Source organism: Aegilops tauschii, chromosome 5 (assembly GCF_002575655.3).
Source record: "Aegilops tauschii subsp. strangulata cultivar AL8/78 chromosome 5, Aet v6.0, whole genome shotgun sequence".
Taxonomy (NCBI): domain Eukaryota; kingdom Viridiplantae; phylum Streptophyta; class Magnoliopsida; order Poales; family Poaceae; genus Aegilops; species Aegilops tauschii.
In genome coordinates, this window is record NC_053039.3 from 308,188,341 (window position 1) to 308,260,429 (window position 72,089).

Here is a 72,089-nt window from a genome sequence, read left to right on the forward strand (position 1 = left end):
CATCAAGTTTTTACTGACATTTTTTGGTTTTCCAAGCTTATGGCACTTTTAAACTATTTGTGTGTTTCCAGCATAAGTCTCGCAGTGCAACGCCGGACACCTTTAGAGATTCGGCAAAAACATTCTCGGATATTGCTATATATGCATCGGTTTCGAATTGTGTCTTCGGTCAATAGTTGGGTTGCCCGGCTCCTGTGCTTGCCTCATATGTTCCGATTTGTTCGGCTAGGTGTGCAAAGGGAGAACCACTGCGATTGTGCTTCCAGCTCGCATGGTTAAGCACCTTAGTGGAGAAAGCCGAAAACTGACTGTCACAATAAGCGCAAACTGGTCAGCGATCTGCTGACTGTGTTAAATGATGGGCCGTTCATAACATTGGCCGTAAGTGTTTACTGCTTGACCTCGGCTATCGCCGAACACTAACCAGGGGCTAGTAGCTAGCCTCCCAACTTTAAGCTCCTATGACTAAGTGAAAGTTATAAAGCCCGCATATCTGATTGCCTCGTTTCCGCTAACACAACCGCCTTCAGGCACCGAGACGTCGGCTAAGGGTTGTTTGTTATTGCGGAAACACCCTGCGTAGCATCTACAAGGGGGTGAAAGCCGACGATGGGCCACTTTCCATTAATAAACGGTCGCAACGGAGTCAAAATAAACATATCATCGGCATTTATATTTAATATACAAGGGCCGCCTTCCGTAATCATCGTTATAAAGCCATAAATATGCATCAATTTGACTTAAGATTTCGGCCAAGCTGGGTTGCCTGGCTCCTGTGATTACCCCTACGTTCCCGATTGTTCGGCTAGGCAGTAAAGGGAGCACCTCTGTGATTGTTACTACCGGGTATCCGGGTTAGTACCTCAGACTGGGTGAAGCCGAAAGCTAGCCATCTTAAAGGATATAATTGGTCGGCAATGACGGAAGTGGAAATTTGGGTTCGCTAAAGACCACATAGTTCGGGAACTTTCCCCAAACTAAATCCTCAATATTTTGCTCTTACATTAGAGCTGAGGTTTCATGATCATGCTTAGCATGACAACCCAAAGAAAGGAACCGATAGCAGGATTATTTTCTTTGGAAGACATTTCTTATGTTAAACAAGTAATATAACATATCTCTCTGCGTACCTTTGTTTATAAAACCGTATGGCCAGATTGCCTTGTTTGTCGTAAATCTTTGCCCTCATAAAGGCTTTATAAAGCAGGACAAACACTCCTCGGCTACTGGCCGAGGAGGTGGAAGCCGATAGTCGGTCAACAAAGTTTTGTACAATGCGGATCTGAGCATTAATGATGTAAAGTACTTGGATACATAGAATCATTACACATAATTTGTGATTTTACTCTGGATATCGATCCTTAATTCGGCCACCCGTGTCCGCATTAAGGCTCGGGGGCTACTAAGCTTCGGGCTTATCATTTTTACTAATATTAAAGGGGCACATCGATCCCCTGATCTGGTGTTGCCACCCGACCAGTGGCTCGGGGGCTACTGCATTGCCTATTCAATGCAGAAAATTCAAAGTGCTCAGTGTTCGGCCTGACCGAACTATAGGCAAACGCATCTTCGGACAGCATTAGGTACCATCTGGACCTATCCGGCATCAAGCTAATATATGACGGCAACTTCTCAAGACCCTCTCTCAAGGGCCTGTTCGCCGATCACTATTTCCTCTAATATATTACACCGCGTTTCTATTCCTAAGTATGCTGCTGAGCTGGGAATTGATCCTCAGGCCGATTTCACGAATCGACCAGAGTCTCAGGGGCTTCTGGGAAAAGCGGTTTGATTTTATCCTTCAGGTGCATCCCGGATATTAGGCCAACACGCACCTTGAGGGCTACTGGCTATACATCTCGGCAGAGAATACATTGCACAAATCGGAATTAAATTCATAAAAATCAGCACATGGTCGAGGTGGTGCACCACCTCGGATGCAGTCCGGCGTTGGTGCTCGGCTGCAAAAAATACATTGGAAGCAGCTCGGCATAAAGCTCGGTTGCAAGTGGCTGGCTCCATAGAGGGCATCTCTGGCATTAAGCTCGGTCGAACCCTTTTAACTTTTTCAAGACCGAGGTAATCTATGACACCTCAGATACAGTCCGGCGCTGGAGCCCGGATGCAGTCCGGCGTTGGAGCTCGGATGTGAAAAGACTCTTCGGATACATTCCGGCGTTGGAGCTTGGAAGCGGTCCGGCGTTGGTGCTCGGCTGCAAAAGATATCTCGAATGCAGTCCGGCGTTGGATCTCGGATGCAAGAGGACACCGCCGCACGGGAACAACTTCAAACCCAAGATGTGGCGTAAAAAATAATAAGGCATTGATAAAGGCCGAGAACTTAAAGGGGCTCCTCAGATACCCGACGTGTAAACTCTTCGGATTACTTAGGCGATCCTCAAGATCGAAGATGAGAAGATTTGTTGAACCAGTTTTCAAGACTGACGACCGAAGATGAAGAACAGTTCGGAAGGATCGAGGAGCGTCCCCAACTTGAAGACCGGTTCAGGGGGCTACTGACGGTGTCCTGGACTAGGGGGTACTCACCACATCGTCTCCCGACTAGGTGGATTGGGCCGAGGGCCCCCATGGCGGTTCACTCATGGGCCACTTCGGGCAGCCCATGCCGCATACAAGGAGTATTCCACAAGACTTGGTGATCAAGACAAGGACTCCTCCCCACCAACGTATTCGGCTAGGACTCTTGTTATCCTAGGCCTCTGGTGCATTATATAAGCCAAGGCCAGGCTAGTCGATAGATCATTACGACATTAATCATCATACCCCTAGGGTTTAGACCACAACATATGATCTCGGGGTAGATCAACTCTTGTAATCTCTATATTCATCAAGATCAATCAAGCAGGAAGTAGGGTATTACCTCCATTAAGAGGGCCCGAACCTGGGTAAACATCGTGTCCCCTGTCTCCTGTTACCTTCGATCCTCAGACGCACAGTTCGGGACCGCCTACCCGATATCTGCCGGTTTTGACACCGACAGCTTCCCTTATAGTCTTTCTGTCAAAAAAGGGAAATGTAAATATGTCCACCCGATCTCATTTTTAGATTCGATTAGGCACTCACAGCTGCTGGAGAAGACCTTAGGGAGCACCACCGCTGCCACTATGGGAATAGATAGAGCGACGAACGACAAAGATTTACCTTTCCACCCTATCTCATCACTGGATTCATTGATGCATGCACCACCAAAGCTGGAGAAGAAGCCAGATGAAGCATTATTGAACACCGCGGCCACCATCACCGGAAGGGTCGATGCGATAGACAATTGAAAACCTACCTAATATCCTAAGATGAGGTAAACCACATCTTCTACCAGTAGATTGGGACATCCCCGAATACCCCCCTTGGCAGGAGCTGACGGGTGGCCAAGAAGGAGGGGTGGCGGCGGGGAAACCCTAGATCGGCTAGGGGTCACAAGAAACAAAGACGGGTGATGGGAAGCTTTAAAGTGGACAACATTTTTTTTGAGATTCTCAAAGTGTACGACATTAAAGCACTACACTTACCACAATGGTTATGTTTCCAACCTTACTTATCGAGCCAAACATGGTACTCCCTCCGTTTCTTTTTAGTCTGCATATAAGATTTGGTCAAAGTCAAACTTTATAAAGTTTGACCAACTTTGTAGAAAAGAATATCAACATCTATAATACTAAAGCTATACGGTATGAAAATTAATTTCATGATGCATCTAACAATATTGATTTCATATGGTGAATCTTGATATTTCTTTCTATAAACTTAGTCAAAGTTAACACAATTTGATTTTGACCAAATCTTATATGTAGACTAGAAAGAAACAGAGTGAGTACCAAACGAACATTTTTCCCAGATATTTATCGAAAGCGGATTGTAAAAAAAAAACCTACAACTAGATCTTATCATTGTAGGGACCGGCTGTTGACCAATCAACTGAAAACGTAATTAGGGTCAGTCGAATCGTTTTCAGCCTTCCGATGCAGATCCAATGATTAGGACGTCTTCTTGTACCTCTCAACATTTTCCTGTTCACCTTCTTCCCCGATCGAGCCGCCAACTACCACCGGCCTAACAGTCGGCCCCCGCCCTCCGCGGCGGGCGGCGCTGCCGCGACCACCTCGCTGGCCCGCCCTCCCCGAAACCACCCCCACCACTGCCCCCGGCCATCCCTCTAGGCCCCCCTAGGATTTTCCTCCGGCGAAGGCCACACCACCGTCATCCACCACCGCCCCACCCTAAACCCTAAGATAGATACTGGGGTAGCCTGCCCAGCGAGCTTCTTCCTTCCCTCCAGCGAGTTTCTTCCTCCCCTGCACTTGTTTCTTCCTTCAACCAAAATCAATTGACCAAACAATTTAAAAGTAATGTAAGGCATTTTTTGACACTAGTGTAGTGTCAAAAAAAGATTTGACATTATGGGACGGAGGGAGTAGCTATCGTGTCATTGTCATCGTAAATAGCCCACTTAAAGTGACGCCTGGCACGTACTGCTTGAACCGTGACAACTTGAGTCTATGGCATGAACGTGCGGTTGCATGAAAAAAAGAGAGGCAAGGCTGCACAAAGGTACACGGATAATCGGCGGATGGCGACCATACGAGCAAAGCCACGTACACTCGTGAGGAAAAGCCATTTGCTCCCTGCGTTACGTACGGCTGGCAGTGGCAGTAGAGTAGAGTGGCGATGCCAAAAAGCAGTGAATTACTTGTGGATTTGCTTGTTCCGTTATTCAGTTTGTTAGGACAGTTTGGGCTCACTGATGGCTGGATTGTCGATATCCCTGGCTACCTGCTCCGTAGTTTCCTCGCAAGCCGCAGCCTGCATGCATGGCGACAGCAATAACAACCAAGCACATGGATTTTGCTAGTGAAAGCGCCAGGCAGGCTTTCCAGCCAAAAAGGGAGAGCAAATGAACAGAATAATAAAGAAGACAAAGGAAATGCGCGCACCATACGAGGCATTGTTGTTGTTGTTGTTGATGATCCAACGTCCGGTGAGCGTCGTTTTGCCACACTCCCTGCTGATCCATTGTCTTTGTGGATTTAACACTCTTGTCCCCGTAGAAAATAGTCCAGTAATAGTGTTGGCGTCGGTGTCTCCAATGGGTTCAGCCAAGGACAAGGAGGTGGTCTAGGGAGGAGCGATGGAAGAATGAAGCTGTCATGTGGACGCGATCTCCTCCTTTCCTTCACACGTCCCAGTAGTACTATACCAGTATCTATTTCTTCTAGATCATGGACATAATAGTAGTAAAGTATACTCCTAGTATGAACCAACAACTTGCGCCTTCATTGTCCATTCCTGTACGAGATGGAAGCTGCACCCTCTGACATTGCATCGTTTCTCATTAGTTTTTCTTTACAATAGTTTCTTAGTGCTTCTCTTCCAAAATTACTATGTTAGGGCTGCTGTAGGCTGGTGAGGCTTGCTCGGTTTAGTCTCACTTCGCTTGCGGGAGGAGGCCATGACCAGCTTATAAGGGAGAGATTCCTTCCTCACTTCAGTCCGGGCTTTTGGGATGGAGTGGGCTCTCTGCTGAATGTTGTGCCATGTGCGCATAAACGTCCAGAATGTAAGTAGAGTGTGGGCTAGATCAAGTTGGACGCTAACATCTGGTATCAGAGCCAGCATCGCCATGCCTTCCTGAGAGGCTTCTCAAGGGGATGGGATGTTAGGGCTGCTGTATGCCGGTGAGGCTGGCTCGGTTTAGTCCCACCTCACTTGCAGGAGGAGGCCATGACCAGCTTATAAGGGAGAAATTCCTTCCTCACTTCAGTCCGGGCTTTTGGGATGAAGTGGGCTCTCTGCTGAATGTAGGGCCATGTGCGCATAAACGTCCAGAATGTACTGTAGTTTCTTAGTATTTCACAGGCCAAGTTCTCCTTCGTTTACCCGGCAAAAAAGAACTGCATTTTTTACTCGTCCGTGATCCATATTCATTTTTATCCATATCTACGATAAGTAATTCCAGATAAAAAATAATAATTTCAGACAGAGGGAGTATTGTACAGCTATACTCCTTGAATCCAGGTTTCCTACATGTGAATCTCATTTTAAAGTCTCAACGGGCCGCTTCGTAATTTCGCGGCTGCGCAGTGGGTATATTGCAAACTGCCACGCTGCACCTCTCTAAATTTGGCCCGAGTTCGTTCGTAGCCTCCCCCTTCTCACGTGTCTCTTCTCCCTCCCTCTCTCCCTCTCCGCCGAATCCCGGCTCCTCCCGTCGCCCTCGCATTGCGTCCGGCTCCCGCGAGTTTCCTCCGCCTCCTTTCCCAATCCGAACAGCCGGAGACGGCGGCTTCGGCCGTCTTTGTCTTTCCCGCACGTCTGTCTTGTGCACCCGAGAGAGCCATCAGGAATCATCCAGACTAGGAGAGCCGCGGCGGCCTTCGTACGTTTCCGCAATCCCAAGCCGCAAACAAGGCGTTTCAATTCCATGATTTCTCAGGCCCAGCCTGCCCTCCAGCTCTGATTATCTTCTTCTCTCTTTCTTTTGTTGTTGGGAAAAAAGTAGGGAAGCGGTGCAGGAAGTTGCCTTTCTTGGTTTGGTTGGGTCCGAGGAATGGGGAGGAGGATGCGGCAGGCCATTGCCGCGCTAGGCGTCGCGTGCGCGGCCGCGTTCGCCGTCGCCGCCGCCGACCGTGGGCTCTCGCTGCCCAGCGACCGCGCCGTGGTGGCGGCGCCGGAGGAGATCAGCCTCCTCAACAAGATTGCCAATTTCATGTGGCAGACCGACGGGAACTCGTACCAGCATGTTTGGCCGGTAACACACAAAACAAACCCCAGCTTTCCGAGCATTTCTTTAACCAGCGCGTCTTTTGTACTACAGCTTCTACTGTAGTTTGCTTTCAGCTATTTTATTAGCCATGAGATGAACTGCTGCACCTTTTTACCTGCTCGGTTTGTGGGAATTCAGTTTGACCCATGCACGAGGGAACTGAATTTTCTTGATTTAATTTAATTATTATGTAGCTCAAACTCCAAGCTATGTACATCTGTGTGATACTTTTTCAGTATATCTCTTCTTTTTTATATGTGTGGTGCTAATCTGGTGGATTTTCTGGATGTGGCAGCCGATGGAATTCGGATGGAAAATGGTGCTGGGGTCGCTGATCGGATTCTTCGGCGCGTCATTTGGGAGTGTCGGGGGCGTTGGTGGCGGCGGGATCTTTGTGCCGATGTTAACATTGATAATTGGTTTTGATCCAAAGTCTTCAACTGCCATATCCAAGTGTGAGGATCCGACTCTTTCCTTTGGGATTTTCTTCTTCTGTGCCTGCCTGCTCTGAAAGCAACAGTTCTTGCTGTCCCCAAGCATTCATTTCTCAGGCTTGTTCAGTATGCGGTGCTGTAATGATTCCTTCATGTGTGCATTAGTTTGCCTCTTTTCTAGGTATCTTGCTTTTTAAGTATGAGGTGCTGTACTGATTGATTCATGTGTGCATTAGTTTACCTCTTTTCGAGGGATCTTGCTTGTCCTGTTGCTGTTGGAAAGTTAGGCTGGCAAATTAGTTGGGAATTAGAGTATTTAAGTGTCCTAAAGGGGCAATTAACGCTATTCTGTTTGGTTTGTGTTAGGTAGGTAACTTGTGATGGTTGCTAATTATATATTCATGTGTATCAGATTACGCCTTTTTGCCTTTGTCTTGCTCACTTACTTATTTATAAGCTAAGTCCATGTTTACTTGTTTCCATGAAAAGAGAAGGCTATACAATAATCAAAGTATTAACATGCAAATCTGAAATATTGAAGTTCAGTGAGCAATGATCCTGCATTAGGGTTTAAATGGGTGTTTTATGGAATTTATTCTATTCCATTAAACGATACGACCAACAATATCGTCTCCGTCTACCGAACTGAGCATAAAGTCAGGGTCAGCGTCCGGTTATTTGGTTTGGAACTCGTGACCTAACCCTGCACCATGCGCCAACACCGCGACTACAGCCTTATAACAATGCACCTTCATTTCCCAGATATTCTTTCCAACCTGTATACTAATTATCTGGTTTGTGTCTTTATCGTCAGTATACATCCCTGCTGTTTAGGAATTCATTTACGTTTACACATAATTACCTCCCTCTACTTAGAATTGTTGGTTGACATCATTATACTCCTAGTAGTTTAGAACAATTCATAGAAATCTCTGGTTGCTGACTTACTATACGAGTCTTGCAAAAATATGATAGAATAATATATAAGTATTTAGTTACAAATACAATGTTTGTTCAGCGTTTTTAATTGATATTTTGCATTCATTTGGACAGGTATGATCACTGGTGCAGCTATCTCAACTGTGTACTACAATCTCAAGCTGAAACATCCGACTTTGGACATGCCGGTGATCGACTATGACCTAGCACTGCTCATTCAGCCTATGCTAATGCTCGGGATTAGCATCGGTGTTATTTTCAATGTTATATTCCCTGACTGGCTGGTCACAGTTCTCTTGATAATCCTTTTCCTAGGTGCTGATTAACCCCTAAACTGCTGCATTTGTTTATTTGGTTATCTAGTTCTCATGAATGACCTTTCTTTGCTTACCCAAATTAAATTGTAGGCACATCAACTAAAGCTTTCCTGAAGGGTGTTGAGACATGGAAAAAGGAGACAATAATCAAAAGGGTAATCTTCCACAGTTATCTCATCATGTTTATAAAAAGTAATTTTATTTATCTCCCCTTCTTTTGTTTGCCCCTTTTGTATGCTAATGGATCTTTTTTCATTTCTTCCAGGAAGCTGAGAAACGATTGGAGCAAACCAGTAAGAATGCTAGAAAACGAAGTGCTGCTCATCTGTCACCAAATCAAAATATTAATGCTCGTATTTTTCAACCTTTCAGGCGAGGAACCAGAGTATGCACCACTCTCTACAGGACCAGGTGCCGCAGCTGATGTAAAACCCCATTCAGATGAAGCGGTAAACATCTCACGACAATATACATGATTCCTTGCATTTGTTGGAGATCTCATTCTCAAGAATTTGAACCTAGAATTTCCCAATATTTCAGCCATCACTTATGAAGAACATTTACTGGAAGGAGTTTGGTCTTCTCACATTCGTGTGGCTAGCATTCCTTGCTATTCAGATAACAAAGGTGAGGATTGTAATGCAAAACTACAAATTAAAATGGTCATAAAAATGTCAGACGCATCTAATTCCAGCTTCTTACCAAGTCACTACTAGCTGTCTTATAACTCAGCACATTTGTTTGGTTATTTTTGTTGCTTTATTTGGCCTTACTAGCAAGCATTTTCTCTTTCTTGATTTTGCTTTTGTCTTAAGCGGACGATAATGTTTCTTTCATGTAGTCTCACAAATTTGTGATAGTAAACAAACATCCTTTATGACCAATTCATTCAGAAAAAATAGGAATCAAATCAATATGTACAGCCGATCCATTAAGTCGGTTTTCATAAGACGTTTCAGGATCTTCTGCTCTTTTCAGTTAATTTGAAAAAGAAACACATACAAATGCTGTCACTTTATCTTTTAGAAACTATTGTACTTGAACTAAATTTATAGCTTTCTATCTTTGACAGTAATACTTCAATGCTATGCTATTTTTCTCATACTTGCAGAATTATGCTCCTACTTGCTCCACGTGGTACTGGGTCTTGAACTTTCTCCAGGTATTTATATTTCCGCACCTGTTTTACCCCAGTTATACCAAAAATCCATGCTGGTTTATGTAGATCCTCTAAAATACTTAGCCACTGGAATTTGTGTTCCAAATATCAATCTTATCACCAGATTTATAAATTATCTCATGTCTTTGTTGAACTCCAAATGTAACTACTCAAACTTAGAGATTCAAAGCCATACATTGTGGGCAATCCCCACACTAGTGCACCTCGACGACTCTATCTGGCCAGAGATCCTTCTGCCTATTCTTTGGAAAATCTGGGAAGCAAGAAATGCTGCTGCTTTTAGGAATGAAAACCATAGTCCACGTGTAACCATTACTAGCTTATGTAGGGACTTTGATCTTTGGACTCTTCGGTTTAGAGAACCGAGTGATAAGGTAGCCGCTCTGTCTTGGCGCTACGACCTCTCTTCACGGATCGCCGTGACTCTGTAAACCCTTGTAACACTGGTCCTTGGGACGCTTTGAGCAATATATATACAGGTGGGGATCCTCTCCCCCCCGGTGATTACTAAAAAAAGAAAATTACATTGTCACTAGATCTGTGAGCTCAGTATATATATATTTTTTTCCTACTAATTAACATTTGATTTAAGCTCCCAATTTTCTCTACCAATTTGTACAAAGTTATGATTTTGCACCACCTATATGGACCGATTTTCACTATTGGTCTACTTGGCTAATTTCTGTTATTACATTATGAAAGAAGGGTTGATGTATCGTATCAATGTTGATCATACAGTCATAAATCTTTCTACTCATTTGGTGCAGATCCCGGTCTCTGTAGGAGTGACTATGTACGAAGCACTGGGTCTGATGAACGGGAAGAGGGTGCTATCATCAAAGGGAAATGAGCAAACTACCCTGAAATTTCATCAGCTCTGCATATACTGCTTCTTCGGTGTCACTGCAGGGCTCGTTGGCGGTCTGCTAGGTTTGGGAGGTGGTTTCATCATGGGACCACTGTTTTTGGAGCTCGGCATCCCTCCCCAGGTACACTCCACCCCCCAGTTTTCACGTTTATGTATGTCAACAAGTTATGATTTGGCCATAACGAATGCCTCCTTAACTGAAACCATCATAGGTTTCAAGTGCTACCGCCACGTTTGCGATGATGTTCTCTGCTTCTATGTCCGTCGTGGAATACTACCTCTTGAACCGGTTTCCAGTTCCTTATGGTAACACTATCCCTCTGGTTCACATTGTTTTTCTTGGTTTAGGGCTGGGCATGTACTGAATCAATTTCTTGGCCTTTTCTTCAGCTGCTTACTTTGTTGCTGTGGCGTTCGTTGCTGCCATTATCGGGCAACATGTAGTCAGGAGGTTGATCAGTTGGTTAGGGCGGGCATCACTCATCATCTTCATACTGGCTTTCATGATCTTCATCAGCGCAATTTCTCTCGGTACATTTTCGAACATCTGACTGTGCCCTGATCAAATGTCCACTGTTTTTGAACTTTGAACAATGTTAAGCTGCTTCTTTTCAATCTTCAGGTGGGGTCGGTATCTCGAACATGATTCACAAGATGGAGCAACATGAGTACATGGGGTTTGAGAACCTCTGCAAGTATGATGCATAGTATGCAAGCAGGCTTAACGTTCATGTGCAGTCATTCGAGCAAGGAACCGGAATTAAATTGGAGATTCGATTCATAGGTGGTTCAGGTTTCAAATCTTTAGCCATGTAACCAGAATGTAATCTAGCGCGCAAAAAACTGGAGGTCACCGCTTGGGGTTAGAACTGGAGTAAATGTTGGGAGCGCACTTTTTTTCTGGAACTGATTTCTGAATTTTCAGTTTAAAGCCAATTCACCGTGCCTATCTCATTGTACCAATCTTGTACTAGATTTAGTGAACTTGTTCTTATGCCCTGCAGAAATATCACCCTAGATGTGCATTTTGTTGTCAGAAATTGTTCACTGAGAATGCCCCTGCAGATAGGCGTATACCCCATTATCAAACGATCGATGCACAGCGCCGGCAGAATTTCATGTTTCTGCATGTCCTGCTCTACGTTTCTTCAGAATTCAACATATATCATACCCACAATCTACATCACCAGACAAAGATTATGGCGCCACTCATCGCCAATAATCAGGGCTGCTGAAAACACTTGGCCTCTGTACTTATCTCTTAATTTGAACCAACATCAGATCATGAACATGTAACACTCCAGTACTATTTATTTTATTTTATTTTTTGCGGGGGAACACTCCAGCACTATTAGTAGAATGGTTGCGCTTGCATCCTTCCAGAACATTTCAGCATCACGAGATATCTTGTACTAGTAGAAAGTTGAGACACTTATTTTGGTACGGAGGGAGTAATAAAGTAACTACTGCCGCCGTAAGATCTTTTGATCATGATTTCCTACATATCACATCCCTCAATTTGCATTCTCAAAGGAGGCAATGCATGGGCATGGCAACAAGGCAAAGAGTGACAGTCTGATGCATTATAGGCAACTTAAAATATATCATTGTAACTAACAGATGTTACATTCTCTTTTTCCCTTTCTGAAAAGTATTGCCATACTTTAACTTATATCATTGTAACAAAACATCAACGCACCATTCTGAAGTTTCTAACCCATAACGAAGATTTCTAAGACTCGTGTTTACAGTAGCACCAATTTAGGGGATGCTATGAACAACTTTATCTAAATCGTCGGAAGACAGTTGAGATAGAAGAGAACATTGTATGCTAACGATAGGGGGGAAACTGTAAGCTGACAGTTACCAGAAGCATGCTTGAAATCATTAATCAACCATGCTCCTGTTACCAGGACACTCGAGCAAGGCGTTGTTTTTAGCATCTGAAGCGATTTACAGTTTTTTACATGAATAGATCATAGTGCAGCTGCCCTTCAACTGTCCTGGACCAGGTTGGTTGGCGCACTCAAAACATACTTGGGCAGTTCATATTTAGCACCTGAAATGTTAATAGCTATGGTAAACTAACTGAACAACAGTTGAAAGAGTGGGAAAAAAGGAATCAGATGGAAAATCAAACCTCTTTCATCATAGCATAGAGTCAGGTCAGCATTTGAAACAATTACGCCTGCACTTTCCACAATTGCCTGTGCAAGGGCTACATCAGCCTCTGACGCAGCACGAAGGGCATCCCAAATTTCTGTAGAAGGCTTAAATGGTTAGTCCAAGGATTGCGTACATGAGCAGCTAAGAGAACTATAGATACAAGCACAAAAAGAAAATTTAGCTCAACTAATAATTTAATAGTAGGAAGTAAAATTATGTAAAGACACACGACAGAAGCAAAGAGTGAGAAGTACCTTTCCGACCACCATAGTGAGGAGCTGTGTCCCAAAACTCATCACGCATCTGCCTGAGCTGGGCAATTGTGATCGGCTGGGGGTGCTTCCAGGGCTTAGGCTTCCTGACTTTCTTCGTAGCTTCTGCATAAATTTAAAATAAGCCACATTGTATGAAATGACCAGTGAAGCCTGAATACGTATACACAGTTAAAAGATATTAGAGTAAATTCAGTGCAAGACAAAAGACAAACAGTGCCAGTTTTTTCACTCTCAAAAACTCATCTCTATTTAACAGGAACATCATTGTACAACTTCCCATTCGATGAAAAGTTTACCTTTAAATTTTAAGGCGTCTTTCCTAGCCCTGTTCTCATTGCCTTATGTGTCTACCACAAATATACACATTACATATGGTGAGTAGAATTTTTTTACCACCAACAAACTAACTTATAGGGACTAAAGAACATAAATGAAAATTTTATCTGTGCCAACAACTCAAAATTGCAATTAATCAAATATTGAGTGGACATTTTTTTTGCATGGTAATACGTGTCTCATTTATAACATAAGGATCATAGTACAAGCCACGTACATACTGACCTGGCAAAACTGAACAAATAGCAGAACGCTAGCCTTTGCACAAAGGAACAACAGCCAAGAAGTAAAATTACAAACAAGACCGAAGAAACCTCTGAGCTTGATCCATGCTATTACATGAGATGACTAAAACACACATAGGTATATAATAATGTTATTTCATCTAATTATTCAAGATTAGACATTGTCAATGAGTAGTCAGGCATGTATTTAATAGATCTACATGAGGTCATCAACTATCTAAAATACTGGCAAGTGGCAAGAACTAACAATTCCACAAAATGTTTTGTACCATTTTCAAAAGACACAATATGATGCACAAGGACTTACATAATACTACCATCATGTTCCAAATGTCACTTGCTCCTTCTTTATCAAATACCAAGCCCCACAGAATTGTTCAAAACATAATACTACTTTTAACAGTTTAGCACAACCTAGTCCTTGTGGATACATTTTGTCAGGCTCCAAGCTGATTAGGCTAACTAATCAACCATCCATATTCTTCAATAAATGTTGACACCATTATTAGTTTACCAGACACTAAGCTATTACTTCTAGCTGAATACATAAAATGCAACTCTACTCAAATGTAATGAACAAGGAAACCAAATCCTGTATAGTTCCAGCTTTCAGTATTCAACTTGCACAAAATGTCATGTCTCTTGCATCAGGATTCAGGACAATAGAACAGGATCCAAAATATAACATTCGCTCATGAATTGTCATAATAAACAACCACTACATATCACAAAAGAAAACAGAAACCTTCAAGATACAGAGATGTTAATCTCACCCCCAAGAATGCAATGAATGTTAAAACTATGTCTTGTCGACTGCTATGCTAACTAATTAGTTCCATTCAGAACAAATCATACAGAAATCAAAATGATGCGTCATGTAGCAAAGCATAGTTGTGCATGCTGTCGGATCAAGAAGCATTTGTCACACACAAGAAACTGGAAAGAACAAAAAAAAAATCTCTTCAGAAAGGACAATTTCGCCATCCATGCTTAATTTGGACTATCCACAAGTTCAACAAGTCTATCACAGCTAACAACTTTGGAAGATCCAAATCCAGTTACATCCTCATGTTCAGACACTCACTGATCATGACCTCCTCTTCACCAAACTATGATTAACGAAGTCAGAAAGTGTCCTATATCATCTACCAGACGTTATGCACACAGGGACAACAATGTATAAAAAAGGAACCTAATTTACACTCCTGTCGCCACTCAATAGTTACACAATCCAGTTCAGCAAGAGCACTCTCTAGTTACACAAGGGGAAGCAACTCCATCTTCCCCAAGAATCCCATCGTCGCAAACTAATCATTCACCAAGGAAATCCGCACAACAAATGATCCCATTCAGTTCCACTCCTGCAATTTTTACCGGCCAACTCAAACCCAAATCACAACTCGACAAATAATCCCTTTCCACGAAGGCGCCACTCAAAAATCCCTGCCAAGCCCTTAAGCAACTACCTACACACAAATAACTCAACTTGGATAGCCTAGCACGATTTGGAACCAAGAAATCAATTCCTGCCAAGCACGGCTGGACAAGAATCCATTCCCATCACACAACTGACGCCATCTACACCATCACAACGCACGCCCTCTAAAGGGACCAACAAATCTTCAAACTCCAAGAACCCAATTCCACGAGTCGCACAGAAATCTTGTCGCAAGGACCCGATCCTAACGGGGCGGATCAAGCAGAAAGCGAAGAACAGGAGGGGAAATCTGAGGGGCTGGGAGCTCGGATCGTGAAATCTTACCGCCTCCGGCGGCCGCAGCGCCCTTGGGGGTGGATCCTGCGCAGCCCATGAGGATCCTGCTTCTCGGTGGTGAAGCCGTGGAGGACTGGAGGAGGGCTTTGGGGGAGGCACAGCTTGGCTTCCGAGCTTCTACGGAAGAAAGGAACAGAAAGCGCCGGTGGTTTACTGTATATATCCCCTTTCATAAGCTCTCCTGTCTTCGTTTATAGGAGTGTGATTTTATTTATTTAATTAAATCAAAACTTGCTTATATCAGAGGAGAGAACATCGGAATATCGGATACAACAACGTAATAATAGAGTAACTGAAGCCAATAACATAAGAATGACCCTAGAAAAACAAAGCTTGCAAGCAAGACAATATGGCTCAACATTTTGCTAAGGTCATCTCCAACGCGGAGCCTCAAAATGTCCGCACGTGTCCGAACCGACTTGTTCGGATGTTGCAAGACATCCAACACGGGCTTGTATTTGTTGGCAACGAGTCCGCATGTCCGTTTACTCACAAACCGAAAGCAAACCAGGGGGCTTTGCGTGGAGTTCGGACCTCCGACACGTAGGACTCCGACAGCCTCAGCCCACACAAAACCGAGGCGAAGCCCGTGCATTTGGAGCAGTCCGCAAATCGGTGCCAAAACCCCCTCCCCCTCTCCGCTCTGATCGCCGCATCATCCACCCTTCTCACACTTTTCGCTTCCGCCACCGCATGGACCCGTACGAAGATCTGCTGGAGCCGGCGGGGGTGAAGGATCTGGAGAAGGTGTCCGCCTGGAAGATTAACTCAGCGGCACGACAAGCCCGCCACCTCAAAGCAAAGGCAAAAGATGGGGTGGCCGACAAAAAGAAGGGCGGCAAGGGAGCGGGTGGGGCCAAGGACGGGGTGCAGGGGCCAGGCGGGGCGTCGCCACCATCGTCGTCCATACACACGCCACCCTGTCCATAGCAATATCAACCTCCCTACTTCTACGCCACCAAGCAGCTCGGTCGGTAATCCACAGCCTCCATTGTCAGACATGTGTCGTATTGCGTGAATGTCAACGTACCAAATTGCTATGCGTTTGAAATGAAATTGGCTGGACCTGGGCGGACGTTTATGGGATACATTGGATGGCCGACTCCCGCATCTGTGTCCGCAGACTGGTCCAGACTTGTCCGCGGGCAGATAGTGTGTCCGTTTTAGGTAATGGTTGTTGGGGAACGTAGCATGCAACTTCAAAAAATTTCCTACGATCACGCAAGATCTATCTAGGAGATGCATAGCAACGAGAGGGGGAGAGTGTGTCCACGTACCCTCGTAGACCGAAAGCGGAAGCATTAGCTTAACGCGGTTGATGTAATCGAACGTCTTCGCGATCCAACCGATCAAACACCGCACGTACGACACCTCCGAGTTCTGCACACGTTTAGCTCGATGATGTCCCTCGAACTCTTGATCCAGCAAAGTGTCGAGGGAGAGTTCCGTCAGCACGACGGCGTGGTGACGGTGATGGTGATGTGATCCGCGCAGGGCTTCGCCTAAGCACTACGACGCTATGACCGGAGGAGTAAACTGTGGAGGGGGGCACCGCACACGACTAAGAGAACAATTGATGTGCTATGGGGTGCCCCCTGCCCCCGTATATAAAGGAGGAGAGGGAGGAGGCCGGCCAAGGGGGCGCTCCATGGGGAGGGAAACCGACTAGGACTCCTAGTCCTAGTCGCCCCCCCTTCCTTTCTTTCGGAGGGGGAAAAGGGAAGGAGAGGGAGAGGGAGAGGGAGAAGGAAAGGGGGCCGCGCCCCCTCCCCTTTGTCCAATTCGGACTCCCATGGGGGGGCACCCCTTGCGGGCTCCCCTCTCTCTCCCCTATGGTCCATGTAGGCCCATTACCTTCCGGGGGGGTTCCGATAACCCCTCGGTACTTCGAAAAATATCCGAACCACTCCGAAACTATTGCGGTGTCCGAATACCATCATCCAATATATCAATATTTACCTCTCGACCATTTCAATACTCCTCGTCATGTCTGTGATCTCATCCAGGACTCCGAACAATCTTCGGTCACCAAAACACATAACTCATAATCAAATCGTCATCGAACGTTAAGCGTGCGGACCCTACGGGTTCGAGAACTATGTAGACATGACCGAGACACATCTCCGATAACCAATAGCGGAACCTGGATGCTCATATTGGTTCCTACATATTCTACGAAGATCTTTATCGGTCAAACCGCAATGACAACATACGTCATTCCTGTGTCATCAGTATGTTACTAGCCCGAGATTTGATCGTCGATATCTTCATACCTAGTTCAATCTCGTTACCGGCAAGTCTCTTTACTCGTTCTGTAATGCATCATCCCGCAACTAACTCATTAGTCACATTGCTTGCAAGGCTTACCGTGATGTGCATTACCGAGAGGGCCCAGAGATACCTCTCCGATACTTGGAGTGACAAATCCTAATCTCGATCTATGCCAACCCAACAAACACCTTCGGAGACACCTGTAGAGCATCTTTATAATCACCCAGTTACGTTGTGATGTTTGATAGCACACAAGGTGTTCCTCCGGTATTCGGGAGTTGCATAATCTCATAGTCAAAGGAATATGTATAAGTCATGAAGAAAGCAATAGCAATAAAACTTAACGATCATTATGATAAGCTAACGGATGGGTCTTGTCCATCACATCATTCTCCTAATGATGTGACATCGTTCATCAAATGACAACACATGTCTATGGTTAGGAAACTTAACCATCTTTGATTAACGAGCTAGTCAAGTAGAGGCATACTAGGGACACTCTGTTTTGTCTATGTATTCACACATGTATCAAGTTTCCGGTTAATACAATTCTAGCATGAATAATAAACATTTATCATGATATAAGGAAATATAAATAACAACTTTACTATTGCCTCTAGGGCATATTTCCTTCAATGGTGTTGGAGATGCCCTAAGACCACAACCAAACTTACAGCTGTTTAGCCGATATAGCTCTCGCTAGTGATGGACATCACAAAAAATTCAACACCAAACTACCTACATAGACATGTAGAGAATCAAACCTAATTCATTGGGTGCAAATAGTAGATGGCGCACGCTACACGTCGATCGGCTGACGAGCAGATTGGATTGGCCGTCTGATCCCACATGAGACACTTGTCTGATCTTGGTTACACTACCCGTCAGGTTGGGACCCAACCATTGCAACGTGCCCCATGTCGGGAACATGATGTTTGCAGCTGGTCCCAAATTACAATGATCGTCAACCATACACCTCTTCTCCAGCCGTTGCAACATGTGCCATGTTGCCACCGCAAGAAATCCTTTTCGCTATTGGGCTCAGGTGGTTTGTTGAATTTGTTTCCTTTGAAATATGAACCATCTTGGGCTCGGGTGGTTGCAACATGGCCTATGTTGCAACTGGTTAACTTTGTTCCTCACCTGGTCGGACCATAACATGAGTTGTGTTTGGCTTAGATGGTTGCAAATTGGCCCGTGTTGCAACTAGCTGCCTTGTCTACACATGCCATTACGCAACTTGGACGTTGCAAAGGCCAGCATGCATCATGGTCATTGTTGTAAACCACCATGCAACATGGACGTTGTTGCATCGCATGCAGCAACATCGCCCAGCGAAGCGCGATAGCTTGAAGCATCAACGAGGCTCGTTGCTTCCCATGAAGCGTGATGACCTGAAGCACATGTGTGGCAGCAATAAGCGCATGACGGCGTGGTCGCGAGGGAGAGAAAAGGAATGAAAGGTAGCACGCGGAAGAAAATGATTGAATGAGGGCTTCGTCCAAGGGATACGGTTATGGGGAGGTGGGCGGTGTGTAGCCACATGGGACACTGATACGTCTCCAACATATCTATATTTGTGATTGTTTCATACTATTATATTATCATTATTGTTTGCTTTATATGCCATTTTATATTATTTTTATGGACTACCTATTAACTTTGTGCATAGTGTCGGTTCCTGTTTTTTTGCATGTTTTCTGTTTCACAAAAAAACCATACCAAACGAAGTCCAAACATGATGAAACTTTACGGTGATTTTTTCTGAAGCATAAGAGACCCTAGAAGTTTCGGGGAGAGACCAGAAGACATAGGAGGAACCCACAAGCTCAAGGGGTGCGCCATCAGCACTTATGGCCCCCCTGAGCCTCAGTTAACCCTACTCTCTGGTCTATAAATTCTCTAATATTCCAAGACACCTGAAGCAAGACCCGAAACAATTCTTCCGCCGCCGCAAGCCTCCGTTCTTCCGCGATCCCATCTGGAGGCCTTTTTTGGTACTCTGCTGGAGCGGGAAACCATTGTGTAGGCTATATTCATCAACCTTGCTACCTCTGTGATGACATGTGAGTAGTTCCTACAAGACCTACGGGTCCATAGCAGTAGCTAGATGGCTTTCTCTCTCTCTCTCTCTCTCTCTCTTTTGATCTTCAATACAATGATCTCATATGAGATAAATGTAGCGACCCGACCTCAGGCGGTCAAGTCTCTGTGCTTAAGTGTCATCCCTGGATCGGTATACTGACACACACAGTACTCGAGGATTTATAACAGAGGTAAATCACATGTATAAAGCAACGTAAATACTATTACCTCAATCCAACTAGCGGAAGTAACAACAAGGTTGTTGATTCCCATCAACACCAATGGCAAAGTTGAGTGTAGAAATCGTAACCCTAACGTATCACTTACTCGTCGTAAGATCCTGCAACATGAGATGTTGCAGCCACAAAGGGTCAGTACATCGAATGTACTGGCAAATTCACACCATAGGATAATAATGAATAAAAGCTATCACTACATGCATATTTGGCTGGTGGAAAGCTCTAAGTTTATTTTTGCATAAAGCCAATTTTTCCCTACTGCAAGGAATATATTTTATTTAACTACAAAGTTGGTTGAAAAATATTGAGAAGGTTCCTCCAACTCAATCCCAAAATAATAATTATCAACCAACAAATTAATTAAGTAACGTGATGAGATCAACATGATAATTCAAGAACCAGATACTCAAGATGTCCATAACCAGGGACACGGCTAATCATGATTAGTTTGTACCCTCTGTAGAGGTTTGCGCACTTTTCCCCACAAGACTCGATCTCCTCCCTTGGATTTCTCGCACTACATGGTGTTTGAGAAACGGATGGCCGAGACACAGTCTTTTAGAAGCATTAACTCTAACCCTGGGTAGACAGTACCAACCTACATCCCCTACATCTGCTAGCCTACCGCTGGAAGAGGTCATGCAACATACTCAACTATGCTAGAGCCCATAATAGCTTGTGGCTGCACACGGAAGTTTCTAGCATGAATAATCTTATGATCCCTTTGAGCCTGGGTGGCGAACCATAGGATGATCACACGGGTCCTCCGGGATATCCTAGGACAACACTGGATTCTCCAGGTGCCCAGGCAAACCACTGGGTGCTCCAGGGTGCCCCAACCAATCCACCCAGATGTGTTTAAGTAGCCACCTTAAGTTAACCATTAATTAAAAATCTCACATCTGTCATGAATATGCTCAACCAATCCACGTCTACGAGCATAGCATAGCAGTATAAGCATAACGTAGTAACTCCCAGGGGTTGAATGCAAGACAATAGGTTCCTACCTCATCAACTACTTCCCAAAACCCACATGTTATCAATCCTACTCATGCAATGTTTGAGGGTTGAAACTAATGCATAAAAACTGGGTAGTAAAGGGATATGATTAGAGTGTGAACTTGCCTTGTACTGTTAATGAAGATGATTCATACTCATAACTCCTGATAGTTCTACTCGTCACACTCCGGTCAATCTATCGTAAGCAAGCAATAGTAACCACACATAAGCAATCATGCAAAAGAATCGAAGAAGAGATCTCGGAAAACTTCAAAAATAGGCAAATAACTCTTGCAACATAAAAAAAATTCTAACAGGACCAAAATTGGGTGAATTTGGCCTTATCAGAAAGTTTAGGCCAAGAGCTTCGATTTGCAAAAAGAATCAATTAAATCGGAGTTATAAAACTCGAGTTACGATCAAACGAAGTTCAAATACAAATCTGTTTGAATTCAAAATTTAAAACTTTCAAAAACATGTTCAAGTTGATTAACTAGATAGAGGGGGTCAAGACGAAGAAGTGGGCGTTGGTTACGTTGGATTTGGACAAACGAGCGAAAAGTTGTGCTAGTTTGAAACAGAGGGACTAAACTGTAAATAAAATATTCACGGATGGGTCCCTGGTCGAAATGCAAAAGAAAAAGAAAAAACTATCGAGCGAACGCTCGCTAACAGAACCTAAGGGATGAAACCGTTCGCTCTAGAGGTTTAAATTACAGACGTTTGCTAATTAGAGAATACCGGTTCGAAATAAAAAAACAAAGCCGATCTAATAATATAAAATCGAACTAAATAGAAAAAACCAGGCAGGTTTGCGGTATATACCAGTTCACCCAAAAAACGGCGGCGGCGAACGGACTCCGGCGAGGGCGACGGCGCGGCGGCGATTTGGATTGGGCGGCGGCTCCGGGGTCGGCGGCGATGGGCGGAGACAGCGGCGAGCGCTGCGCGGGGCGGCGAAAGCAGCGGCGGGAGGCGTCGCGGGCGGTGCGAGGCAGCAGCGCGGGCGGCGGCGTGAAGCGGCGAAGGCTGCGAGGGGCGGCGGTTGCGAGGCTCGAGGGGACCCGGGGCTCGGCTATTTATAGCCTAGGCGGGGGAGGGGGGCTCGAGACGAGTCTAGCGGCGACACGGCTTCGCCGGCGCCGTGCGGGACGAGGGCTCCCGGCAAGAGGCGGTTGCGGCTAGCTGGGCTTCGGCGCAGTTGGCCCGGTCTGGAGAATTTAAAAAATAATAGTCAGACAAATATACTAAAACAAAAAGAAATAAAAAATATTATATAGGCATATAATATATCCAAATTTTCAAAAAAAGATTTTCTACGACATGAACATTTTTCTAGCATCAAATAAAATCTACAAAAAATCAAATAAAGCAAAGAGTGCCACTGTTGCAATAAATCCCAATAAAAATCATTTTGAAAATACCGAAATGATTTCAAATTTAGTTCTCTCCAATTTTCTGATGTAGGGAATCATTTTACCCTATTTTCCATATATTTTATTTCTGGAGAAAAATAATTTGAATAAAAGCCAAATAACTCCAAATTAAAAATAATTTCAAAAGGACTTTAAAATTTGATCCTTTTAAACTTCCAACTCATATTTCATATGTTTTGAAGAAGTCATTTTATCTTCTCTCATGAAAATCATTGAGTTGCTTAAAGTTTCTGAATTGGAAAATATTTCCAAATAAAATTCAAATATTTTCGAAACCCTTTTCATTTATTTAAATGGAAAAAGTCATGCCGTATTCTCTCTAGGGTTTTATGATGACAAGAATTTGAATTCATGGATACCATAAATGCAAAATGAAAGTTTGGGAAAGTCATTTTATTCCCTCTCATTTAACTTTCAAATAGTTTCAAATTTCACTCAATTGCACTCAAGCAACCACACCACAATCAAACAATCAATCAAAACTATCTATTTAATATAACATTCCAAAATTTAGAATTTTGGGATGTTACAAACCTACCATCCTTAAAATGAATCTCGCCCTCGAGATTCGGAGAGGCTAGCAAGAAATAGGTTAGGTTCGGGGTCTTCTCAAAATCCATCGATCGTCACAGGGGGTCTGGGGTGCTACCACCCTTAGAAACATGGTTACGATCCCATCAATACTTATATACTCCATCCTTATTCTTGACAGGGCCGGTCTTCTCAGATCTTCAGTATAATTCCTTCTCTGGCTCTTCCGGTAGCGGCATAACCTTTTCCTCAATTCTTCCGTCCTTTCATCTTGGTACAGTTCTTCTATGACTGGGTCTTCTTATCTGACGGGTCTGGCGCCAATACTAAACAACTATCGATATCTCATGGTGTTCAACAATTTATGGTTTCTCCTACAGAAAATGGGTCTGGGTCGAACCTCACCGTATTTCCTACGATTGGCAACAGCTGCCTTGTACAAGGGAAAATACTTATACCATTCTAAGGTTCAAACAAGGTTTAATATCGCCGTCTCTCTGCTATAGGCAAGTCACTCAGATTTACCATCCCACATAGCAAGGCGAATAATAAGAGTAAGTCGGTATGGTGATCAATCCACCCCGCACCCAAATCATTACCTTGTATACCGTTTAGTGAATCTCACATTCTAACACTCGATCATCCTCACAAGCATTGCATAATTTCTCTTGTCAACGAACTGGGTTCGGAAAAATCCATTGATTCTGCAAGCCAAACAAACATCTATCGTTCCTTCACAACTCTCAGGTTTTGCGTAGACTCCTATAAGATCGTCTATCGATAAAGTCATGTCTTCTTCCAGGGTTATTCCTTTAGCAAGAGTGTGCTTGCTTCTTGGCAGGTCCTGGGGCCTGTAGGTTATGGCCCATCTCATCACTTGTAAACCTTGAACTCATCATCAGGGCAACTGGTCATTATTCCAACATCCAGCTTCTCAGCATTCTTAAATCCATCCAATTGTACTGTCTCCCTTCCTTCTATTGGTACCAAACTAAGACATGATTACCCAGACTCATTATGGAGTTACAATTGCTCTGTGTTACCAACATTATACCTCCTTTATATCCAATAGTACTTCATCTCTTCATGTTCTTGGGATATCCCGCCTATCAAGATAAAACTTGTACTTATTTTGTCCGTAGTCCACTTCGTGGAATATCATCATCTTTCCCAGAGGTCAAGGGTCCTCGCAGGGTACTACCACCCTTGAAATGCACAAATTCATCCATAGACCATATTTCTCATATCCTCGAAAATGGTCAAAATCTTTCTTCATGGAGTAACAACTCATAAAATCCAATTCAGTACCAACAAAGCTAACTTTATTGATTCTCCAATGACTACAATTCTCTTGCATTTCCATTACATGCCTTAGCTCATTGCCTCAATATAAAGGAAGTGTTCTCAGTACTACTACTATACTTCTCACAGACACAACTAATTATCACAAGTCTCCTCCTTGGGACAATCTCTGGCAAAGTGCCCTGCTTCATTACAACGAAAACATATTACTTCCGACAAGTCTCATGGTTTCCTTATGACTACATAGCCTCCTTGGGTCCTCGGCTTCCTTTTTGGGCAACTGCTGGAGTAGTGCCCTGACTCCTTGCACCTGAAACAGGTGATATGGCTCAGGTCCTTCCTGGAATCCAATCTATTTCTCTTCCTGGACTTTTCCGTGCCAATCAGGGCTTCTATTTCCCGTGGGTCATACTCTACTTCCTCTGTCGGGAATTCTACTAGATCCCCCGTCAGACAATTCTGGGAGATGTGTCCTTCCTCTCCACATGAATAGCATGACTTGGTGCAGGGTTTAAGTGGGTCTTCTTTGGGTGTGTCCTCCATTTCTTCCTTCATCACAGGTTCTTCTAAAATTTCCATGAGGGCTCCTTTCATTGCTTCTTTCTTTTGCTGGATGGTTCTTTGAACCATGGGGTAAAGGTGACACTGAGCAGGGTAGTGGGTAGTTCCTTCACGCAAGAAACAAGTGATCTGCCTAGTTGGTCATTCTTCAGCTGGGTGACTTCCTTCACAATTAGGGCATTCATCCTTGTGTTCTTTATGGTTGTGTCCTATTTCTCCACAAAGCTTGAATGCACAGGGTTTCTTCATACCACTTCCATCAGGCTTCAATTTCTGGGACACAAACCGAGACTTTGGCAAAGTCAACTTAAATTCTTCCCAAGTGGTTACTCCTTGCCATCCATTGATGGTTTGGTACATCCTCCACCAAGTAGCAGCACCTCTTTCAAAGCACCGAAGAGCATGCTGGGCCATATCCTTTCCGGCTATGGTGTTATTCTTCATATGATCTTCCATGTTCTGAATCCATCGGTCCGTCTCCAATTGACTTATTGGTCCCGGAAATGTGAGTTCATCTCCATTCATCCTCTATTGGGTCCATGGGTTTGGGGTGAGATAAGAGAGATAGAGAGGGATGCACACAATACAAACAAAAGTTTTGAAAAGACAGATTTTATTTGTGGCTGTCGGAAAAACATCAAACAAATGACATCTCACAATCGTCGCATCTAACGTAGGTATATAACAGGGGTTCGGTCTTCTAAAGGTCAATAAATCTTCAAAGTCGCCAAACTCTTCAAGTCTTGTTCATGTCTCCGATGGCTTCTTTCGATCGTGCTTGTCCTTCTCAAGTTCTTCCGCCGGATCATCTCTTTTAATGCGAAGTCTCTCGTAACGTCCTTTAATATTTCTGGAGTTACGTTCCAAACTTCTGGGTTTCAACATCCTGGGCATGAACCATGGTCCTACTGTCCTTCAGTTCCTGACGTATCTCCGGTATCTCGAGGTTTTGCTCCTCCAGCTTGGCTACTTCAGCTTCTGGGTCCTAAGTTCTTCATGAAATGCCTCCTTGTCAAATACGGCTTCTTGAAGATCCATCCTAAGCTTCTTGATATAACACTCCAGATCCTGGCGATACACCAGCTAAGGTTAAAACTTTGTCTTGCTGATAGGTGCTCCATCAGCCTTCTTGTCATCCAATCCTTCCAAAGAAATGCATGCTTAACTCAACATGATGGCAATAGCATAAGCGGGCGATAACATCATGGATATCCGTGTTTCTGCTCTTGTCATTACCATGAGCTATCATCCCATAGTTTATATCTCCTGCCTTAGGGTTTTCCTGACAAAAACATTGAGTTTTAGCGCTCCATGTTCCGGTCTTTCTCCGACACCTTGATCTCGGGTATTGACAGCTTCCATAGTCTGACAAGTTCCATAAGGGTAGCCTTCCTAGGTCATACCAATCTGGAAATTCTACAGAGCCTTCAAATTCTCCTAGTCTTCGGAGTCTTCAACCATTGTAGTTTCCATTCCACGGTAAAATCCTCTTCATTCCGAAGTGGTCTTAGTTGTCCGATATCTTGTACTTCTTGGAGTGGACTCATCAGTCGAATCTTCGAGTGGTCAAAAGGGAAAAGGGGTATGGTCTCACTAAAAGGGAATATTTGAATAAGCTAGAAGAGAAAAGAGGCAAACGATCTTTTTGAAAAATGAAGTTATAGAAAAATCTTTCCTATGGGCTTGCCAGTTTCTAGGGGTCACGTCCTACAGTCAACATGTGCTCTGATACCATCTTGTAGCGACCCGACCTCAGACGGTCAAGTCTCTGTGCTTAAGTGTCATCCCTGGATCGGTATGCTGACACACATAGTACTCGAGGATTTATAACAGAGGTAAATGCTACTTCTTGAGCACTGCATTGGTTTTCCCTTGAAGAGGAAAGGGTGATGCAGTAAAGTAGCGTAAGTATTTCCCTCAGTTTTTGAGAACCAAGGTATCAATCCAGTAGGAGACCACGCGCGAGTCCCACGCACCTACACAAACAAATAAGAACCTCACAACCAACGCGATAAAGGGGTTGTCAATCCCTTCACGGTCACTTACGAGAGTGAGATTTGATAGATATGATAAGATAATATTTTTGGTATTTTTATGATAAAGACTAAAAGTAAAGAAAGCAAAATAAACGGCGCCAGAAATAGCTTGTTGACGGGTGATTAATATGATCTAATATAGACCCGGGGGCCATAGGTTTCACAAGTGGCTTCTCTCAAGATAGCATAAGTATTACGGTGGGTAAACGAATTACTGTCGAGCAATTGATATAATTGAGCATAGTTATGAGAATATATAGGTATGATCATGTATATAGGCATTATGTCCGTGACAAGTAGACCAAAACGATTCTGCATCTACTACTATTACTCCACACATCGACCGCTATCCAACATGCATCTAGAGTATTAAGTTCATAAGAACAGAGTAATGCTTTAAGTAAGATGACATGATATAGAGGGATAAACTCATGCAATATGATATAAACCCCATCTTTTTATCCTCGATGGCAACAATACAATACGTGTCGTTTCCCTTTCTGTCACTGGGATCGAGCACCGCAAGATTGAACCCAAAGCTAAGCACTTCTCCCATTGCAAGAAAGATCAATCTAGTAGGCCAAACCAAACTGATAATTCGAAGAGACGTGCAAAGATAACCAATCATACATAAAAGAATTCAGAGGAGATTCAAATATTGTTCATAGATAATCTTGATCATAAACCCACAATTCATCGGATCTCGACAAACACACCGCAAAAGAAGATTACAGCGAATAGATCTCCAAGAAGATCGAGGAGAACTTTGTATTAAGATCCAAAGAGAGAGAAGAAGCCATCTAGCTAATAACTATGGACCGGAAGGTTTGAGGTAAACTACTCACACATCATCGGAGAGGCTATGGTGTTGATGTAGAAGCCCTCCGTGATCAATGCCCCCTCCGGCGGAGCGCCGGAAAAGGCCCCAAGATGGGATCTCACGGGTACAGAAGGTTTCAGCGGTGGAAATAGGGTTTTGGCTCCATATATGATGTTTCCAGGATATGGGTATATATAGGAGGAAGAAGTACGTCGGTGGAGCAACGAGGGGCCCATGAGGGTGGGGGGCGCGCCCAGGGGGGTAGGCGCGCCCCCCTGCCTCGTGCCTTCCTCGTTGATTGCTTTACGTAGACTCCAAGTCCTCTGGATCACGTTTGTTCCGAAAATCACGTTCCCGAAGGTTTCATTTCGTTTGGACTCCGTTTGATATTCTTTTCCTTCGAAACACTGAAATAGGCAAAAAACAACAATTTGGGCTGGGCCTCCGGTTAATAGGTTAGTCCCAAAAATAATATAAAAGTGTATAATAAAGCCCATTAAACATCCAAAATAGAATATAATATAGCATGGAACAATAAAAAATTATAGATACGTAGGAGACGTATCAAGCATCCCCAAGCTTAATTCCTACTCGTCCTCGAGTAGGTAAATGATAAAAACAGAATTTTTGATGCGGAATGCTACTTAGCATAATTTTCAATGTAATTCTCTTACTTGTGGTATGAATATTCATATCCGAAAGATTCAAGACAAAAGTTTAATATTGACACAAAAATAATAATACTTCAAGCATGCTAACTAAGCAATTATGTCTTCTCAAAATAACATGGCCAAAGAAAGTTATCCCTACAAAATCATATAGTCTGGCTATGCTCTATCTTCACCACACAAAATATTTAAATCATGCACAACCCTGATGACAAGCCAAGCAATTTTTTCATACTTTTGGTGTTCTCAAACTTTTTCAATCGTCACGAAATACATGAGCGTGAGCCATGGACATAGCACTATATGTGGAATAGAATGGTGGTTGTGGAGAAGACAAAAAAGGAGAAGATAGTCTCACATCAACTAGTTGTATCAACGGGCTATGGAGATGCACATCAATAGATATCAATGTGAGTGAGTAGGTATTGCCATGCAACGGATGCACTAGAGCTATAAGTATATGAAAGCTCAACAAAAAAACTAAGTGGCTGTGCATCCAACTCGCTTGCTCATGAAGACCTAGGGCATTTTGAGGGAGCCCATCATTGGAATATACAAGCCAAGTTCTATAATGAAAAATTCCCACTAGTATATGAAAGTGATATCATAGGAGACTCTCTATCATGAAGATCATGGTGCTACTTTGAAGCACAAGTGTGGAAAAACGATAGTAGCATTGTCCCTTCTCTCTTTTTCTCTAATTTTTTGGGCGTTCTCTCTTTTTTTATGGCCTTTCTTTCTTTTTTTTTCTTCCGGAGTCTCATCCCGACTTGTGGGGGAATCATAGTCTCCATCATCCTTTCCTCACTTGGGACAATGCTCTAATAATGATGATCATCACACTTAGAACAAAATATGACTCTATGTGAATGCCTCCGGCGGTGTACCGGGATATGCAATGAATCAAGAGTGACATGTATGAAAGAATCATGAATGGTGGCTTTGCCACAAATACGATGTCAACTACATGATCACGCAAAGCAATTATGACAATGATGAAGCGTGTCATAGTAAACGAAACGGTGGTAAGTTGCATGGCAATATATCTCGGAATGGCTATGGAAATGCCATGATAGGTAGGTGTGGTGGCTGTTTTGAGTAAGGTATATGGTGGGTGTATGATACCGGCGAAAAGTGCGCGGTATTAGAGAGGCTAGCAATGGTGGAAGGATGAGAGTGCGTATAATCCATGGACTCAACATTAGTCATAAAGAACTCATATACTTGTTGCAAAAATCTACAAGTTATCAAAGCAAAGTATTACGCACATGCTCCTAGGGGGATAGATTGGTAGGAAAAGACCATCGCTCGTCCCCAACCGCCACTCATAAGGAAGACAATCAATAAATAAATCATGCTCCGACTTCATCACATAACGGTTCACCATACGTGCATGCTACGGGAATCACAAACTTTAACACAAGTACTTCTCAAATTCATAACCACTCAACTAGCATGACTCTAATATCACCATCTTCATATCTCAAAACAATTATCAAGCATCGAACTTCTCATAGTATTCAACACACTCATAAGATTTTTTTTACTAATCTTGGATGCCTATCATATTAGGACCAATTTTTATGATTGAAGCAAATTACCATGCTGTTTTGTAGGACTCTTAAAATAATATAAGTGAAGCATGAGAGAACAATAGTTTGTATAAAACAAATCCACCACCGTGCTCTAAAAGATATAAGTGAAGCACTAGAGCAAAAACTATATAGCTCAAAAGATATAAGTGAAGCACATTGAGTATTCTAATAAATTCCGAATCATGTGTGTCTCTCTCAAAAGGTGTGTACAGCAAGGATGATTGTGATAAACTAAAAATCAAAGACTCAAATCATACAAGTTGCTCCAAGCAAAACACATATCATGTGGTGAATAAAAATATAGCTCCAAGTAAAGTTACCGATAGACGAAGACAAAAGAGGGGATGCCTTCCGGGGCATCCCCAAGCTTTGGCTTTTTGGTGTCCTTAGATTACCTTGGGGTGCCATGGGCATCCCAAAGCTTAGGATCTTGCCACTCCTTGTTCCATAATCCATCAAATCTTTACCCAAAACTTGAAAACTTCACAACACAAAACTCAACAGAAAATCTCGTGAGCTCCGTTAGCGAAAGAAAACAAAACACCACTTCAAGGTACTGTAATGAACTCATTATTTATTTGTATTGGTGTTAAAACTACTGTATTCCAACTTCTCTATGGTTTATAAACTATTATACTAGCCATAGATTCATCAAAATAAGCAAACAACACACGAAAAACAGAATATGTCAAAAACAGAACAGTCTGTAGTAATCTGTAACTAACGCAAACTTCTGGAACTGAAAAAATTCTACCAAAATAGGACGGCCTAGATAATTTGTTTATTGATCTACTGCAATTGGAATCAGTATTTTATCACATTCTGGTGATTTTAAACATTTTTCTTCGTGAACAGAAAGTTTCTGGAATTTTCAGCAAGATCAAATAACTATTAACCAAGAAGATCCTATAGGTTTTATTTGGCACAAACACTAATTAAAACACACAAAAAATCTAACCAGAGGCTAGATCAAAGATTTATTACTAAGCAGAAATAAAAATCAAGAAAATTAAAATAAAGTTGGGTTGCCTCCCAACAAGCGCTATCGTTTAACGCCCCTAGCTAGGCATTGATATTTCAATGATGCTCACATGAAAGACAAGAATTAAAGCACAAACAGAGCATCATAGAACACGTGACAAACATATCTAAGTCTAACATACTTCCTATGCATAGGAATCTTATAGGAAAACAAATTATCATAGCAAGCAAAAACTAGCGTATCCAAGGAAGAAGAAAGAGACGATAGCAATCTCAACATGACGAGAGGTAATTTAGTAAGATAAAAATTTCTACAACCATATTTTCCTCTCTCATAATAATTACATGTGGGATCATAAACAAATTCAACAAAATAGCTATCACATAAAATATTTTCAACACGATCCACATGCATGCAAAGTTGACACTCTTCCAAAATAGTGGGATTAATATTAACTAAAGTCATGACCTCTCCAAACCCACTGTTATAAAAAATACCATAAGATTGAACATTCTCCAAATATGTGGGATCTAAAGTTGACACTCTTCCAAACCCACTTTCAATATTATTGCAAACACTATTATCAATCTCATATTCATCATGGGGCTTAAATAAATTTTCAAGATCATAAGAAGAATCACCCCAATCACGATCATTGCAACAAGTAGTAGATATAGCAAAACTAGCATCCCCAAGCTTAGGGTTTTGCATATTATTAGCACAATTGACATCAAGAGAATATATAGTAAAATCATTGCAATCATGCTTTTTATTCAAACATCTACCATGAATCACTTCATAAAGTATTTCATCACAATTTTCAGATTCACGGATTTCAAGCAAAACCTCATAAAGATAATCTAGTGCACACAACTCACTAGAAATTGGTTTATCATAATTGGATCTCTTAAAAAGATTAGCAAGTGGATGAGGATCTATCAAATTTTAGCAAGCGAAGATGCAAGCAAAAAGAAGGCACATGGTAACACATGATCGAACGGAAGGAGGGCGAATAAAACGACAAGGGTGAAGTGGGGGATAGGAAAACGAGAGGCAAATGGCAAATAATGTAATGCGAGGAATAAGAGCTTTTGATGGGTACTTGGTATGTCTTGACTTGTGCGTAGACTCCCCGGCAACGGCGCCAGAAATCCTTCTTGCTACCTCTTGAGCACTGCGTTGGTTTTCCCTTGAAGAGGAAAGGGTGATGCAGTAAAGTAGCGTAAGTATTTCCCTCAGTTTTTGAGAACCAAGGTATCAATCCAGTAGGAGACCACGTGCGAGTCCCACGCACCTACACAAACAAATAAGAACCTCGCAACCAACGCGATAAAGGGGTTGTCAATCCCTTCACGGTCACTTACGAGAGTGAGATCTGATAGATATGATAAGATAATATTTTTGGTATTTTTATGATAAAGACTAAAAGTAAAGAAAGCAAAATAAACGGCGCCAAAAATAGCTTGTTGATGGGAGATTAATATGATGGAAGATAGACCCGGGGGCCATAGGTTTCACTAGTGGCTTCTCTCAAGATAACATAAGTATTACGGTGGGTAAACGAATTACTGTCGAGCAATTGATATAATCGAGCATAGTTATGAGAATATCTAGGTATGATCATGTATATAGGCATCACGTTCGTGACAAGTAGACCGAAACGATTCTGCATCTACTACTCTTACTCCACACATCGACCGCTATCCAGCATGCATCTAGAGTATTAAGTTCATAAGAACAGAGTAATGCTTTAAGTAAGATGACATGATGTAGAGGGATAAACACATGCAATATGATATAAACCCCATCTTTTTATCCTCGATGGCAACAATACAATACGTGTCGTTTCCCTTTCTGTCACTAGGATCGAGGACCGCAAGATTGAACCCAAAGCTAAGCACTTCTCCCATTGCAAGAAAGATCAATCTAGTAGGCCAAACCAAACTGATAATTCGAAGAACTTGCAAAGATAACCAATCATACATAAAAGAATTCAGAGGAGATTCAAATATTGTTCATAGATAATCTTGATCATAAACCCACAATTCATCGGATCTCAACAAACACACCGCAAAAGAAGATTACATCGAATAGATCTCCAAGAAGATCGAGGAGAACTTTGTATTGAGATCCAAAGAGAGAGAAGAAGCCATCTAGCTAATAACTATGGACCCGAAGGTCTGAGTTAAACTACTCACACATCATCGGAGAGGCTATGGTGTTGATGTAGAAGCCCTCCGTGATCAATGCCCCCTCCGGCGGAGCGCCGGAAAAGGCCCCAAGATGGGATCTCACGGGTACAGAAGGTTGCGTTGGTGGAAATAGGGTTTTGGCTCTGTATATGATGTTTCCAGGGTATATGGGTATATATAGGAGGAAGAAGTACGTCGGTGGAGCAATGAGGGGCCCACGAGGGTGGAGGGCGCGCCCCCTGTCTCGTGCCTTCCTCGTTGATTGCTTTACGTAGACTCCAAGTCCTCTGGATCACGTTTGTTCCGAAAATCACGTTCCCAAAGGTTTCATTCCGTTTGGACTCCGTTTGATATTCTTTTCCTTCGAAACACTGAAATAGGCAAAAAATAGCAATTTGGGCTGGGCCTCCGGTTAATAGGTTAGTCCCAAAAATAATATAATAGTGTATAATAAAGCCCATTAAACATCCAAAACAGAATATAATATAGCATGGAATAATAAAAAATTATAGATACATTGGAGACGTATCAGTAATTCACATGTATAAAGCAATATAAATACTATTACCTCAATCCAAATAGCAGAAGTAACAACAAGGTTGTGGATTCCCATCAACACCAACGGCAAAGTTGAGTGTAGAAATCGTAACCCTAACGTATCACTTAATCGTCGTAAGATCCTGCAACATTAGATGTTGCAGCCACAAAGGGTCAGTACATCGAATGTACTGGCAAATTCACACCATAGGATAATGATGAATAAAAGCTATCACTACATGCATATTTGGCTGGTGGAAAGCTCTAAGTTTATATTTGCATAAAGCCAATTTTTCCCTACTGCAAAGGAATACATTTTATTTAACTACAAAGTTGGTTGAAAAATATTGAGAAGGTTCCTCCAACTCAATCCCAAAATAATAATTATCAACCCAACAAATTAATTAAGTAACGTGATGAGATCAACATGATAATTCAAGAACCAGATACTCAAGATGTCCATAATCGGGGACACGACTAATCATGATTAGTTTGTACGCTCTGCAGAGGTTTGCGCACTTTTCCCCACAAGACTCGATCTGCTCCGTTGGCTTTCTCGCACTACATGGTGTTTGAGAAACAGATGACAGAGACACGGTCTTTCAGAAGCATTAACTCTAACCCTGGGTAGACAGTACCAACCTATATCCCCTACATCTGCTAGCCTACCACTGGAAGAGGTCATGCAACATACTCAACTATGCTAGAGCCCATAATAGCTTGTGGCTGCACACGGAAGTTTCTAGCATGAATAATCTTATGATCCCTTTGAGCCTGGGTGGCGAACCATAGGATGATCACACGGGTCCTCCGGGATATCCTAGGACAACACTAGATTCTCCAGGTGCCCGGGCAAACCAATGGGTGCTCCAGGGTGCCCCAACCAATCCACCCAGATGTGTATTTAAGTAGCCACCTTAAGTTAACCATTAATTAAAAATCTCACATCTGTCATGAATACGCTCAACCAATCCACGCCTACGAGCATAGCATAGCAGTATAAGCATAACGTAGTAACTCCCAGGGGTTGAATGCAAGACAATAGGTTCCTACCTCATCAACTACTTCCCAAAACCCACATGTTATCAATCCTACTCATGCAATGTTTGAGGGTTGAAACTAATGCATAAAAACTGGGTAGTAAAGGGATATGATCAAAGTGTGAACTTGCCTTGTATTATTGATGAAGATGATTCGCACTCATAACTCCTGATAGTTCTACTCGTCACACTCCGGTCAATCTAGCGTAAGCAAGCAATAGTAACCACACATAAGCAATCATGCAAAAGAATCGAAGAAGAGATCTCGGAAAACTTCGAAAACAAGCAAATAACTCTTGCAACATAAAGCAATATCTAATAGTTCCAAATTTGGGTGAATTTGGCCTTATCAGAAAGTTTAGTTCAAGAGCTTCGATTTGCAAAAAGAATCAATTAAATCGGAGTTATAAAACTCGAGTTACGATCAAACGAAGTTCAAATACAAATATGTTTGAATTAAAATTTTAAAACTTTCAAAAACATGTTCAAGTTGATTAACTGGATAGAGGGGTCAAGACGAAGAAGTGGGCGTTGTTTACGTTGGATTTGGACAAACGAGCGAAAAGTTGTGCTAGTTTGAAACAGAGGGACTAAACTATAAATAAAATATTCACGGATGGGTCCCTGGTCGAAATTAAAATGAAAAAGAAAAATCTATCGAGCGAACGCTCGCTAACAGAACCTAAGGGATGAAACCGTTCGCTCCAGAGGTTTAAACTACGGACGTTTGCTAATTAGAGAATACCGATTCGAAAAAAAACAAAGCCGATCTAATAATATAAAAACCGAACTAAATAGAAAAAACCGGGCGGGTTTGCGGTATATACTAGTTCACCTAAAAGACCGGCGGCGGCGGCGAACGGACTCCGGCGACGGCGACGGCGCAATGGCGATTTGGATCGGGCGGCGGCTCCGGGGTCGGCGGCGATGGGCGGAGACGGCGGCGAGCGCTCCATGGGGCGGCGGAAGCAGCGGCAGCGGCGGGAGGCATCGCGGGCGGCGCGGGGCAGCAGCGCGGGCGGCGGCGGCTCGCGGCTCGGCGGCGTGCAGCGGCGAAGGCGGCGAGGGGCGGCGGTTGCGAGGCTCGAGGGGACCCGGGGCTCGGCTATTTATAGCCTCGGGGGGGGGGGGGGGAGGCGGCTCGAGACGAGTCCGGCGGTGACACGGCTTCGCTGGCGCCGTGCGGGATGAGGGCTCCCGGCGAGAGGCGGTTGCGGCTGGTTGGGCTTCGGCCCAGTTGGCCCGGTCCGGAGATTTAAAAAAAATAGTCAGACAAAAAGACTAAAACAAAAAGAAATAAAAAATATTATATAGGCACATAATATATCCAAATTTTCAGAAAAAATATTTTCTACGACATGAACATTTTTCTAGCATCAAATAAAATCTACAAAAAATCAAATGAAGCAAAGAGTGCTAGTGTTGCAATAAATCCCAATAAAAATCATTTTAAAAATACCGAAATGATTTCAAATTTATTTCTCTCCAATTTTCCGATGTAGGGAATTATTTTACCCTATTTTCCATATATTTTATTTTTGGAGAAAAATAATTTGAATAAAAGCCAAATAACTCCAAATTAAAAATAATTCCAAAAGGACTTTAAAATTTGATCCTTTTAAACTTCCAACTCATATTTCATATGTTTTGAAGAAGTCATTTGATCTTCTCTCATGAAAATCATTGAGTTGCTTAAAGTTTCTGAATTGGAAAATATTTCCAAATAAAATTCAAATATTTTCGAAACCCTTTTCATTTATTTAAATGGAAGAAGTCATGGCGTCTTCTCTGTAGGGTTTTTGATGAAAAGAATTTGAATTAATGGAGACCATAAATGCAAAATGAAAGTTTGGGAAAGTCATTTTATTCCCTCTCATTTAACTTTCAAAAAGTTTCAAATTTCACTCAGTTGCACTCAAGCAACCACACCTCAATCAAACAATCAATCAAAACTATCTATTTAATATAACATTCCAAAATTTAGAATTTTGGGATGTTACAATAAATCATGGGTTTATGATCAGATTACTCATTGATCTATTCTGAGTTCTTGCCATTATTGTGTAATCTTATGGCTTTGCATTTCTCTCTGATCTATTGGTCTACTTTAGCCAAGTTTGACTGATTTATCGTTAGTGGGAGAGGTGCTTTGTAGTGGGATCAATCATGCGGTTAGTCTTACCTAATTATAGAAAGGGCGGGGCATGTAATTGTATCGTTGCCACTAAGGATAAAATGACGGGGTTTGGTCATATTGATTGATCTTATTTTGTCTACATTATGTCATCTTGCTTAATGCGTCACTCTGTTTGTCATGAACTTAATATTTTGAGATGCATGCTGGATAGCGGTCTTGGGGTGGAGTAATAATAATAGATGTAGTTGGATTATGGTCTACTTGTCACAGATGTAATGCCTATATATTGATTATGCCTTGGATGGTCATCATAACTATGCAAGATTTTTTCAATTACCCAATAATAATTTGTTTACCCTCCACTATTCTGCTTTTGAGAGAGATGCATCTAGTGAACCTATGGCCCTGGGTCCATCCTTATTATATTTTTTCACTAGCTTGCACACCTTTTTTTCCTGACCATTTACTACAAAGCCATCTGGCTGTTGCATGTAAATTTCCTCATCTAGCTCTCCGTTAAGGAAAGCCGTCTTAACGTTCATATGATGAACGAGAAGGCCATGCATGCGAGGTAGCCAATGAGAGTAATACTCGAATGGTTGTCAGTCTAGCCACATGTGAGTAAGTATCGAAGAAATCTTCTTCTTCTTTCTAGGTATAACCTTTGGCCACAAACCTAGCCTTGTACTTCTCAACAGTATCATCGGCCTAAGCTTCCTCTTGAACACCCACTTACATCCCAATGGTTGGCAACCATAAGGACGATCAGTGATCTCCCGTGTCCTGTTAGCCAAGATGGAATCTATCTCGCTACGGACCACATCCTTCCAGTAGTCAGCATCCAGAGATGCATAAGCTTCTGAAATAGAACTGAGAGTGTCGTCATCCACGAAGAAATCATCACCAAAAGACTTTGCAGTCCTCTGTCTCTTGCTCCTAACAGGAGCTTCCTTGTCATCCTCCGTGGAACTTTCATCACTTTCGTGTTCACAATATTCCATCGGAATGGCAGGTTCAGGAGTCTCATCAGAGTCCAGTGTAGAAGTACTTTGCATATCTCTCATGGGAAAAATATCCTCAAAGAATTAGCATCTTTAGACTCCATAATCGTACCAACCTTCACGTCGTGTACATTAGATTTTGCCACTAGAAATCTATAGCCAACGCCATGCTTGGTGATACGTCTCCAACGCATCTATATTTTTTGATTATTCCATGCTATTATATTATCAATCTTGGATGTTAATCATTTTATAGTCATTTTATATCATTTTTTGGTACTAACCTATTGACATAGTGCTAAGTGCCAGTTGCTGTATTCTGCATGTTTTTTACATCGCGGGAAATCAATATCAGACGGATTCCAAATGCAACGAAACTTCACAGAGATTTTTTGGACCAGAAGGAACATAATGGGCCCTGGCTACGCCTGGGGGGTGCCCCGAGGGGGGCACAACCCACTAGGGCGCGCCAGGAGGCCCAGGCGCGCTCTGGTGGGTTGTTCCCACCTCGGGTGCCCCCCGGACCGCCTCTTTGCTCTACAAATACTCCAATATTCCCAAAACCCTAGGGGAGTCGACGAAATATTCATCCAGCCGCCGCAGAGTCCAGAACCACCAGATCCAATCTAGACACCATCTCGGATGGGGTTACCACCTCCATTGGTGCCTCTACGATGATGCGTGAGTAGTTCTTTGTAGACCTTCGGGTCCGTAGTTAGTAGCTAGATGGCTTCCTCTCTCTCGCTGAATTCTCAATACAATGGTCTCTTGGAGATCCATATGATGTAACTCTTTTGCGGTGTGTTTGTTGGGATCTGATGAACTTTGAGTTTATGATCAGTTATATCTTTTTATATGAAATTTATTTGAGTTTCTTTGATCCCTTATATGCATGATTGCTTATAGCATCCTATTTCTTCTCCGATATTTGGGTTTTGTTTGGCCAACTTGATCTATTTATCTTGCAATGGGAAGAGGTGCTTTGTAGTGGGTTCGATCTTACGGTGCTTGATCCCAATGACAGAAGGGGAACCGATACGTATTTATCGTTGCTACTAAGGATAAAACGATGGGTTCTATCTCTACATAGATAGATCTTGTCTACATCATGTCATCGTTCTTATTGCATTACTCCGTTTTTCCATGAACTTAATACACTAGATGCATGCTGGATAGCGGTCGATGTGTGGAGTAATAGTAGTAGATGCAGGCAGGAGTCGGTCTACTAATCTTGGACGTGATGCCTATATAATGATCATTGCCTAGATATCGTCATGATTATTTGAAGTTCTATCAATTACCCAACAGTAATTTGTTTACCCACCGTTTGCTATTTTTCTCGAGAGAAGCCACTAGTGAAACCTACGGCCCCCAGGTCTCTTTCTCATATATTTGCCTTTGCGATCTACTTTTCCTTTGCATTTATTTTCAGATCTATTAAACCAAAAATACAAAAATACCTTGCTGCGTTTTATTTTATTTGTGATCTATTTATTCAATCTATTACAACTTTCTCCCGTCCACACGCCTTTTCTGGCGTCGTTACCCGAAAGGGATTGACAACCCCTTTAACACGTCGGGTTGCGAGGTGTTGTTATTTGTGTGCATGTGCTGTTTACGTTGTGTTGCTTGGTTCTCCTACTGGTTCGATAACCTTGGTTCCATATCTGAGGGAAATACCTACCGCCACTGTGTTGCATCATCCCTTCCTCCTTGGGGAAATACCGACGTAGCTTCAAGCGACATCACTTGGCATAGCCTAGAAAATCACAATCCACAGTCTTTGGTCCCAACTTACGCTTTTTGGTTATCGGCACGTTGATTTCGCCAAATAGCCCCAAGTGCAGAAGTAAAAGAGTGTAGTTATTTTATTTTCCCATTGCTCATAGGGAGTAGTTGTTGGGAAACGTTGCATGGAAAACAAAAAATTTCTATGCACACGCAGTGATCTATCCATGGAGATGCATAGCAACGAGGGGGAGAGTGTGTCTATGTACCCTTGTAGATCGTAAGCGGAAGCGTTTGACAACGCGGTTGATGTAGTCGAACTTCTTCTAGCTCCGACCGATCAAGTATCGAACGCACGTCACCTCCGAGTTCTGCACACGTTCAGCTTGGTGACGTCCCTCGCCTTCTTGATCCAGCAAGACGTTGAGGTAGTAGATGAGTTCCATCAGCACGACGGCGTGGTGACGGTGATGGTGAAGTGATCCTCGCAGGTCTTCGCCTAAGCACCACGAAGATATGACCGAGGGTGTAAACTGTGGAGGGGGCGCCGCACACGGCTAGGCAATTGTCTGTTGTGTGCTAGGCGCCCCCCTCCTCACATATATATAGGAGGGAGGAGGAGCCATAGGAGGTGCCCAAGTAGGAGGAATCCTACTTGGAGTCCCTCCCAAGCCACGCGCCCCCTGCCATATGTAACCGAGGGGGAGGAAAGAGGAGGGGAGAGGGAAGGAAGTAGGAATCCTAATCCACACTTTCCTTGACATCCCCTCTTTCCTTATCCTCCTCATAGGGCTGGCCTCTATAGGGGCGCACTAGGGCTGGTGTGTTCCCTCACTTGGCCCATAAGGCCCATATCTTTGCCGGGGTGCCCGAAACTCCTTTCCGGTGACCCGATAAGTACCCGGTAACCTCCGGAACACTTCCGTTGTCCGAATACCATCGTTCTATATATCAATCTTTACCTCTCGACCATTTCGAGACTCCTCGTCATGTCCGTGATCTCATCCGAGACTCCGATCAACTTTCGGTCACCAAATCACATAACTCATATATCGTCAATGAACTTTAAGCGTGCGGACCCTATGGGTTTGAGAACTATGTATACAGGACAAAGACACCTCTCCGGTCAATAACAAATAGCAGAACCTGGATGCCCATATTGTCTCCTACATATTCTACGAAGATCTTTATCGGTCGAACCGTTATGACAACATACGTAATTCCCTTTGTCCATCGGTATGTTACTTGCCCGAGATTCGATCGTTGGTATCTTCATACCTAGTTCAATCTCGTTACTAGCAAGTCTCTTTACTCGTTCTGTAATACATCACCTCGTGACTAACTCCTTAGTCGTTTGCTTGCAAGCTTATGAGCTTATGATGTGTATTACCGAGAGGGCCCAGAGATACCTCTCCGATACTCGGAGTGACAAATCCTAATCTCGATCTATGCCAACTCAACAAACACCTTCGGAGATACCTGTAGAGCATCTTTATAATCACCCAGTTATGTTGTGACGTTTGATAGCACACAAGGCATTCCTCCGGTATTCGGGAGTTGCATAATCCCATAGTCGAAGGAATATATATGTATTTGACATGAAGAAAGCGATAGCAATAAAACTGAACGATCATTATGCTAAGCTAACGGATGGGTCTTGTCGATCACATCATTCTCCTAATGATTTTACCCCGTTATCAAGTGACAACACTTGTCTATGGTTAGGAAACCTTAACCATCTTTGATCAACGAGCTAGTCTAGTAGAGGCTCACTAGGGACACGGTATTTGTTTATGTATTCACACATGTATTTAGGTTTCCGATCAATACAATTCTAGCATGAATAATAAACCTTCATCATGAATAAGGAAATATAAAATAACAAATTTATTATTGCCTCTAGGGCATATTTCCTTCAGTCTCCCACTTGCACTAGAGTCAATAATCTAGTTCACATCGCCATGTGATTAACACCAATAGTTCACATCACCATGTGACGAACACCCAAAGGGTTTACTAGAGTCAATAATCTAGTTCACATCGCCATGTGATTAACATCCAAAGAGTACTAAGGTTTGATCATGTTTTGCTTGTGAGAGAGTTTTAGTCAAAGGGTCTGTCACATTCAGAGCCATATGTATTTTGCAAATTTCTATGTCTACAATGCTCTGCATGGAGCTACTCTAGCTAATTGCTCCCACTTTCAATACATATCCAGATTGAGACTTAATGTCATCCGGATCGGTGTCAAAGCTTGCATCGGCGTAACCCTTTACGACAAACTATTTATCACCTCCATAACCGAGAAAATTTTCCTTAGTCCTCTTAGGTACCTAAGGATAATTTTGACCGCTGTCCAGTGATCTACTCCTAGATAACTATTGTACCCCCTTGTCAAACTCTTGGCAAGGTACACAATAGGTCTGGTACACAGCATGGCATACTTTATAGAACCTATGGCTGAGGCATAGGGAATGACTTTCATTATCTCTCTATCTTCTGCCGTGGTCAGGCTTTGAGTCTTACTCAACTTGACACCTCGCAACACAGGCAAGAACCCTTTCTTTGACTGATCTATTTTGAACTTCTTCAAAACTTTGCCAAGGTATGTGCTTTGTGAAAGTCCTATTAAGCGTCTCGATCTATCCCCACTACTGCAGGATGCTGCTAACGCGACACTACGATCAGAGACCCTTTCACGAAACTGTGTGTGATGCACTAATCGCAAATGGGGATGTAAAAAAAACTATCAAAAAGGTGCAAAACATTTGCGATGGAGGATGCATCAAACATGGTTTAGATTTTAATTGCGTGTGCGATGCAGGGCATACGGTTCAGTTCAATGAACTATTTGTGATGATGAGGAACAAAAGGAATGGGCAGCCAGATGAAGGTGTGTGCGATATACATCATACGGTTCACTTGGATGAACTGTTTGTGATTAGGCAACACAAAAGAAACGGTCAGCCAGATGAAGGTGTGTGCGATATACGGCATGCGGTTCACTCGGATGAACTGTTTGCTTTGAGCCAAGAGAACAGAAATGGTTCAATATAACAAGATGTGTGTGATACACGGCAAACATGTCTGTAATCGGAAATGTGTGCGAAGATCCATAATAACACAGACGGTTGCTGCTAATAAGCCGTGTGTGTTGTGGGCAAATGCTTGGTGGTATACAATTGTCAGCGATTGATTAAATCATCACCGATGGGTTCCCCAGGAGGGTCCGTGTGCGATGTCATTGCACACAGAACAACAACACATGTACTTATACCTTATAAGGACTTGATTCCATAAACAGATTGAACATCGAATTACATATGTGGCTAGTACACACATGACCTTTGCACACACGAAAGTATGTTCCAAACTGCTTAGGAAACTCAAATAATGTATAAAAAGGCAAAATGAACCGTGAATAATTTCATATTTTTAGGACGGCACTACTATATATAGTTGCATGTTGCCTCTGTAAAATAAATCAGGGCGGGAAGAGACAACGTATGTCATTTTGCACACATAGGTGACAAGGTCCCTCTCGGAACCATGAGCCTTTTTGAGAGAAGCTCTGGTTTGTAAGAAGTTTGTACCAAAACTTGTCACAAATTGGACTAACAGTAACAATGATGTTCTTTCCCTATGTTGTGAATGCTTATAATATTTATGTCTTAGTGAAAGAAATGGCAAGCCATTGGCCCAGTATGAAAGAAAATATGGGTCAAAACCGAGTTGAAAAGGGAAACAATATCTAACTCCAGCTTACAAATAGTACAAAAGCACGAGGATTAATTGCTCATCAGGTTTAGACAAAATCCAGATTGAACCGGACAATGACATCTAACTCAACCAAAGTTTTCGGCAGTCACAATCAAATGGATCGGTCTGATCCATAAAATCAAGATCCCCGGCCAGAAATTCTACTGGTACATGATGACAAGATATTGTAAATAGAAGCCGAGCATGATCAAAAGCCCTTAGGTCCACCTGAAACTTCTTTTTATGTTGTTCAACACTTGCAGTCGTAAGAAATTTCTTGTCGAAAAACTTAATCCTCACGGACAATAGTGCCCTCGCATTCAACATGAAGAATGTGACAAAGCTAGTGCTGGCATTGTTGGATGCATATCCTTCCAGTGTTACTATCTTCAAACGAATGTCATGAGATCTGAGAAAATCCCGGTTCTTCTTGAACCATCGATTGGTTATACCTTTTTCTCCATGTGTTAGTGCCTAAATAGAGATGAAGATTGAAAACAGTTAATGTCTAAAAAGATTATGTTGAAAGAGTGATAACTCAATGATTAATTATAGTACATTATATATGGGCTTTCAATGTGCGTGAAATCATCACCTTTATATACAAATTCTCCAGACATGGAAAGCATTGCAGCAACCCAATAATCGTGTTCAGATCAAAACACCACATACTGATATGTAAGGTCTTGACAGAATCCACCACCACTGATAGGACGGACAAGCTCTTGATTGAGCATAGAACATAATATTAGTAATAAAAGTGTACTCCAAGATGATACTTAACTTATGCGCACAAATGAAAAAGGCAGATTACAAAAGTTTACATGACTAATATATATACAATACCTCAATAGGTGTGGAGCCAAACACCATTTTGAACCATCTAAAAGGATCACGAACTGCACCCAAGGTCTCCATTTTAGGCGCAGACTATAGTTATTTGCGAAGGTACTATACCAGAATCAAGGAGCAACCTTTGAAGTGAAGGGGCATCTTCGATGATGAGATCATGTCCAAAAAAACAAATTCCCAAGCTTACAAGGTGGGGCGACTTTATTTTGAGACAACGGATATGAATTTCCATTGCAAAAACAAGCAGCAAGCGCTCCAGGGCAGGACAGCTGGAGTGGATGATGCTGTGCAGTGCGGCCTCCGACAGATCAACCACCACAAGTGCAAGTTTTTTTAGCAGTGGGAGTTGAAGCATTTGTACCAGATTGTCTACTAGGTGGCATCGGGCAAAGGTGGCGGTGTGGAGAGAGGAGGAAAACCACGTGATGGACATTGGTGGTGAGGGCACAGATACATCGCTTCGTGGTATGTTACATACATAGTCATGGTAGAACTCAAGCTGCTGGAGTTTATTGAATTGACGGGATGTCAGCTAGGCAGCCACCGTGCAGGGTATGTCTAGCAGGTAGCATGCCGGGATGGAGATGCGTTGAACGGAGCCCCCGTGGGAGGAGATGATGGCTCCGGGGAGTTCAGAATCATCATCGACAGTTAGCTGACGACAGTCGAGATTAAGAGGCGCGGTGCGCCACAGAGTGCGCCACCGAGATGTGAGGACTTGTGTGCGGTAGCCATCCTTGGTGGGGAGAAGGGAGATGATCTTCCCAAGGATTCCATCCGGGAGATCGCTGATGCGGTCGGCCGGAGATTCTACTGGTTCCTCAGGTCTAGGGGGCGCTTCTGGCCGCACAGCCGGGTCCAAGATCTACATCCGGCGGTGGCGCTGGTCGGAGCCTCATCTGTGTTCATACCAATCTGAAAGAAAAAATGGCATAACATGTAGGATATTCGAAATCAATTCCCAAGATCAGGAAGAAAAAAGGCACAAACATATATGTAGGTGACTAACCGGTTTTCCGAGGGAGTCGCAGTTGTTGTTGACCTCCGGCTCCAGCTGGGGGGGGGGGCACGACGGCGCTGACGAGTTCAAGGTCGTGCTGCTGCCCGCGCGAGACTTCGTCAGCGGCGACGGAAACCTCTGTGGCCAGATTGACGCGTTGTGCGGGTGCTTCACCAGCCCCGGCGTCGCCACTCCCTCCGATGCTGCGCTTCGGCGGCATCGTCATACACTCCGGAGTCCAAACGTCGGTGACCACTGTGGACCGGGGGTGCGGCCGCCTATTATGGTCAGTGGCTCGGGCGCGCAATTAATACGGACTAGTGGGAGCGAGGCAGGCTGCGGTCAAAAGTTGTCTCGCCTCCCGGTGAGCCTGCGCGGCGGACGTCTGCCATTCCTACCATCATTTCACACAGCTACTCGCACGCCTCCCCATCAATACACACACCTGCACGCATGCCTCTCGGTATGCCTACACAGCGGACTGCTCGCATGCGTCCCGTCAAGTCACGCCTGCTCGCACGACACACGGGGCGTGTGGCAGCACGTATATTTTTTGGTTTATTTTCTGTCGCTTTACTGCTTCACCGAACCGTTTGCGTTGAAGAGATGCACAAATCCTGCGTTGAACATCTTGCACCCTTCCCGGTGAACCTGCGCACCGGACGAGTTTTGGATTTACTATAATTTCAAAACCAGGATCTCAATGTTTTGCCGGCAATCAACGGTGCCCTGGTGTTTGAAATTCATTCCCATTTCTTGCATGGGACCTAAGCATGCACCCAAGGACAAAGATTTGATTTTTCAACCAATTTATATGCACTAGAGCATGCGCATGTAGTTCAAATTTGAATTATGCACATAAATGCATTGAAAACTCAATTAATGCATAAAAATGTCCAAATGAACCCCAAAAAATCACAAAAAATCACACAACACTCATGTTGTTCTATGGTGGCACGAGAAAAAAAATTGAAAGCAATAAGAGGCAATGGATATCGTTTCGTCCCCAAGGTGGGACGTTCCCTACCGAAAACCATCATGCTTGTTGTGAGAAGCTCCGGTTTGTGAGAAGCATATACCCAAACCTGCCCCAAATGGGACAAAATTTGTACCACGGCATGTTGATGCCACTCCATGATAGCATGCCAAGTTTCATGGATTTCAGACGAGTTTTGGATTTACTAGAATTTAAAAACCAGGCATCTCAATGTTTTGCTGGCAATCAATCGTGCCCTGGTGTTTGAAATTCATTCCCATTTCTTGCATGGGACCTAAGCATGCACCCAAGGACACAACTTTGATTTTTCAACCAATTTATATTGCACTAGAGCATGCGCATGTAGTTCAAATTTGAATTATGCACATAAATGCATTGAAAACTCAGTTAATGCATAAAAATGTCCAAACGAACCCTGAAAAATCACAAAAATTCACACAACACTCCTGTTGTTCTATGTTGGCATGAGAAAAAACTTGAAAGCAATAAGAGGCAATGGATATCCTTTCGTCCACACAGGTGGGACGTTCCCTACCGAAAACCATCATGCTTGTTGTGAGAAGCTCCGGTTTGTGAGAAGCATATACCCAAACCTGCCCCAAATGGTTCAAAATTTGTACCACGGCATGTTGATGCCGCTCCATGATAGCATGCCAAGTTTCATGAATTTCAGACGAGTTTTGGATTTACTAGAATTTAAAAACCAGGCATCTCAATGTTTTCCTGGCAATCAACGGTGCCCTGGTGTTTGAAATTCATTCCCATTTCTTGCATGGGACCTAAGCATGCACCCAAGGACACAACTTTGATTTTTCAACCAATTATGCACTGTCGCATGCGCATGTAGTTCGAATTTGAATTATGCACATAAATGCATTGAAAACTCAGTTAATGCATAAAAATGTCCAAACGAACCCCAAAAAATCACAAAAATTCACACAACACTCCTGTTGTTCTATGTTGGCACGAGAAAAAAACTTGAAAGCATTAAGAGGCAATGGATATCGTTTCGTCCCCAAAGCCGGGACGTTCCCTAACGAAAACCATCATGCTTGTTGTGAGAAGCTCCGGTTTGTGAGAAGCATATACCCAAACCTGCCCCAAATGGGACAAAATTTGTACCACGGCATGTTGATGCCTCTCCATGATAGCATGCCAAGTTTCATGAATTTCAGACGAGGTTTGTATTTACTAGAATTTAAAAACCAGGCATCTCAATGTATTGCCGGCAATCAACGGTGCCCTGGTGTTTGTAATTCATTCCCATTTCTTGCATGGGACCTAAGCATGCACCCAAGGACAAAGATTTGATTTTTCAACCAATTTATATGCACTGGAGCATGCACATGTAGTTCAAATTTGAATTATGCACATAAATGCATTGAAAACTCACTTAATGCATAAAAATGTCCAAACGAACCCTGAATAATTCCAATTCTTTTATGATCACTGCAGATAAAAGGTCTAGCAATTCAAACACCGTCCATGACCGCTGTGACCCCATTATGTAATTCAAATCAAGAAGAAAAATCAAGTACATCCCACACAGTTTATTATAACCAACCGTGTGAGATGCAACAGAAAATATCTTTGGACCGTGTCTGATGACACTTTGCTCGCCAGTTTTTTGGCTGAAGCGCTTCCAAATTTTCGGCTTCCGCGGGAATATCTACCTCCCCGCCCCCTCCCCCTTACCAAAAGCCACATTTCCCCCTTTCCGCCTTCCTTTCCAAGTTGAAACCTTCACTCCTTGCTTGCCGCGTCGCCGCCTCCTCGTCGGCGACCCTCCTTCACGCTGCTCGGCCTCGCCTATCCAGGCAGGTAATCCACACCCGACCCCCATCCTCGTCCTCCTTCCACATCCCACATGCCCCGACCGCCGGCGCGAGCGCGACACCTTCCACCCAAATCACCAACCCCTCCACCAATTAAACGCCGGCCTAAGCCATGGTGCACGCAGTATAGCCAGGACCTCAAGGAGCATTTGGCAGCGGAGAAGCAAATCGCGGCTGCACGCGCGGATGAGGTCGCGATGGCTGCCATTCGTGCCGACCCCCAGATCTTGGAGGAGCACCTCGCCGTCGAGGCCACCGTTGACGCCTCGCGCGCCGACGCCGCGACGCGGTTGGCTGCTTTAAACGACAGTTCGTGGAGTTTTCTCGAGGCCACCGTTAGTGCCTTTGACAAAGACTACGAGGTGTTTTCTTAGCGTGCACGTGCTTACCTCATCTCGAGAACCAGCAGGTTGGTGCCCGGAGCGGCTCAGGCAACTCACCACTACAACGAGGGCACCCACGATGCGGAGGCCTCGCCCTCTTCCATGTCCAAGGAGCCAATCGTCATCGATATCTCCGACAATGAGGAGTAGCTTGTCTTATTAGTTCACTATAAGGACCCATGTTCAGTTTGCTATCTACTGCCTTTCCTTTAACAAATTCTAGTGAATTGTGCTATCTACTTTCACCATGCAATCTTCTGCTATAGTGTATATGTTCTATACATCATGCAATGTGGTGTTCAATTAACTACTTGGTTCAATTCTGCAAATGTGATGTTTAATTCTTCAGGGTGCAATATTTCCAAGTTGTTAAGCATGCTTGGTTTGGTTAACTATCTGATCTTCTATTAGGAGTATGTTATATTGTTCAATTGGTGTTTAGTTAACTGCTCGGTTCATTTGTTGTGGCTTGGTTCACTTGTTGTGGTGTTTAGTTAACTGCTTGGTTCAATTCTGCAATGCGATGTTCAATTGTTGTGGCTGCATTCTGTTATTGTATACCATGTGAGGAATAAATCGAATTTGGCTATACTAAATACATGAGAAACAAATATAATTGCTATATTTCCAAGTTGTTAAGCATGCTTGGTTTGGTTAACTGTATGATCTTCTATTAGGAGTATGTTATATTGTGCAATGTGGTGCTCAGTTAACGTTTGGTTCATTTGTTGTGGTGTTTAGTTAACTGCTTGGTTCAATTCTGCAATGCGATGTTCAATTGCTATGGCTGCATTCTCTTATTGTATACCATGTGAGGAATAAATCAAATTTGGCTGCACTAAATACATGAGAAACAAATACAATTGCTATATTTCCAAGTTGTTAAGCATGCTTGGTTTGGTTAAATGTCTGATCTTCTATTAGGAGTATGTTATATTGTGCAATGTGGTGCTCAGTTAACGTTTAGTTCATTTGTTGTGGTTTAGTTAACTGCTTGGTTCATTTCTGCAATGTGATGTTCAATTGTTGTGGCTGCATTCTGTTATTGTATACCATGTGAGGAATAAATCAAATTTGGTTGCACTTAATACATGAGAAACATATACAAGTGCTATATTTCCTAGTTCCTAATCATGCTTGGTTTGGATAAATGGGTTTACCATGTGGCTTGAATTAATCTGATGAATCTGCAATGTGCTTATTTATCATCAACATATTTTACTGATAGCATGCGAACCCTTACTTAACCTGATGACTAACTACCTTATATGTGTTGCAGGGAAACAATGGGAAGCACTGAGGTTTACAAGATGGTACTAACTATTATACCTTTCCTATTTGTTTTCCTTTGCCCCATTTCCAATATAGAGAAGATATTTATGCACATCCTTGTTTTCAGGCTTCACTGATGATTACCTCTCAAACCACCTATGTGGTCAGGAGGCGAGGAAAGTTTTCATACAACACCCACGGTTCAATATTGAAGTGTTCCTGAAGAGGTTGAAGGATGGACGGTCAATCATCCACAGGCACTGGCCTAAAGTTGCAAAGACCTTCAACATGAATGAAGGCTCAATATCCGCCTTCCACTTCAGCAGTTTTCCAGATGAGATGCATCTCTCTATGTACCGTCTATGATGCTAATTTCGAAAGGTTCTAGATGTTGCATGTGAAACTTGCTGCTGGTGCAGTTGTGTAATGGGGTAGCTGAATGCTGAAGCTATATCATGTTGTACTCAGATGTATTTCAATTATGAAATCCTACTTCCTTAATATTGAAATGGAATATATCATGTGCTTAATATGAATGTCAGTTAGATTAGTAAATGGATTATTAATAATAGGCCAATTAGCCCGCTAATTGGCCAATTAGCTTGCTAATTAGGTTTTCCTATTGCAAACGGTTAATGAGGAAACACCATGGGCGATGACCTAAGGCAACGCACACAGTTTCTAGGAATAAAGCGTGTTGGATCAATGAACAATCACACACGACATTCTCTTCAAAACTGTTTGCGTTACGCCACCTTGTGCAAACGTTTTCCTTGTAGTGACTGTGTGGGATGTATATACGAACGGAAACGTTTAGTGGTGACTGACTGTGTGGGATGTACTTATGACCAGAAATGATTTTGCCTGTATAATTGTATTTTTTTGAGCACTACTATACGTATTTCTGTATTTGAGTGCTCGCCGGTCGCACACGACCTCATTTTGCCGAGCGTGTGTGCCAGGAGGGCATATCCCCAACGGTTTCTGGGTCGTGTGGGAAGGACCCTCCTATCGCCCACACTCACTTGGCGACGGTTCCAAATGCCGTCGCGGAAAGGGGTAAAAAACCGTTTGTTTAGGACCGACGCGCACCAGTGCCCAATATATAAGCAGCTTCACTGAGGTCTTTCACTGATTTTTTTATTCAAGTATCCTTTTATGCTATTCAGAAATTCTATATCATTTCCAATCCACAATATGTCATCCACATATAATATCAGAAATGCTACAGAGCTCCTACTCACTTTCTTGTAAATACAAGTTTCACCGTAAGCCTGTATAAAACCATATGCTTTGATCACCTCATCAAAGCGTATATTCCAACCCCGAGATGCTTGTACCAGTCCATAGATGGATCGCTGGAGCTCGCACACTTCGTTAGCACCTTTAGGATCGACAAAACCTTCTGGTTGCATCATATACAACTCTTCTTTAAGATATCCATTAAGGAATGCAGTTTTGACGTCCATTTGCCAGATTTCATAATCATAAAATGCGGCAATTGCTAACATGATTCGGACAGACTTAAGCACTGCTACTAAGCGAGGCTGTGAGACCGGCCTAGCATGTCGGTCATAGCTTCCAGGTGTAGCTGTTTAGCGATGAGGTTCTGATTGGTGTTCTCCGCAATTTTTCTTAGAGATAGGACTTCAAGTCGAAGTTGAGTTGCAGAATGCCTTTCTGCTAGAACTTGGGACTGAAGAAGTCGAACTGATTCAGACAACGAATTCTGTTAGCTTGTCTGACTGTTAGTCTCAAGTAACTTGAACACTGCATCAAGACAAGACTTTGGGGTTGTCTCGCTATCTTCAAGATGTTTTGCCTTCTTTGCTGCAATATATGTTGGGTCTGTCTCACAGCCTTCAGCAGACTTGTGCATGCCATCAGGCAAATCACCCTGAAACAAAGCAAAGAGATGACAGGTTTTGCACGTGTATAAACAAAGATGATAACTGTTCTGTCAATTCTATCCAATTTCAAATTAGAAAATAAAGAGTAAGTTCAAAATATCAATAGCATAATTTGGCATTGTTCATAATGCGGGGAGCTTCACCACAATACTGGATTACCATGTCAACATAACAAGCATAGATGAAGGGCAAAGAAAATCATTGTATCTATTTTGGATAATGTGCATGGCATGTTGTTCATATCATCAGCCACATCAGTAAGATAAAACAGGAGATGACAAGGTGCAAACGTGGGCTGCTTCAGCACACACAGGATTATAGATCCACAAAAACAAGCATACATATAGGGAGTATTAAGTAATGTGCATGGTATGAATAAGGAATTTGGTTTTACAAGTAAAACTTAGAACTTACGGTTCTTACGAACATGCATTTTGGTAGAAACAACAAACTAAACAGCAGTAAACGATAGGGAGTATGAGCAAATTAAACAGCAGTTGAGGATAAAGGCTTTAGAAGGACTGACTTACATTAACAGTTAACACCGGCTTTATAATGCCCTTCTCCATGTCAAGGGAAGGATAACTCAAGAACTTCAGCACATAATCTTCTTCATAAGCATTGCATGTACTCTACATTTTGTAGAGAGTAATTATAGATATGATAATACTGGAAAGGATAGAGGATAATGAAGATAAGATGCAGATTGATGCTACATAATCAACTACCAATCCCTGGAAGTACAAGCGTTACAGGAAAAAAATGTACTGACAAGAGCAATGGGCTACACTTCTGCACTGGCATTGTCTGTGTATTCTACTTGTTGATAAGATTAAATATAGATCTGATCTTTTTTAGTAAATGGTGGGCGAGGGAGATAAGATGCAGAATGCTACAAAATGAACCAATCCCTCTTCCCATAATACAAGAGTGTTTTGAACACTGGTGTACTGTACAAAACGTTCTTATATTATGGGACGGAGGGAGTACCTGTTAATGTAAGTACAGTGATAGACCACGTTCAGTCCTTACAAGAGGACTGCAGAGCTAAACCTCTTCAAAAGCATTGGGTTGATTCTAAATTTATGTAAGAGTCCATACGGATCTTATAATGTCCACCAAATGGACGATTACGAGGCTAACATGTGCAGTGATGTTACATAATCAAACAGCTATGAAAGTAAGTATGGTCATACAGGGCAAGAGGTACTCACAAGAGCAAAGCAGTGTGTAGTATAGTTGCGAGATTTTGTGGTCCCTTGAGAACGAATGTTCTTCTGCTAACATTTTTCGTACAAGTGAGACATTAAGGCAAATGCAGAAATGTAGTTCAAATTATGATGTGATATCATAGATAGTACCTTACGCTGCAGCTGAGACCAATGTGTAACAAGATTATTCCAGTCACCGTCGGATAAATGTAGCACGGGAGACTTTACAAAAATTTCATTCAGAGGCTTGCCATCGAAGTGCGCTTGCCTCAGGTAGGAACGATACTTCATCAATGAGTGCTTGAAAAGTGCAACCAACCCTTGCTCGTCATCACAATCCAGTTTGCTCCTCGCCTATTTAAAAGAATGAAATCTTGTGTCTTCTATCAGCAGAAACATATGCAGTAATGACCATGAATAACATTAGTACATTACTTACGCGTAAGTTGCGGAGGAAGACTGGAAATTGTTCTGTGTCTGCGGTATAATCTTTCCATGAAGGAAAGATGCGCACAAATTTCCTGACAACAACATAAGCTTCGTCTTCTAAACTCAGAAGAAATGGAACAGGGGTCCTATTTGCTGCAATTGGGGCTTTCTCTGGTTCGAAAAGGGATTTGGCAACTGGATTTGGTGTACTCTTTGTTGGAATGGGGGTTTTGCGTCGTACAGCTGGTGCTATGTCAACTAGCATAATCATACTATTTGCTGTAGTTGGGGTTTGCTGAGTTGGGGCATCAGAAATGACCAGTGTAGTAGGGCTAGAGTCTGCTAGAGTTGGGGTATTTTGTGGGTCAGGTGATATTGCAACTACACCTAATGGGCTATTTGATTTATCAGGTGCCACTACCTTTTCCAAATACTTTGCTTTGTGCTCCTCCACGATCAGCAATCGCCCTCTTCCTTTTGAACGTCCGATACACAAGAACATCATTTGAATGGATAAATATGGTATGATGACAGATGGAATATGTACTGAAAATGGATATGCGGGGCGTATTCACATACACGATGTGTAAACTAAGCTAATGGCAGTTCAACAAAGTAGAAGCAATGCAAAGCATCAGTTGCAAGATATGTGCGAGCAATGTAACCTTGGAAAGTTAGAGCAAGTACCTTGATGGGTGAATAAGATAGGGCATCTTCCTCTGACTCCTCCACTAGAGAGCTACATTGACTTAGGTCTCCCTCTAGCTCAGAATCACTGTTAGGATCATATTCTGAGCATGAATCTGTAGGTGGAGAGCGTTTGCATTGCATTGCATCCAGACTTGATTTCAGTCCCTTAATGCCAAGTTTGACAGCCATGGCATTGTTCTGCTTTATTCTTTGCGCGCAAGCTCATAATCATTATGATGTTGTTCAGAATCTGAGATTCATGAAAACATAAAAAGTAGTCAGATTATCTATGGAATGCATTGCGGATTCAACTCGGAGAGTGTCTCCCTATAAACCCCTGCATATGCAAAGTTCACCTCCCCAACCGTGCTGACCAGACCACACACAGAAATACAAACCCCTTTTGTCTCTATAACAGGCAGGCACACATTTCAAAACTGAAGTAGGAACATTAGAATCATATGAAATTCGTATTTGAACAAATAAACTAAGCAATTATGAGTGGCGTAATGTTTAGCTTCAAGGGTGGAGTGTTGGTAGTGCGACACAAAGCAAGTAGGCAGATTGTATTCCATGTAAAAGATCGAAACCTATGTAAAAGCTGGAAATGACACTTTCTTTCTATACAATGCAGTGTTCGTTACCCACACATGATAGAAGAGATCACATAGAGAAATACTATTCACTCATGTCTACGGTTCCAGTATTTAGAAACAGGGTGGTCTACCCTAAAAGAATATTGACAACAAATATGACAAGGCAAGCATAGATGTAGTGAATCAATCATTTACTTGTGAGCTTACTAGGACAAGTATGCAGAATTGTAACTGCAGTAAGAGACCGTCCAAAATCTGAATGAAGAAGTTTGTCTAGCACTTATTGTTTGCAACTAATCGACGTGAATAATTGGATATTATATCGAATGAGTAAGAAAGACAAGTAAAATTGTCAACAAACCTGGCTTGCAGTAGTAATCTGGGTCAATGTCACTACAACCAACAATCCAAAATGACTAGTTTCTGTTCCGAGGGCCGGAATTTTGAAAACCCTGCGAACTTTAGAGGTACTAAAGATTACCGAAATACATCTGAACCATTAAGTGTAGGTAGCACTGAGCACACAACAAATCCTAATGACAGTCCTGCCTAATGAGTAATGAATCAATTAGAAAATGGATGATGAGGAGTGGTTGCTGAGTGTTGATGACGTATATCAGGATAAATCGGGTTGGCTTGGTGGGTGCTACACGCCTGAGCCCTGAACGGACTGGGAAGGTTGGCACGGCGGCGCGCCCGGGCAGCGGTGACGCTGTTGGGCGAGCGGCTCCTGACCTTCTGTTAGTCCGGTGTCTCCTCCTAGAGTCATGCCGTCCGGGGACGGCAAGTTGCCGGCGAGGCAGGCGGCTGGGGGCGAGTAGAGATCGGAAGCGCACAACAGAATAGAGGGGAATCGGGGCCTGGGACGACCCAAAATCCCAGGGTGGGCCGGCCCACCATGGGCACCCTGTAGAGATACACACCCGAGCGGCGAACATGCATTTTCGAAACTAATTTAGGAACATTTAGCTGACCAATTAAACAACTCTATTTTAATAATATCAGATTCGTATTTGAACAACTAAGCTTGTTTAGCTTGATGGGTGGAGCAGTGTTATTATGACACGAAGCACGTATTCTGATCGTATAGTGATCATAAAAGGGGGAAACTCTAAGCATATTTTTTTTAGCAAAAGAGGGTTTCCCCACCGATTTCTATTAAAGAAACCACCACGGAACCAACATGATCAATTAAACCCTAAGCATGATCAATTAAACCGTATTATGGCTGTGCCATGGCAGATTTGAAGCTGCAAACCGGAGAAATGATATTTAGCATCCATTGTTTGCTTCGAACTAAGAACTAAATTCTAAGAGCTGAAAAGAAAGTAGAGTAACCAAGTTAAGAACTATTTTCTGGTTGAGATCAAAAAGTTGAGGAGATATGAAGTACCACCTCTCTTGCGGTGCCGTGTAGGCATCGGGGGTGCGATGGCTGTCGGTGGCGTTGAAGCAGATCTGCGACGGTAGACGGGTGCATCGGGGGATAAGTCCCGTTGCGGTGGAAGAGAAGGTCGTGTGAGCGGCCTCGGCAAAGAGGACGACGACGCCGATGAAGCGAGAGGACGTGATGCAAGGCTAATGGTCCGTCGCCATGGATGAGAAACATCCATCTCTAGCAGTGGACGACGCGGTCTTGGTAAGCGCTCCGGCATGGTGGAGGACGGTGGCGATGGATGTGGTGGAGGACGGCGGCGATGGATGGGGTGGCGGACGGAGGCTGGTGTGGGGATGGGGTGTTCTAGCGCGGACGGTGTATGAATGGGAAAATGGAGGGAGAGGTACGGGGAACCATGTTTTTGGGACGCGCTTGTCTGAAATATGGGAAAGTTACGAACTTAGCCCCCGTTTAAAATTTGGACGTCTCGTCGGTTGGGGATAGGACGGTAATCTCGCATCTCGCCAGTATTTGCCCAGAGCGATTTCGGGCGAGGAGAGGGTGGTTGACGCCCATGGTTGGTGCCCACGGTGTATGAATGGGGCTGACTGGTAGGGCGGTTGTGTCACGTCTGAGTGAAGTTACAAACCTGCCCCTATTGAAAATATTTGCCTACATCGATTTCGGCCGAGTCGAGTTTGTTTTGCCGCCCACCGTGTATGAATGGGGAATGGAGGGAGAAACAGAGGTCTTTCGGACGAGCTTGAATCAAATGAGTTTTGCCGCCCATGTTTGACGCCCACTGTGTCGGAATGGGCTCAGAGGCAGTCGTGTCACGTCTAATTGAAGTTACTAACCTACCCCTATTTAGAGAAGTGGAAATCGGGCCGATGGATTGTCCGTGTAATGGGTAGACAGTAATTTCCATCTCCCAAACACTTGGCTTCAGGCAGCCGACGTGGGAGTGGACATTTTGCTGCTTCTTTTGAATTTTGGGACAATAAGCATCCACGTTTACCCTGGCAACTAAATTCGAATCCATTTTGTATTCCTATATGAATCTTTATAAATCATTCTATGTGTTTTTATATATCTTCAAAAGGACGACAAAGATGTATTACACTGTCATATATGAATATGGTTTACAAATGCCGATACTCAAATTCAGAAACTAGAATGCAGTTTAAGGTGAATTCAAATATTTGGAACACTTCATGTCCAACTCAAATGTCACACGCAGCATAATGTGTACTCCCATTTAGATATGTACACAAGCGATGTATCAAGATTCAAATACCGAGTCAATCAACCAAGAATGTACAGAACTAACAGACATATAGAGTATATGGATCAATAATATCAACTAACATACATAAGCCAGGCCGCTGTACTTTTTTTTGGCTACAACAGCAACCTTTTTTTAGCCAGCATCTTGGCCCTTTCCAATGCGTGCCACTTATGGTCCATCTATACTACTACTATTGCTGAATGCACATTCAGCCCGATTGGCATATTTGTAGGTCTGGCACAGCAATCCAAATGAAATGTCTCCGAGTCTTATCAATTGATACAGACTTGTGCTCAAATAAAATTACAAACCAAAAAAAACAATTATTACATGATCTCTAAAACAAATGGTTTGATTGATTACATGAACAGACAACACAAAAGTTATTCAACTATGGAAAGAACATTTCACCTATGATTTACCAAGTAGGAATTTAATTTCCTTTTTTCCTTCAGGACCTTAACAATCTGGTCAGTCTCAGCTTGCTTCGTTTTGAAATCCACCAAATATTTAATGGTTGTCTTGAGTACTGCTTGTGATTGTGCTGTTTGCTTCCTCAACATGTCAATTTCATCTCTAAGTGCAGAAGCAGAATCTCTTTCTACCACTAGTTTAGCCTCTAGAGCATCAGCAGTTGGCAATTCATAATGCACGATTGGGCCGGTGCCACTGCTGTGGGATGATGCAACATCCATGGGGACCTCGCTCTTTGATCTTGGGCTAACCTGTTTTGCCATTAAAGTTCCGATTGGATTCAGAAAAGTTGAAGTTAGCAAAACATCTCAACTGGGAGTTATAACAGCAAACCAGTTAAACAAACAAGGAATTAAAGAGTTTCAATTGGATGCTGAAAAGTAGTTATTAACATCATTGTAACCCGTTGTTGCAGCAGCAAAGCAGTTAAACAAACAAGTAGATATTTAAGTTAAGGCAAACAGGTAATTCTTAACAGTAAGTATCAAACACATAGATAGGCGCAGTCTACAATATGATTAACAGGCCGTGCCATTATGTAATCAGTAGCAAACTAAATTAAGCCAAGCAACGTAATTGAACAATTTTGCAATAAGTGGCTAACTAAAATTCCGAGAAGCAGGTAACTGAACTTACGCTAGTTCTTTGTACAGGCACACTGCAACTTCTTTTTCGCTTACAAGGTTGTACGAAGGAGTCCATGGCATCAATTGCTTGGATACGTAGTCCCAATACTTCTTTCTTCCCACACTGCATGGGTAAGTCGAATGGTTAATCTGGTAAGATGGTGCATCCTTGATATGTTATATGAGGACGTGTAGTCAGACTAGTTGTAGCCAAACACATCACACTGGCTTTTACTGTATATTTCATGTGATTACTTTTGGCATATCGATATCTAAGCAATCTACAATAGGATGAAAAGACTGGCATCCTTCACATTATTGGCGAACTCAGTTCATAGAAACAAGCAATTCAACCATTCTGTGGGTAAATCAAAAGCGCCACTGGAATATTTTTCACTATCCAATCATACACGCAAAAAGGGGCGACGCCACCATAGGGGCTGGTATGGGCGGCCGCCTCAGGTGGCTGGAAAGTGTGCACCTAGTTTGAGTCGTCCAGGTTGGCCCACGCTAGTTTTGTTCGTCCCAACGTACGAGCAGGCAATGTAAAAAATGAAGAAAAATGTTTCAATTTGGATGGGCCAATAACATAAGTGCAAGGCAGGCCCTATAGCAGGCTCGCGGCCCAAACGAGCGCCTCCCATATCGATCGACAGCAGGAAAAATCCCAATTCATTCGCTCCAGCCTCCAGTCTGGTTCGCTCCTAACCTAGCCGCCGCTGGACAGACCGACACAGCACTTCCTCGCGCCCTCGTTGGAGGGCGGTCGCCGGGCTTCAAGCGAACGGAAGGACAAGAAGATGAAGATCCAACCCTGGGTGTAGCCTGCGTGGGAGGCAGCGGTGGCAGCACGGGCATGGCATCGAGCTTGCGCAAACGGACAGTCACAGCTTGCAAGAGTAGCATGCGCAACAAGCAGGTACATCACATCCCTGATTATATCTAATTCAACTCTTCAATTTCTGGCCAATAGTTAAACCTGACGGTGTTGTAAAACTGCTTGTATGTAGGGAATCTATGAGAAAATGAAACCAATTTCTACTTATTTTATAACTCCCCCAATCAATACTGAACTGACTGAATCTGATGTATCTAATCAAGTTTCCGGTGCAAACATACAAGCTCATGTTGTTCTTGAGCCTGAAGTGTCTAATGAACAGACTGCCAATGAAGGATTTGATGCAAACATTTTACATGCTCCTGGTGATGAACATATAGTGTCTAATGAGGGATCTAATGCAAGCATTTTGCAAGCTCATTGAAGGATTTAGTGTCTAATGATGATCTACTATGTTGAGAGAGACAGAGATTTGTAGGCATTGATGACAAGCAAATTATAGTGCATTTTCATAGCTTGAGGAAACGTCGAGGCCATCTACCAGAAAGTCCCCGTATCATGACAACATAGCATAAATACTTTTCTAATCTGTTGTTTGAAACTATTGCCATACTTGTGCAGGATAGATATATTGATATGCAGTTTGCGCACTGGTTATACATGCAATTACACTTCGATATTTTCAGCCAGAGAACGAATAATTCAAGCAGGTACAGACCATGTTTGTAGTCCTTGTACACCATGTTGCATTTTGTGTTTTTTGGTGCTTGCATCATTTAGTGTTTATAATCAGAACTACTTTGTATCATTAGCTGGTTTTCAAAGTGCATGTAGCTTCACATTTCTCAAGTTATGTTGATTTCCGGAGTGCAAGTGCCTTCGTATTTTTTAAGTTAAATGTTCGCCCCTGGTAACTTGAATTCGTGGATCAGCCACTACACACAAATCATACATGAATGCCAGTACGAATTAAATGAAATGCAGGGACTTACGCTAGCTCGTTGTACAGGCTCACTACAGCTCTGCTTGTGCTTGGGATGTTCCATGTACAAGTCCATGTTACCACTTGCTTGGATGTGCAGGCCTTGTGCTCCTTGCATCCCCCTCTGCATTTTTGACACGACGAATGGTTAATCAAATAAGAGGAATCGACCTTGACGTTGTACCGGAGGACAGATACTTACAAGGTTATACGGGTGTGCAGGATGTGTACCAGATCCTGTAGCACCGTCATGCTTGGCTAAAAAATGGATTTGCTTGTTTCAGATGATATCTCCAGAAGAAATAAGAGTTAAAGTCAGAGTTGCATAGGCGTGTAAGCTAAGAGAGCAGTGAAAGGATATCCAAACATCGTCGGAACAGTGCACAAGGGAGTGATGTGTGGATACCTAGTTCGGGCCGACGTTTGGGCATGCTCACCTAGCTAGAGTGCGGGTCACTTCAGAGCCGTTGAGGGTGATGCGCTGGCGTTGGCTGGCCGCGCACGGATGCAGATCTTGAGTGGCAGCGGAGCGCTATGATGCGATGGACGAGACCGTTGGTGAAGCCCCAACGGCCTCGGGGGGCAGAGGTGCGACGATGTGCTCGGTGAAGTAGCCCCGGCAAGCTGGGAGACGGCGTCGGTGAAGCGCACCTGATGCGGTGGAACTCGGTGTCTATGAGGCATGTCGGTTGTGGCGGCCGACGTTGTCGGTGGACTTATATTGTCGTCGTCCTTTTTTTGGGGGGAGGGGGGGTGGGTGGCTGGGTGCTACGCGTCCGTCCGACACACGCGACCACCCCGACAGGACTATGCTTCGGTGCCTTAAGGCACCTGCCTTTGTGTCCATGACATGTGGGCCCAACAAGTGGCTGGCCCACATGTCAGTGACCCAAAGGCAGTTGCCTTTAAGGCACCGAAGCAGCGTCCACCCCGACACGACCCTGGTCTGCCTGGGGTGCCTACATTTGAGAATGCAAACGAATCTTCTTTCATTTGCAAACGAATCTGTATGTATTACCATGCCCGTGTTTTCCTTGCAATAATTAGTCATTCAAAACGAGATACTCCATCCGTTCACTTTTGTAAGTCGTTTCAGACAACTTAAAATGAACTGTTTTGCACATTGTCTGAAATGTCTTCAAGGTCTTATAAAAGTGAACAGAGGGAGTACTATAAATTAATTAATGAGGAGTTATTTGAAAAAAATCAAAACGGTACCCATGCTAACGTGGATTAGAGTGTGTGTCTCATAATTAGTTATTTGAATTAGAGTGTGTGTCACGTAGTTAGTTATTTGAATTAGAGTGTGTGTCACGTAGCGATCTCCAATTCTAACGTGGATTTCGCATTTCACTGTATCCACGCTACTTTTTTAATACAAATTCATATGTATATGATGAACACCATGGTAGTGAGAAAACTTTTGGATGGATTCAAGCATATGACCTACAAAATAGCACAACAAACTGAGTCAATGTCAACTTTTCAAAACTTAGTATGGCACGAATTCGAAATAATTACCCGTATGCCTGGTCCTCGGTTCAAATCTTACAATGTACACCGAATTGAAACATCGATATTAAGTCCCGTACTATGTACATTCAAATGTTGTTTTTAGCCCCCCCCCCCCCCCGCACAAACGCTACATACTTCCTGTATCGGTCAATCTTCCTCTCCTAACCACCTTAGGAAGCTATCGGTTTCCAACACACGTTCATTCTTTCTTTCCATGTTTCGATCTCTAAGTCTGTCAACTACACAACCCCTTTTTCCACTCTGTTACCAAATGTATTTACCTCACACACCCGCCATTGCACCCCATGCCGAGCTCTCTCTCTCCCCCCTCTCCCTCTCACCCTCTCGCGCTAAATACATGCATTGCCTATCTAGCCCCCCAACCTCTCGTGCGCACGCACGCACGTTGTATATCTAGGTCACTCCCTCGAGACTGTCTCACTCTTTCTTCCGCACGGCGGGCCACACTCGCTCAATCTCGCTCTCTTTATCCGAGTCTCGTTTAACCTCATTTTCTTTCACACACAAATGATATATCTCCCTGTTCAGCTCTCGATCAACACACTCTATACTCTCTCACGCAGATTGTCTATCTAGGTCAGTCCATCCAAGCCGCCGCCACTCTTTCGACCTCATGGTGGGCCACGCTCACTCAATCTCTCTCTCTCTCTCTCTCTCCGTATGTCTCGATTGACCTCGCTCTTTCTCGGACAAAAACGATATATCACCATGTTTGAGCCCAATTCGACCTATTCACATTGTATACTCTCTCACGCACATCATCTATCTAGGTCTCTCCAACCCGTCTCACTCTTTCGATCGCACGGTGACCCTATGTGATCGGTTGACCTTGCTTTCTCCCACGCACAAAATATATCTACACGTCCGTGACTGGATCATCTCTCAAGCTCTATCTTACAGCCCTCACCCTTGCCAAAAAGCTCAATCGGACAATATCTCCCCAGAGCATATATATTTGTTCAATGAATGTCGGACCACACTCACTTTGTCTCTCTATCTATATGTCTCTCGATTGACCTCGCTTTCTCACACCGTATCTTCCACGCGTTGAAGCTACTACCTCTCCATCCCTCGCAAAGCCGGAGCTATTTACATTGCGAGGGGCACTCCAACCTTGGATTAATTTGTGTAGGCATTTATTCTGGTCGGTTTAGATTATATTTTCATAGCATTCGGCCCACAACTACTCCAAACACCGTCGCAACCCACGCAACTCCCCTAGTTGATTTCCCTCTGGCTCGGTCATCGCTTTCTCGCACGTCCTTTCTCGCCTTCAACGTCGCACCATGGTATTATTGAAAAAACTATGTTGTTCTCTTTAATTATTATAAATAAGCTACAAAACTACACACCGATAGTCCACTTGGAATGGAACAAATTTTGACCCACAAATTAAAGTGCTACAAACTACACACCGAGGGGCCCACATGTCATGAAACAAATTTGGATCCATATACACATTAAAAAATAAAGGACGAGGATCGAACATGGACTGGGCCTTCAAGCCGCACGTCAATAGGCAACATACGTAGAATAGCAATGTTTGTTGTACTCCCTTTGTTCAAATAATGTTTTTATATTACCACAGCCTAATTAATGGATAACATGTAATATTATTTTTAGTACTATTCTCCTTCACTTACTGGTGGGTTCCATGTGTGCTCTCTCTCTCCTCCCCTTCTGCGTTTAGACGCACGGGCAAACAGGAAGAACTCGCGGGCGATGTTGCCGTTGACCATATCTGTACGCGTTCACAAGTCACGACACTAGTTTCACGTACTAGCAGCACTAGTGAGTGTGTACGTGCAATGCACGTTAATTTGGAAGTATATTAAGTGCATGCGGATATTAACTACTAGGATATTATTTGCGTGTTGTCATGTGATTAGCACTATTTTTGGCATGAAATTAACTGCTAAACGTGTTGAGCGCTCGACATTGAAGCAGTCTAGGTCGTTGGATGACAAGGAATACATGTGGCTTGATGACGTTTTATATTTAATTTGATACGGCTCTAGCAGAACATTCAATAGATCAAACCATACATTTCGTTCAGTCTGACTCTGACTTTAAATTATACGACGATCGATATAAAATAAACGGAAATGATAAACGTTCAGATTTTAAGCATGGCAATCTGAAAGTTTTTCATGGCAAATTTAGATTACGCGGCGGCGGCGGGGGCGTCTCGCGGTGGGAAGCGGCTCCTCTGCCGTGCTCTGCGTGTCGTCGGGCCACTGACCGACGGCGACGGCGGCGTCTTGCGCCGTTGTTGGCTTACTCCTGGACGTTGGCCTAGCTTCAAGGAAGGCCAAAATGTTCTGGACTTCGGAGCGAGTCAACTGGCGGGAGGAGGCGACTGGCGTTGGTGCAAGGAAGCGGTCGAGGGCGGCCATCCATGCCGCTGAGGGGGGCATTGGCACCCGTGCGGGGACATGCGCTGTCAACGGCGCGACGGAGACATTCGTGTGCACAGGCACCGGCACGGGCGCGCACGTCAGTGCACGCGCAGGCGCATGCACTGGCAGGTGCACGGGCACCGGCACGGGCGTGCGCATCAGTGCACGCGCAGGCGCATGCGCTGGCAGGTGCACGGGCGCGTGAAAGTCGGCGGGGACCTTGTGGAACCCCGTGGGATCAAGCTCGGCGACAATGTGTGGCTCCCAGCCCATCAATGCCACGGGGATGGGCGCTGGCGCAGTCGGGGCGACGGGAGCCGGAACGGGAGCGGGGACAGGCGCGGTGTCTTCCCGCAAGGCCAGTTCAAGCTCGTCCCAAAGCGCCTTATGTTCTTGAGACTCCAGCTGGGTGTCTTCCTCAGGAAACTGGAACACTAAGGGCAGACCATCGTGATGGCATGGCGTACGTTTAGGTCAGGCAAGTTGGAGGTAGACGATAGGAGAATCGGAGAGGAAGAGAGAGGATTGTAGCGATACCGGGTAGTGCGGGATTGATTTTAAACTGCGGCGCCGACGACATTAAAAGTGGGAGCAGTTGGGACGACGGTGGGCGGCGGAGCCTGGTCAAAGGGCTCGCCTCCCGGTGAGCCTGCACAGCGGTCTGCTCGCACGCCTCCCGTCGACTCACACGCTTGCTCGGACGGCACCTGCCGATGAGAAGCGGGGACTCGTGGCGGCACGTAAACGCCCATGGTTTCAATAGTGAAAGCGTTCGCCTTAACGTGACAGGTCTTTGTTCCAAAATACCTTGGCTCTTCATTTGTGCAACTTGTCATAAGCAGCTTGTCTCAAATTGAAGAAAAAACTTACGAAGTAATATTTGTGCCATATCACGTGACCATGCTTAGTGTCAATAATTTATGCTCACTTTTGGATTTTCTGAAATTTAAGATCCATGATTCGAAACAATATCATAACCTGCATCATGCAATAAATTTTCAAGCCGTACATCTGTCCTGTTGTATTTCTTAAGAAAGGATTTGGTCAAACATTTTGCTTAGTTAGACTTCAGACAAGTTATATATGCAGAGTAAAAGGATAATCCCTCCGTACCAGTGCATTGCCTGATATATTAACTCAAGTACTAGGCACGAACAAACGGGCTCAATTCTGTGCTCATCCTGGTGTAGTAGTAGTAGTACTAGGCAATGCAGTTGACGGGTGACCTTGACGAGCGGCGACCGAGGGAATTGAACCGTTCTCGGCACGGTAGGTAACGTTGTCTTGTTACTAAAGCATCCCTCCGTTGTTCATCGGTAGTCATTATGGACCGGGGACATGAGGGGAATTTCCTAGGGCTGGAATTCTGGCCGCCAGATATTTCGACTTGAAACGCTGAGGCTCGACTGGTTGGGGTTGCCTAATGTGCGTACCACGCACGCCACCGAAGGACACGAGCCCGGTTTTTTTAGGATCAACACGAGCCAAGGTCTGGCTGGTACGCCGTTGGGTCCTACCATTCGAGAATACGAAAGGAACCTTTTAAATTGCCAAACGAATCTATGTGTATTACAATACCCGTATTTTCCTTGCAAATACTAATCTCAACGTGGTAATTGATTTATGACGAGTTGTTGAATTAGAGTGAGTTTGTGATATAGTGATCTCAACGTGGATTTCACATTTCATGGTATCCCTAGTAAGTTTTCCAATGCAAATTCAAATTTAAAAGATGAACAATATGGAGGTGAGAAAACTTTGTATGTATCAAGCATATGACCACACACACACAGAGATACACACACGCACGAACACAACAACAATCCAATAAGTATAGTGCATCTATTTTTCCAAACCATGCATGTATGACACGAATTCAAAAATACTCCTTCTATTCCTAAATATTAGTCTTTTAGAGAGTTCAACAAGTGACTACATACAGAGCAAAATGAGTGAATCTAGACTCTAAAATATGTCTATATACATCCGTATGTGCCAGTCCATTTGAAGCCTCTAAAAAGACTAATATTTAGGAACGAAGGGAGTAAAATGTAAGACATCCATGGTCCTCAGTTCAATATTTAAAATGAACATGCAACTGAAACATGAATATTAAGTCTAGTACTACAGTACATGCAAATGTTGTGTTTAGGCGGAGCTATGATTGTCGGGGGTCAACCCCTCGACCTTAGATAAAATTGTGGAGCTCTGTTTAGGGTTGTTTAGATTATATTTGTCCCCACCCTCCCAACCACCGATTGGTTGTGCACCCCCACCCCTCCTCCCCGGGAGAATATCATGTGCCCCCATACCTTAGATGCTATATGCCGATACGAGTTGCTTGGAGCTTGTAGATCTGAGATATAGCAGCTCACATGATGTGTCTTAATATTTTTGCAGGAAACCTTGATGAGTTTGAGAATTGCATACAATTTGTACAAAAACTACTTAGATGCCCTTTGATCCCATATCCAACGACCTCGAAGCTCGTACCACCGTAGCATCTAAGATGAAGGAGGACATCATATTCTCCTGTATGTAAGAATATCATGTGCTACCACACCTTAGATGCTTTGGTGATACAAGCTCTTCGGAGGCGTTGGATTTGTGACCCAACACCTCCTCGGTGGTTCGAATAGTTTTTTGCAGAAAAGCCCCAAAAGAGTTCGACCACTGCTTACAAGCACAAAGACTGCTCAGATGCCATTGGATCTCAGATCAAACGACCTCCAAGCTCGTATCACCGTAGCATCCAAGCTGCGATAGCACCTTATGTTTTCTCGCACGGGAGAGTATGAGGTGCTCCTGCACCGTAGATTCTATGGTGATACGAGTTCACTGAGATCTAACGGCCCACAGTAGGAGGTTTGAATGTTTTTGCAATATACGACTGATAGAGTTTGGGAAATGCGCAGAAAGTACAAGTACTACGCATGTGCCATCTGATCACTGATCATACGACCTAGATGCTCATATCACCGTAGCGGGTAATTGAGCTACGGGGAGCACCTAATATGAGCACCGGGGAGCCGTTGGATCGAAGATGCAGCGGCACACATGAGGCCTGAATGTTTTATTTGCAAAAAAACCTTTGTAGAGTTTGGAAATTGCGCATAATTACAAAGACTACTCCCAAGCCATTGGATCTCACTTCCAACGGTGTAAAAACTCGTATCACCATAGTATCTAAGCTGCGGGGTGGATGTGATATTCTATGCCGCTGTCATTTTTGTTCGTGAACTTGCAAAATACGTGTAACTCGTGCCGTTACTTGTCTAACCGCGCAAAGTGTTTGTTCAAAAAACCATCCTACACTGAAATATCGGAACAACACACGGGGGTCCCACTTGTCATTAATCAAATTTGGACCTAAAACTAACAAATCTGAAAGACGAGATTCGAACTGGCAACCTGGACTACAAAGCATAAGTCGATAGCCTGAAAAAACGAACGGTTGTTGGCTTTGTCCCATAACTTGATTTTATACAGTACTTGCGTTGAGTAGAGTAGAGAGAGTGCCTCGTCAACATGTGCATGACCGTTGTCTCACTTACTGGTGGGTCCCAGGTCTGCGATCTCAATCTCTCTTCTCTCCATCGTCTAACCTTTGCATGGGCACACACGAAGAGCGGCGCTAGCTTGCCGTGGTGTTATTACAACTAAAAAAAAGCTTGGAAAATAGAAGAATCGCCTAGAACAAGAGACATTGTGGCTGGTCGAGACGGAGCTAACCACATCTATCCTCCGTGCCACGTTTGCATGATGAAGCTGTGTGGCTAGTGGGGTGTTTTCGACCGACTGGCTGGGTCCCGAGGTCGAACGATAGGTACTACGTCTGATACAGTATATTTTTACACGCACATTTTTCCTCCGTGCCGAGACGTGGCACACCCTACCGCGCGGTTTCGGGGTCCTCCCGGGTGGTGCACGCATATATTCTTCCTGACGTGGGACGCCCTACCGCGCATTTTCTGGGTCCTCCTCGGTCGTAGCGCCGAAGCAAGTAAATGAGTCGTCAAATCACGACAGACCACCTTTCCCGCCGAGTACATCAGTGAAGCACGGTGGCTAGCTAGTTGGGCTAGTTCGACCGATTAGCTAGGCCGCCGCCACATTTGTTTTTTCACCCCTTTTTTATCTACTTGCCAGCATGTAAATTTAAATATCCACCGCGGCGTTGCTCTGGTGTTTGGGTGCGGCAGGATTTTTAATTTTTTGATTGACGGGAGCAGGCGCGGCAGGATTTTTAATTTTTTGATTGATGGGAGCAGGCGCGGCAGCAATTAGTCATGATGACTCCGCCTGTAAAAACCCACTGCTCCCTGATGTGAGAAGTCGTCGACTGGTGTTTTACTGTGGTGAAAACCAAAAGATTCCCCGCTCCCTCCGCCTTCCCGTAGATTGCATTGCCTTTCAGCTGTTTCATCCCCTTTGCTTCCTCTCCCCATTGCTTCTACCTGGTGCCATGGCGGCGCAGCAGATCACGGAGTCCGAGGTGAGGCGCCTGACACAGGAGCTCCATGTCAAGGATGCGGAGCTCAGGGCCAAGGACGTGGAGCTCCGTGAGCTCAAGGAGGAGAGGAGTGCCATGCTCCTCCGTTATGTGCGGGAGTTCACGGAGCTTCAAAAGCGGCAGGCGTCCACCACAAAGATGCTCGAGGCGTCGGCGGCGTTGCTGCAGAAAGCGGGAGATACGATAGGCCGTCAGGGGAGCCGGCTGGAGCGCGAGCGGGCCGATCGTGACAAGGTCCAGGATCGCCTCAACCACTTGGTGAACCAAGTTGCCACGCACGTGTTGCGGCTGCGCGATGCCTACCGTCGTGCCAGCGCGACGATGCCGGCCATCGGGCTAAACCCGTTCGACCACCCGGACGACTTCAACGAGCTACGGCTTCCTGACCTGGTCTCCTTCTTCACCTATATCTCCGAGGAGCTGAGCCGTGTCCGCGCGATGGTGGGGGCTGAGCTGGACAGGGAGGGGTTGCGGGCTGCCGTCGCTGTTGCCGGGCGAATCCTTTCAGGGCTCCGTCACCGGAATCCATTCGTGCCATTGGACGCCATCTTTGACGAGCTAGCTCCCGTCGATTGGGAGCGGGCTCTGCGGGCGGTTGCACCCTGCATCACCAATGCCATGCGCCTCGAGAAGCAGAGGGACTTCGGTCGTGTTTAGGTGCCCTCTGCATGGGCATGTCCATGTCTCGGCGCAACATGACCGTTGGATCAAACTCAGACGGTGCAGATCAGTCACTGTAGCACAATGCGTGTGGGTGTGTTTGGTTGCATTCTCATCTCAATATAGTTGTTTCCTCTTCGTGTATTTTTGTTAACCTACTAGTGTGGACTCATGCACCCTTCATGCACTCCGCCAAACACCCAAAAGTTGGTCGAGAAGGGAACTTTTGCTCCCATCCCGTGCACCCTTCATACACCCTGCCTAATACTATTCGTGCTTCATATGGTTCATGTTTCATGGAGTACTGTAGCACCGTACTCTCCGTGCGCTGTGGACCTAGTTCTGTTAACATTGATCTCACCGTTCATTCTCGACCGGACAGTCGAAAAAGCGGTACTATGTTACATATAGGTGTAGTTGACATGCACACAACATCATTTGTTATCCTCATATCTTACTACACTAGCAACAAGATTGTGTAGTACTGACGTATGAACCACTGCACATGCCTAGTAGTAGGAGCACTGTGTATGTTCAAGTGGCTGCCGTGTTTCGCACTCCTCCGTCGTAAGAGTGGAAACGCTTGTTGTAATCATTTTTTTCTTCAGAAAAACAGTGGACACGCTCTACCGTGCAGATCCTCCTCCAGCCATGCACTAAATTACTCACTTTCACCGACGTGTGGGACAGCCAGCACCTGGGTCCACCAGCCATGCACTAAATTACTCCGTAGTAGAGTGGCGGTAGACTACCTCGATCGAACCGCCGCAGTAATGCCCAATGAGCCGTCAAATCACAAAACCCCCTCCTTTCCAGTAGTAAGTTGGACGGACGAAGCAACCATCATTTCACTCTTCTCTCTCAGCTTCCTCTCTTGAAGAAAACCCCCACTCGCTTCGCTTCTCCCTCATCTCATTCCTCCTTTCACTCTTCTCTCTCAGCTTCCTCTCTTGGATGGACGCTGGAGCACCGGCCGACGTGATGTCTATGGCTCTGGCCAAAACCGTCGAGGCTCATGGTATGAAGAAGCGCAAGCACCCCGCCGAGACTACCACAGACAAGCTCAAAGCCATCGCCCTGTCCAAGCCCCCCTCTCCGGGATCCCTCATGAAGCAAGTCCAGGTAATGTCTCTTGTTGACGATCTTTTTCTCGATCTTGATCGTGTTTTTTCATCTAACACGCTGTACTAGTACTGGTAGTACAACTTTCTGGGTGATCTTGCATGTGATTTTAGTGTGCCAAATGACGGTTCTAAATTCCTCTTTTGACCAAAACATGCGAGAGGTTGACACTGACTTCTTATAGATTACTTTCAACTACTCCCTCTATCCCAAATTTCTTGTCTTAGATTTGTCTAGATACGGATATATCTAATACTAAAATGTGACTTGATACATCCGTATCTAGACAAATCTAAGACAAGAATTTTGGGACGGAGGGAGTACTTTATGAACATCAATGCTACCTTTTAAGAGGGTATATTTGCCTCAGTAACTTGTGTTATGGATATTGCATGTAATCCCTCTTCTCTCATGCCTTTGAAGACATGTTCTAGTGTCTTTGTTCACTCATTTCTGTGCGTATATGTAGTCATATATGGAGTATAATATCGAAAATTATCTTATATTTCTGAACGGAGGTAGTAATAAAATATGGTTTCTGTTTGAATTAGAACCAGGTCCGCGGTGGAGATGAAGTTCTCAAAGTCATGCCATGTGAACTGGAAGACCTGATGATGAGTTCTACTGCTGAACTATCCAGCTGCTGTGTCCTTGTCGCCACGTGTCCTGAACTAGTGTTTTCCTATAGCATTGTTGTCAGGCGTGTTCTCGAGGCTGTACTTGACCACAACAATTTCCTGGCTGTGCCTTCGATTACGAAGGGTGTGGTTCTTGTAAAGCTTCCCAACAAATCTGATGCGGCCTGTCTTCATCATCATGTTTATGAGTGGAAAGACCACTCTGTTAGGTTCTCCAAGGTTGACAAGATGGTGATGGTGCATGTAGACATCTCACACGAAGTCCATGGCCTAGTCAGTTATGCGGGGTTCATCCCGTAGGACGGTGGCAAGAAATAGTCTGCAGAGTTTAGTTGGTGGAACTTTGCTTGTCTGTAGTAAGTACTATTGTTCAGTACTTGATTTGTGTTTGTGAACCCTGTATTGTTTATTAGTACTGCCGCTTTTGATGTGTGAACGGTCTATGTTAATGTCTGTCCACTCAATTCAGTCTGTATATTTTGAAGTATCCAGATCATATTTTTTTTAGGACGGTTTATCAATTATGGTTACACTCCAATATCTGTATGCATTGCAGGGTTAATCGCACCCACCAGGATTTCCAGTCCCATGGATGTTCAGTCCATACGATTTGTCATGACCTTTGGACTGTCCTGCTTGTGGGAGTAGGCGGGGCCCCTGCATGCCACGCGTAGTTGGACGATCAATCTTCTGTTTAGTACTTCAACATAGTGATTTCCTGGTAAGGATTCACTCGTGTCACATCAAGTAAATCTTATTGATTTACTGTCTAAATCTTATTGATTTAATGTCATGTTTTCTTTCTTTTCCTGCAATTTTACGATGCAGGTTTTGCCATGTGACATTCATCACAGAATAAACCGTTTGGTTTGCTCTACGATGGCTATTTTTGCAGGTTTCACTTCTTATGTCGTGTCAGTAACGAAGGCACTGTCCATCACTTATATTACTGGAAAAAATTGGATCAGTCTGTTGTCTGAGTACAAGCTGAATCCCTATGATGAACTGCAGTTTGGTTTAACAAAAACGCCACAGTTAGTCCTTCTCGCGTTTAAAAGAAATGAAGAAAAAAACTGGATCACGGTCACGGATCCTAGTCAAGTTAGAAAGCTTATCATAGCAGACCAGACACGATTGCCGCTGTCTCGCACAGATCGAGCACAAACAGTTGCTCTAGCACTGACAGCGGCAGCAGCTCAGTCTGATCCAGCTGAGGATTGGGCACCGAC

At 43.7% G+C, this 72,089-nt stretch overlaps 2 protein-coding genes across 3 annotated transcripts; one reads left to right on the forward strand and one right to left on the reverse strand.

Annotated features, from left to right (window-relative positions):
* The first annotated feature begins 6,086 nt into the window (after nt 1-6,086).
* Nucleotides 6,087-11,556, forward strand: LOC109737769 (sulfite exporter TauE/SafE family protein 3). 2 transcript variants are annotated; one of them, XM_020296897.3, is made up of 13 exons: nt 6,087-6,391; nt 6,512-6,763; nt 7,074-7,233; nt 8,266-8,466; nt 8,559-8,623; nt 8,734-8,761; nt 8,841-8,917; nt 9,009-9,095; nt 9,580-9,630; nt 10,416-10,637; nt 10,729-10,822; nt 10,907-11,047; nt 11,139-11,556. In XM_020296897.3, the coding sequence occupies exons 2-13, from the start codon at nt 6,563-6,565 to the stop codon at nt 11,222-11,224; spliced, it is 1,413 nt and encodes a 470-aa protein (XP_020152486.1). In that variant the 5' UTR covers nt 6,087-6,391; nt 6,512-6,562; the 3' UTR covers nt 11,225-11,556. The 2 variants fall into 2 exon arrangements, with proteins under 2 accessions (XP_020152486.1, XP_020152487.1); XM_020296898.3 differs by having other exon boundaries at nt 6,515-6,763.
* A 543-nt stretch (nt 11,557-12,099) lies between these two features.
* Nucleotides 12,100-15,489, reverse strand: LOC109737770 (uncharacterized). The gene is made up of 4 exons (XM_020296900.3): nt 15,301-15,489; nt 12,937-13,059; nt 12,657-12,776; nt 12,100-12,575 (listed from the first exon to the last, which is right to left on the reverse strand). Exons 1-4 carry the CDS (start codon nt 15,347-15,349, stop codon nt 12,511-12,513), a joined length of 357 nt encoding a protein of 118 aa, XP_020152489.1. The 5' UTR covers nt 15,350-15,489; the 3' UTR covers nt 12,100-12,510.
* Nucleotides 15,490-72,089: the final 56,600 nt, after the last annotated feature.

Excerpts from the sequence above, each read along its gene's own strand:
- LOC109737769 (XM_020296897.3), top strand. The coding sequence starts at position 6,563 with ATGGGGAGGAGGATGCGGCAGGCCATTGCCGCGCTAGGCGTCGCGTGC. Across the intron at positions 8,624-8,733 it reads AGGAGACAATAATCAAAAGG|GAAGCTGAGAAACGATTGGA; the intron begins GTAATCTTCCAC and ends CATTTCTTCCAG. Across the intron at positions 10,823-10,906 it reads CCGGTTTCCAGTTCCTTATG|CTGCTTACTTTGTTGCTGTG; the intron begins GTAACACTATCC and ends CCTTTTCTTCAG.
- LOC109737770 (XM_020296900.3), bottom strand. The coding sequence starts at position 15,349 with ATGGGCTGCGCAGGATCCACCCCCAAGGGCGCTGCGGCCGCCGGAGGC. Across the intron at positions 13,060-15,300 it reads CGCTGCGGCCGCCGGAGGCG|AAGCTACGAAGAAAGTCAGG; the intron begins GTAAGATTTCAC and ends AAATTTATGCAG. Across the intron at positions 12,576-12,656 it reads TCTATGCTATGATGAAAGAG|GTGCTAAATATGAACTGCCC; the intron begins GTTTGATTTTCC and ends TTAACATTTCAG.